Raw genomic sequence first — 72,089 nt, 5'->3', positions numbered from 1 at the left:
CGAGTGGCGGGCGGGTCGTGAATGTGGTGACGGGTGACGGCAGTGTGGCATCCGAGTTGTTGAGGTTGGTTAGGGGTTTGTTTGCCCCTGTGGGGGGCCCTAGCTTGGTGTGGCAGGGAGCGACGGGGCAGGAGGTTGCGACTCCTGCGGTTGGAGGGGTTACTAGTGGCAATGCGGTTGGTGAGCCGGTGGTGGCGGCTCCCGCGGCCCCAGCTGCGGCTCCCGCTGCCGCAGCTGCGGCTGCAGTGGACATTGTTCGATTGGATGACAAGGCGAGAGGGGAAGTGTATGTTTGCTTTGATGGCCCGTTGGGGGCGCATCTGAAGCAGGAGACCAGGGAAAAAATATGGAAGGATGAATATGTCGAAATATTCTCATTGCTTCCGTTGGAAAAGTTTAATCTGGATCGGGTTAAACCGGATGAGAGCAAAAAGGACGAGGAAGAACGGCGGCGTTATCGCCTTATTCCCCGCACTTTTCAGAACTGGTTGCAGGCCTTTGTGATACTGGCCGGTGTGGTGGGGGAAAAGGCTCCGGATAACTGTACAGCGCTTTTCTGTTATCTGGATTCTATCTGTGAGGCGTATAGGACCTATGGGGGGACTGCTTGGCTAAGATATGACGAGCAGTTTCGCCAGAGGAAGGCGGTCAGACCCAGTTTACGGTGGGACCACAAAGAAATTAGTCTATGGATGCGGCTGATGGCTGCGCCGAAGTCGGCATCACAGTCTTTTCCAGGGGGCACCGGCGGGGGATCATTTGGCACCTCGTCGGGGCCCAAAAAGGGCGTTTGCTGGCAGTTTAATGAGAAGGAATGCCGGTTTGGGTCTTCCTGCCGGTTCAAGCACGAGTGTTCGGGCTGTGGTGGCGCCCACAGTCACCTTAAGTGCTTTCGGAAGGGAAAAGGAAAGGCCGCGGAGTCTTCGTCAAAAAGGGAGGACCCCGGTGAGGGTAGATCGGATGGCGCCGTTTCTAAGTAGATACCCGGACCGGGGATCGGCGGAATTGTTGAGTGACGGTTTTAGTTTTGGTTTCAAGATACCGTCAGTGGTTAAGACGGGAGAGCTTCGTTTAAAAAATTTGCAGTCGACGCGCCTACATGGTGAGGTTGTTGCGGATAAGTTACGGAAGGAGGTGGAGCTAGGACGGATGGCGGGGCCTTTTGATGCCCCTCCATTGCCGGACTTGGTTGTGTCCCCGTTGGGGTTGGTCCCAAAAAAGGAACCTAACAAGTTCCGGCTCATCCACCATTTGTCCTATCCTACTGGCCGGTCGGTGAACGATGGTATTGATCCTGAGCTGGTTTCGGTTTCGTATGTCCGTTTTGATAAGGCTGTGGAATGGTTAAGGAAGTTGGGCTGTGGTTCGCTGTTGGCGAAAACAGATATAGAAGCGGCCTTCCGCCTGTTGCCGGTGCACCCGGACAGTTTTCACCTGTTGGGGTGTTGGTGGGAGGACAAGTTTTATGTAGATTGTTGTTTGCCTATGGGCTGTTCAATTTCATGTTCTTATTTTGAGAAGTTTAGTTGTTTCTTGGAATGGGTAATTAAGGAGGAGGCGGGTCTAGATTCAGTGTTGCATTACTTGGACGACTTCTTGTGCATGGGGCCTGCGGGATCCTCGCAGTGTTCCCTTTTGCTTCGGACAGTGGAGCAGGTTGCTCGCCGGTTTGGCGTTCCGTTGGCGCCGGAGAAGACGGAGGGTCCGGTTACGGTTTTGAAATTCCTGGGTATCGAGCTGGATACGGTTGCCATGGAGTGCCGCTTGCCGGAGGACAAGCTGGTGGATTTGAGGCGTTGTGTTCAAGGGGCCATTGAGGCCAAGAAGATTCGTTTACGGGACTTGCAGTCCCTGTTGGGGAAGTTGAATTTTGCGTGTAGAATATTGCCGATGGGGAGAGTTTTTTCCCGTCGCTTGGCTCAAGCCACCACCGGTGTGTTGCACCCTTTGCATTTTGTGCGTTTGAAGGTGGAGCATAAGGCGGACCTGAGAGTGTGGTCCCGTTTTTTGCAGCTGTACAATGGACGGTCATTGTGGCTTCGTGAGGTGGTGTCAAATGAGGAGTTGGTGCTGTATACGGACGCGGCGGGATCCAGTGGATTTGGCGCATATTTTGGGGGGAGATGGTGTGTCGGCAGGTGGCCGGATTCGTGGCGGGTTTGCGGTCTGACTAGGAATTTGGCCCTGTTGGAACTTTTCCCTATTGTCGTGGCCTTAGAGGTTTGGGGACAGGATTTGAAAGACAGGAAGGTGCGTTTCATGTGTGACAACCTGGGGGTGGTTCAGTGTGTTAACAAGTTGACAGCTGATTCCCCCCCGGTGGTGGACCTCTTGCGTCACTTGGTGCTGAAATGTCTGGAGTTGAACTTGTGGGTCTGCGCTGTACATGTGCCGGGGGTGCTGAATTCTGTGGCTGATGCTTTATCTCGCTTCCAGTGGGACCGCTTTCGAATGCTGGCGCCGGACGCGGAGCAGCAGGAGACCGTATGGCCCGTCTGGTTGTGGGACCTGGTTTGCAGCCGGCCTGGGAATTGATCCGACATTCGGTGGCACCCAGTACGTGGCGCAGCTATAATTCAGCGTGGGACCGTTGGCTCGAGTTGGTTGATGAGGTGGGAGGTCATGTATCTGAAGGTGACAGAGTTTATTTAGTTTTGTTTATGTTGGGCAGGGCTAAGGAAGAAGGCCTTTCGTGGTCGGCCGTGGCGGGCAGGTTAGCGGGCATTTCCTTCTTTTTCAAGTTATTGGGCTGGAAGGACGTTACGAAGGAATTCTGGGTGCGCCAGGTGATGAAGGGTTACCGGAGGGCAGGGGCGCGCCGAGACCTTCGGCGCCCGGTATCTTTTGAGCTGCTGGGCAAGCTGTTGTCGGTGTTGCCTCGGGTGTGCTGTTCGGAGTATGAATGCCAGTTGTTCGGGACCGCTTTTGTTTTGGCCTTCTTTGGGGCGTTTAGAATTAGTGAACTGGTGAGCAGAAACACGAGGAGTCACGGAGGTTTGTTGCTGGAGGACGTGGAATGCGGTATGGATGTGGTGCGGTGTTGCTTGAGACGGTCAAAGACGGACCAGCTGGGTAGAGGTCGGATGGTGGAACTATGGGGTGTACCTGGTTTAGCGGAGTGCCCTGTCAGATGGCTGTCGGCGTTTTTAGAGGTGAGGGGAGCTCGCCCGGGGTCCCTTTTGTCCCACCAGGACGAGTCAGCCTTGTCGAGTTACCAATTTGTCTGCATCTTTCGGAGGTGCCTGCAGTGTTGCGGTCTCAACGAGGCTGAGTTCGCGTCGCACTCCTTTCGGATTGGGGCTGCGACTCAGGCGGCTCGTTGGGGTCTGGGCGCGCAGGCTCTCCGTAAGATTGGACGATGGGACTCGGCCAGGTTTCGATCTTACGTCCGGCCGAACTTGTTGTGAGCTATGGGTGGGGAGGGGGGGGGGGGTCGGGGGCTGTATTGGTTTGGTAATCATTACCCATTTTCTTCCTTGTGCCCCCCCCTCCCCCCCTCCCCCTCTCCCCTGTTGTGTTGTCACCTTTTGTTTTGTAGGTTTCCCATTGTTGGTGTGGGTGCTCGGCCACTCATACGTGTATTGGGGGGCGTTCCGTGCGGGAATATGACCGGACGGCCGCCAGTTGGGGGTTCCCAGAGAAAAGGCTACTGTGCGATGGATCGGGGTCAGGGGCATGCTGTGGAGTGAGGTGTTGCCTACCTGGCGCCACCATTCGCAGCTGGACAGAGCACCGGACGTGGTAGTACTACACGCGGGTGGGAATGACCTGGGTCTCCGGGCTTCCAGGGACCTGATACAAGACATAAAATGTGACTGCCTGCGGCTCCTGTCTTCCCACCCGGGTCTAGTAATTGTCTGGTCGGATATGGTTGCGCGGCTGGCATGGCGGCACGCCAGGTCGGTGGAGGCAGTAAACAGGGCGCGAAGTAAAGTGAATCGGGAGATTGGGCGGTTCATTTCCCGGGTTGGGGGTGTCTCGGTTCGGCACCCGGAGCTGGAAGCGGCGTCCGCCGACTTGTTGCGCCGGGACGGGGTCCATTTAAATTCGGTGGGAAATGATATTTGGGCCTTAGGGCTGATGGAGGGGCTTGAGAAGGCTTTGTTGGTGTGGGAGGACTCGCGCGCACAAGGGGTCATGCGAGCTCGCGGTGGCGGAAAGGAGGGGGGTGTCTGAAGGTGGGGGTTTGCACAGAGGAGAGGACGGAACCCAGTGCCGGAGCGGGTTACCTCTAGCGGTGCAATTGTTTGGTAAACGGGTCCTTGCTGGGTTGAGTCTCAGCGGGACGTAGTGGGGGCAACATCTGGCTTGGGCTCTCGAGTCGGTGTGTTGCGGCTGAGGGTCAGGAGACAGGCTGATGTTGCAAAGAACATTTTGGTTAACCTTCAGGTACCCCCCCCTTCCTTTTCGGGTTCTTCAATGAAGAGTTGTATTGTTACATGGCTGATGTTTATGTCATGAATAAATGGGGCTGCTGTGGCCTTTATATTCCAACGTCACACAGTGTTTGTGTTTATTTTAGATAAGAACCCTAGGGGGTAGGGTGTTGTTGGGGAAGGTCACAGGCCTTCAGTCAGACATTCCGGAGTCAAGGAAGAGCCCGGACTGCTGACCCGAAGGGGCTTAAGGGAGGGCTACATGACTAGGAGGGATGCCAGGCCATAGGGTTAATAAGGGGTTAATGGAGAAAGTCAGTTTGGGCGCGAAATTTGGGGGTGGTGCTAAGGGGCAGTTAGGATCAGGGGTCAGTGTGATTGGTCAGGGGGTGGTGGCTATAGGGGGTCGTATATAGGGCAGGTCAGAGGGGGGTGGGCCATTCCTACCTGGACGTGACTGGAATCGTTCCCGCCCGCCCGCCCTAATTGTGGATTCGACATCGATGAAGAAAAGAAGGAAGATCGTATTTGTCGCAGCGGCGGAAAGGAGGGGGGTGTCTGAAGGTGGGGGTTTGCACAGAGGAGAGGACGGAACCCAGTGCCGGAGCGGGTTACCTCTAGCGGTGCAATTGTTTGGTAAACGGGTCCTTGCTGGGTTGAGTCTCAGCGGGACGTAGTGGGGGCAACATCTGGCTTGGGCTCTCGAGTCGGTGTGTTGCGGCTGAGGGTCAGGAGACAGGCTGATGTTGCAAAGAACATTTTGGTTAACCTTCAGGTACCCCCCCCTTCCTTTTCGGGTTCTTCAATGAAGAGTTGTATTGTTACATGGCTGATGTTTATGTCATGAATAAATGGGGCTGCTGTGGCCTTTATATTCCAACGTCACACAGTGTTTGTGTTTATTTTAGATAAGAACCCTAGGGGGTAGGGTGTTGTTGGGGAAGGTCACAGGCCTTCAGTCAGACATTCCGGAGTCAAGCCATATACTGTAGAAAAAGGTATGAAGTAGAAATTTCTTTCACAGGTTTCTGTAGAAAGGACCTTGATGTCTATATAATTAAAAAGGAGAAATAGTATTATAATGGATCCTCATCCATCATTCACATGTCAAGGCAAAACAATTTTATTAATATATAAAATATAAGCTCAATAATTTACAGTTAGGTCCAGAAATATTTGGACAGTGACACAATTTTCGCGAGTTGGGCTCTGCATGCCACCACATTGGATTTGAAATGAAATCTCTACAACAGAATTCAAGTGCAGATTGTAACGTTTAATTTGAAGGTTTGAACAAAAATATCTGATAGAAATTGTAGGAATTGTACACATTTCTTTACAAACACTCCACATTTTAGGAGGTCAAAAGTAATTGGACAAATAAACCAAACCCAAACAAAATATTTTTATTTTCAATATTTTGTTGCGAATCCTTTGGAGGCAATCACTGCCTTAAGTCTGGAACCCATGGACATCACCAAACGCTGGGTTTCCTCCTTCTTAATGCTTTGCCAGGCCTTTACAGCCGCAGCCCTCAGGTCTTGCTTGTTTGTGGGTCTTTCCGTCTTAAGTCTGGATTTGAGCAAGTGAAATGCATGCTCAATTGGGTTAAGATCTGGTGATTGACTTGGCCATTGCAGAATGTTCCACTTTTTAGCACTCATGAACTCCTGGGTAGCTTTGGCTGTATGCTTGGGGTCATTGTCCATCTGTACTATGAAGCGCCGTCCGATCAACTTTGTGGCATTTGGCTGAATCTGGGCTGAAAGTATATCCCGGTACACTTCAGAATTCATCCGGCTACTCTTGTCTGCTGTTATGTCATCAATAAACACAAGTGACCCAGTGCCATTGAAAGCCATGCATGCCCATGCCATCACGTTGCCTCCACCATGTTTTACAGAGGATGTGGTGTGCCTTGGATCATGTGCCGTTCCCTTTCTTCTCCAAACTTTTTTCTTCCCATCATTCTGGTACAGGTTGATCTTTGTCTCATCTGTCCATAGAATACTTTTCCAGAACTGAGCTGGCTTCATGAGGTGTTTTTCAGCAAATTTAACTCTGGCCTGTCTATTTTTGGAATTGATGAATGGTTTGCATCTAGATGTGAACCCTTTGTATTTACTTTCATGGAGTCTTCTCTTTACTGTTGACTTAGAGACAGATACACCTACTTCACTGAGAGTGTTCTGGACTTCAGTTGATGTTGTGAACGGGTTCTTCTTCACCAAAGAAAGTATGCGGCGATCATCCACCACTGTTGTCATCCTTGGACGCCCAGGCCTTTTTGAGTTCCCAAGCTCACCAGTCAATTCCTTTTTTCTCAGAATGTACCCGACTGTTGATTTTGCTACTCCAAGCATGTCTGCTATCTCTCTGATGGATTTTTTCTTTTTTTTCAGCCTCAGGATGTTCTGCTTCACCTCAATTGAGAGTTCCTTAGACCGCATGTTGTCTGGTCACAGCAACAGCTTCCAAATGTAAAACCACACACCTGTAATCAACCCCAGACCTTTTAACTACTTCATTGATTACAGGTTAACGAGGGAGACGCCTTCAGAGTTAATTGCAGCCCTTAGAGTCCCTTGTCCAATTACTTTTGGTCCCTTGAAAAAGAGGAGGCTATGCATTACAGAGCTATGATTCCTAAACCCTTTCTCCGATTTGGATGTGAAAACTCTCATATTGCAGCTGGGAGTGTGCACTTTCAGCACTTTATATATATAATTGTATTTCTGAACATGTTTTTGTAAACAGCTAAAATAACAAAACTTGTGTCACTGTCCAAATATTTCTGGCCCTGACTGTATATCCCCATGATGGTAACAGTTTGTACTCAATATATAAACTCTGTCTTAGTAGGGACAAAACAAAACGGCAGTAATTTAATTGACTAAGTAGGGGTGCACTCAGTCTCAGTCTGGTTATTAGACTCATGGCAGACTCATTAGATAGCTGTCGGCTGATTGATGCTTCCACTGATCGTTTAGTGTAGACTAGTGATGAGAGAGCGTGCTCGGCACTGCTCGATATTCGATCAAGCATCAGAGTATCAAATACTCATGGAGCTTGTCCGAATATCACAGGTGCTCGTATATTTAGTCCATGAACAATGACCCCAACACACAAGCTTGCTTCATTGCATGATGCGTTCAGGCACCCAAGAGAGAGCCATTTGCAGTTTTCAAATGGCTTTTCTGGGGGACAGGACAATGTTCTTAGACATAGTGTGTCCAAAAAAACCCCAAATCCTATGACCCCTCCCGCCAGAAATGCTCTGTTGATGGATGGCTGAATTTGGCCATAGACCCGAGAAAACCATGCATTGACTTTCCATAATACTCGTTACTCACGTTGAACTTATCTGAGCATCTGATCAGCTCAAATAGAGTAATGAGCATTTGAGTATTTTAGTGCTCGCCCATCACTAGCCAAGAGCATTCTCAGCCCACTCTCCCATACACAGAAGCACTCACTGGGTTGAACACTTAAGTGTTTCTATGAGAGAGCCGCCAACTGACATGTTACTGTCACGATTCCATTGTGCAGAACATTCTGTAATTTTCTGCCATGCCCTCCTGCAGAGCCGGTATATGTTGCTTATGGTGCAGAGCGTTTTGCAGGATGAATGCTCTGCTGGTTGCTTCACAGCACTGAGTTTCACGGTGTCCTGGGAGGTGCTCTCGCAGATGCTTCTCGTTCCCGGTGATTGCTCTGCTTCTTTAGGGTGCATGTTAGCTCAGGATGCCAACCAGTCGTACTTCCTATATACAGTTGTGCTGTTGGCTCCCGTGGGGATCAGTGTTCAGATCTTGATCTCTCGACTCCGGACTACTTTTTACCCGTGTCTGCCTGTCCTTCCCTTTTTCTGTTGTGACTTCCCGGCTTCTGACCTCGGACTTCACCCTGACCACGCCCCCGCCTGCTTCCTGCATTTTGTATGTACTGTCCTGGAACCCTGACCTTTGGCTTATATCTCAACCTCGTTTCTGTCTGCCCCCCCGTGTACTGTTGTGTCCTCCAGGTTTATGATCTCAGCCTGTCTGACTACCTCTCCATTTACTGCATACTAGTAGTGTCTAGTGCCCCCTTGTGACAGTCATCACAGTTACCTCTGAGGGAACAATTCAATCCACAGTCTGAAATTGGACTGCGGCCCCATACACAATAAAACATTGGCCGAATCCGTTGATATCGCGGGTTCACCCAACATTGGTTTAATGTGTATGGTTGCCTTAAGAGTTAAGACAACATGAGCTGTGAAAATGGCCCTGAACATAATTAGTCATGATCAAGCCATGTTTTCAGGGTCCTCCACTCATGTTATTGAGTGAATGTGGATATCAAACAAATGGGAAAACGTAAAAAAAAAATGATGTCAACATGCCATCATCTAATAGCAGCATGGGGGAGGTGATGGCTATGGCTTCCCGCAAGCTGTAGAGAGCGTGGGAGTACGACAAAGACAGCATTAAGCCTCATTACATATAATACCAACCTGTAGAAAAGAACTAAAAAAATAAGGAAAAAAACCACAATCAATGTAATTACATTGATATTAATATGGTAATAGAGGTGTAGATCAGTCTACACTGGCCTCATCGCCTGTAGCTACTGAAAACGAATGTAGGGGTCATATATTTCTTTATTCTTCTGATTAGAGATTGTTGCCTAGCTGATGTTGGCTTGTAATATCTCGTGCACGGTTTTCAGGGAGATTACTAGATTCCTTAAAGACATCAGCTCTAACAGCAAGACGAGCGTCTGCAATTAGCAACACATATTAGTATCATACATCCTGAGCGCCCGAGGGAACGAGCTGTCAGTGCAAAACCAGCTGTTTTAATAAAGCCTCAACCTGCTGTCTAAAGGTTACCATTCACATCAATGACATCCAGACACTTCGGGGGGTCGCACCTTGTTGGCTATCTTCATTAGAAGGATTTTTGAATGTCTTGTGAGCAGCTGGGTTCAGAGACGATGCAATATAGTATTAATACAGTCCAGATTAGCCAGGGCTTTCACTTTATTGGAATATATTAATAAACACTGCATCATTTTAATGTTTAAAGGGAGTCAATCACCAGGATTTTCCTATATAACTTAAACCCAGTGCTATACTGGCACTATCATGCTGATTCTGTACATATCTGTAGTGGTCAGCTCAGATCTATAGGTTTTGAAATCCAAGAAAGCAAGGTTTATAAAATCATGAGCGTTTTGAGTGACAGCAGCTGAGGAGCAGATAATATCTGGAGGGTATTCATAGTTATCCCCTTCCCCTTTAGAATTACCATAAGTATTATACAATCGATTTACTTTTCACTAGCAGGACCTGTGCTGAGGTCATACCATTGTGACCAGAAGGGGCGGGGCCTCAGCCAATAGAAAAATGTTGCTTCCTGGTATCAGCTTTGTTGGCTAAGGCCCTGCCCCTTCTGGTCACAAGGGTATGACCTCACACAGGTCCTGCTAGTGAAAAAGTAAATAGATTGTATAATACTTATGCTAATTCTAACAGGGGGAGAGGATAACTCTGAGTACCCCCCAGCTATTATCTGTTCCTCAGCTGCTGTCACTTAAGAAGCTGCCGATTTTATAAACTTTACTTTCTTGGATATCAAAACCTAAACATCTGAGCTGACCACTAAAGGTATGTATAGAATCAGCCTGATAGTGCCAGTATAGCACTGGCTTTAGGTTATATACGAAAATCCTGGTGATTGGTTCCCTTTAAATTTCAATTCTTATGTGTTTGTATTAAAATATCTCCAATGATACAGATATAGAGGGTCTCCCGATGTCTGAAGTAATTTGGGGAAAAAGCTCAAGTAATGGCCAACCATAATTAACCAGTGTATGAGACAAATATGGACTGTTGGTATTAGTGGGACATTTTGCCCTTGGACTTTCCTTCTTGTTGATTCTTGAGCCAACTCCGGTCATGCTTATTACAGCAGATTCCCTTCATCGCTCTTATTACAACAATACATTTATCCCAGTATATGCTGGTGGCAATTACCTATTGATCATGTGAAATAAGGGCTTCATGCATCTGAAATCTGTTCTTTAAAGACAGGCTAATAGTAATACAATCCAAGAAGGCAGAACAACAGCCCGAGGATGTGAAAATGGGGGCCGGTAATACAATAGAACAGACGTTATTGTGCAGAAATGTAATTCTACAGTCTACAGGCTTACATGGAAACTTAGTATTTTCACCCCATTGACTTCAATGTGCAAAAACTTCTGTGACGCCCTGGGCAAGCCAGGGGTCACAGGTCACAACACCACACGCACCCCACATTCCCTGCAGGTACACCGAAGTCAAAACTAAAATCCTTGTTGCCTTCCTCCAGGGGCTGGTGTCCACACCCGGGGGTGGGCCAGGCGGTTGGCTCCGCCCACCGAGGAGTTCACAGCCCTGGAGGCGGGAAAACCAGGCAGATTAGAGTGAGAGCTCCAAGTAGAAGGAGTAAACAGTTTAGCTCAGGGAGAGCTTGAGTAAACAGTGAAGAGTGAAGTCCAGCTAGGGCAGTGAAAGTGAAAGGAAGTGAGAGTGAAGCTGGTGAAGTGGTAAAGGAGGAAAGTGAGAGAAGTGACAAGAGAAAGTGACAGCAAGAAGCCTGAAGTTGGTCCGGGTGTGTGCCCCGGACTGAGACAGCAAGGTTGGCAGACGGCGGTGACCATCTGCAGGAGAGGCTGCTCGAAGGTTGCCGAAAGGACCGTGGACGGGTGGTGACCCGGCGGTACCAGAGCGGTATACAAAGAACAGTCAGCACCAGGGCAGGGGCTTTTCGGATCCCGGCAAGGCTAGGAGTCGCCATAATTTGCCAAATCCGTCAGTGAAGGGGACGACTGTCTCCCAACAACCAAGTCCCGTTTGAAGGCAACAGTCCGACCGTTAAGGGGAGACACCGCCACCGCCAAGGCACCAGTTTCCCAGGGCCAGCGCCTGCGGGCAAGAGAGGGGCTCCTCCGGCTCATATCCAAGCTGGGGAGCGGGTTACCGGTGGGAATCCATCGCTACCAACAGACTACACATAGGTGCAGGGAAGAGACCGTCACCGTCAACTGCAGGGAACATCAGCACCGCAACCGTCCGAGGGACCCGTCCAACCAGCCGTTTGTTTACCGAGAACTGTGTCGTGTTTACTGGCTGAGTGAGTACCTCCGTGCCGTGCGGCACAGCGCTGCCCCTGCGCCCCTGCACTTCCACAGGCCCCATAACCCGCCTGTCCACCATCCCAACCCCATCACTGGGCCCCAGGACCACCAATCCCCTACCCACGGAGGGGCAAATCAACAACTGGCTGCTCCATACCACCACTCCCGGGATCCCCAGCCAGAGCAGCGGTGGTGTCCACATAATCACCACAACCGTGGGTGGCGTCACGAACAATAAACAATCCCCACAACCAAACCCCTTTCACTCACGGGCGAGGAGCGCCGCTAGAGTCCCCGAGATCCGGCCCATCGCTCGAGCCACCGAGCAGCAGCAGGCCGCAGCAGCCGCGGCAGCCGGACCCGAGCAGTGGGAGAGCGCGGCGTCCCCTCTTCCGCCCACGACAACTTGGCGTCACGAACAGGATCTTACCGCTCTGCCGTCTGGTAGAGGTGCGCCTTGTTACCGCCGGAGGTGTCCGGCCAGAAAATTTCAGAAGCCGCCATCTTTGGCGCGAAGAGTTCCCGCTCGGGCGTCTTCTCGAGTAGCAGAGGCGCGAAGGCCAAAACCCCGCCCCGACAGAGGAGGGGCCGGAAAGAAGCTAAGGGGGACACGATGGCGGCTGGCTGCATGTGAACGCAGCTATAAAAGCAGGGACACCAGGACTCTGCAGTCACCCTGTTCCTGGAAGAAGTCGCCAGCAGCATGTGGATGCCGTCCCGAAGCACCGTAGCCCCCGCGCCGGGAACCGCGGCGTGGGTGGAAATCCGGACCGCGCAGCTCTATCAAAGGCTGCAGGTCAAAATGCAGCTCCTCATGGAGGAGTGGGAAGCCAACATGGCGGACGTGATAGCAACCGTGCGGAGACGCGAGGACTAAGCTGAGGAAGGGAGGGTGAGTGACCCACGCCCCGATGCCCTTGAAGGGCCGGTCATCGCGGCTGCGGGACACGGTCCAAGCCCTCTCGCCCTGTTACCCCCCTCGCCACCCGTCTCGGAAGCTGTGACCCCGCCACTAGGCCCGCTGCCACCACAACCGGTAGCGATACCCAGCATGCCCGCCCCGGCGGGCCGACCTGTAGCCGGAGCCCGTAGCAAATCGGAGGTGCTGCCATGGAAGGCCCCGAAGTCTGCACCGGAGGCATCCCCTGAGAAGTCCCCCGAGCCGGAGCTGATAACCCGTTCCGAGCCGAAGGCACAACCGCGGAAAGCCCCTGTGCCCACCCCCCACACCTCGGCTGAGGTTGCGCCGGGTTGCCGCTGCAAGGTGGCGTCCAAGGCCAAGACACCGCGGGACCTGCCGCCCAGATCCCTGACAGTGGGCAGCATCCAGAATGTCCCGCGGGGCCCGACCCGTGCACCGGAGCTCGTAGCAGTGCCGTATTGGGACAGGGAGCCAGTACCGCTGGGCCCGGAGATCGGTGAGAGGGAAAGGAAGAAAGCGGAGCTGGTGGCCCGTGCAATCAGAGAGAAAGAGAGTCTGAGACAAGCGACTTTCCGTGTCCGGGGCCCGCTGTATGAAGGGCATGTGAGGCGGTTTGATGTCCGCCGCGGCTATGGGTTTATATATGAACCGGGCCTGGAGGTCGAAGTGTTTATAGCCCGGAGGGATGTGAACGCTCATCTGCCAGAGGAGCACCCCGGTCGTAACCTGATGCCGGGCGACATAGTGCAGTACACCCGGCACTGTGGAGAGAGGGGGTGGTTCGCCCTGGATGCGAAGTTGAGGGGCAGCCAGGAGGGCCGTGTGAGTTCTGCACCCCCTCCCTCAGATGGAGCCGCCCTAGCTGAAGACTCTGATTAGGGCAGCGGAACCCCGTTGTCCAGTCCCCGTTGGGACCACCACTGTGTGTGTTTGAAAAAGTTTGAAAGTTTTGAAAATGATGACAAATCATTACCGTGAAAGTCACCTGATCTGAAGCTGTGATTTGGAAAACCAGCCGTTGCCGGCACCGTTGTCCCCGTGGGGACCGTTTAAAAAGTTGCATGAGGAACTGCTCATGGACAAGCCCGTGAACTTGCAGGGCAACCACAAACATTAGTGGCATGTAAATAAGTTGAGTTACCGGTACCGTTTCCGCAATTGCCGCCTCCGGAGAGGCAGGTTGGAGGTAGGGCCCGCAGTAGAGCCGGCTGGGGCCCAGCCACCACAGGAACCGGTGGCTACCCTCTGGAGGGGAAGGACAGATCCCGCTCGGGTGACTTGGTGCAGGACTGGGGTTAAGGGGTGCTGCCTGTTTTCTTAGGGGCAGCAACAGGGCCAGGTTGCTTGTGTGGGAGAGAGCGGAAACCGTTAACCGTTAACACCGTAACGTTTAAGAAAGAGTACCTCCCGATGTGGGAAGATGTTATTTTAATTGTAAACATGTTACCGTTTTCTACTTATTTTTCAGAAAAACAAAAAGGAAAATAAAACCGGTGTTGGACAGGCAGCCCGAGGACGGTCTGCGTTTTGCTAAGGGGGAATGTGACGCCCTGGGCAAGCCAGGGGTCACAGGTCACAACACCACACGCACCCCACATTCCCTGCAGGTACACCGAGGTCAAAACTAAAATCCTTGTTGCCTTCCTCCAGGGGCTGGTGTCCACACCAGGGGGTGGGCCAGGCGGTTGGCTCCACCCACCGAGGAGTTCACAGCCCTGGAGGCGGGAAAACCAGGCAGATTAGAGTGAGAGCTCCAAGTAGAAGGAGTAAACAGTTTAGCTCAGGGAGAGCTTGAGTAAACAGTGAAGAGTGAAGTCCAGCTAGGGCAGTGAAAGTGAAAGGAAGTGAGAGTGAAGCTGGTGAAGTGGTAAAGGAGGAAAGTGAGAGAAGTGACAAGAGAAAGTGACAGCAAGAAGCCTGAAGTTGGTCCGGGTGTGTACCCCGGACTGAGACAGCAAGGTTGGCAGACGGCGGTGACCGTCTGCAGGAGAGGCTGCTCGGAAGTTGCCGAAAGGACCGTGGACGGGTGGTGACCCGGCGGTACCGGAGTGGTATACAAAGAACAGTCAGCACCAGGGCAGGGGCTTTTCGGATCCCGGCAAGGCTAGGAGTCGCCATAATTTGCCAAATCCGTCTCCCAACAACCAAGTCCCGTTTGAAGGCAACAGTCCGACCGTTAAGGGGAGACACCGCCACCGCCAAGGCACCAGTTTCCCAGGGCCAGCGCCTGCGGGCAAGAGAGGGGCTCCTCCAGCTCATATCCAAGCTGGGGAGCGGGTTACCGGTGGGAATTCATCGCTACCAACAGACTACACATAGGTGCAGGGAAGAGACCGTCACCGGCAACTGCAGGGAACATCAGCACCGCAACCGTCCGAGGGACCCGTCCAACCAGCCGTTTGTTTACCGAGAACTGTGTCGTGTTTACTAGCTGAGTGAGTACCTCCGTGCCGTGCGGCACAGCGCTGCCCCTGCGCCCCTGCACCTCCACAGGCCCCATAATCCGCCTGTCCACCATCCCAACCCCATCACTGGGCCCCGGGACCACTAATCCCCTACCCACGGAGGGGCAAATCAACAACTGGCTGCTCCATACCACCACTCCCGGGATCCCCAGCCAGAGCAGCGGTGGTGTCCACATAATCACCACAACCGTGGGTGGCGTCACGGACAATAAACAATCCCCACAACCAAACCCCTTTCACTCACGGGTGAGGAGCGCCGCTAGAGTCCCCGGGATCCGGCCCATCGCTCGAGCCACCGAGCAGCAGCAGGCCGCGGCAGCAGCGGCAGCCGGACCCGAGCAGTGGGAGAGCGCGGCGTCCCCTCCTCTGCCCGCGACACTTCCATTTGCATTGAATTCAGCGCTATTAGTTGGAGGCTGTGATGTTGCAGTCACTGCTTCATAAGGCAATGTAATCAGAAAAACAGGTAGGGACTTTTTTCGTCTTGTAGTGCTCGAATGCCAGGATGGACTCCAGAGTTTATCAGTAAATAAAGATCGACACTCCGCTAGATCTTGCTTCCTTTTTCCTTATTTATTTCATTTTCCAAATTTTACAGTGATAACAGTGATGCGTTTCGGTCAAATATCTCAGACAACCATGTGACACATGGTTTGAGAAAGGTCTGAGATATTTGACTGAAACACGTCACTGTTATCACTGTAAAATTTGGAAAATGAAATAAATGAGGAAAAAGGAAGCAAGATTTAAGTGAGTGCCGATCTTTATTTACTGCTTGATAAGGCAGGGATGTAGCTAGGATTTTTATTACGGGCACTGACATAGCAATGTTAAATAGGGCACTGATGTGATTGGTGCTTCTATAAGCCAATGCAGATTTCATGAGTAAGTCTATGATATGGCTGAAATATATATATACATATTATATATATATATATATATATATATATATATATATAGACAAGTAAAAGGGTAACAATGTTTTGTACTTTTGACTTTCAAGCTTCATATCTCACTATCGCCTACAGCTTTCAGAGTGAGACGACCTTCTAGACAATCGTCTTGGCTGTCTCATACATAAATTTGCAAATCAAAAACGTCCGTGGAGCCTCTGTTAGGAGTCTCAACACAGAAACTAGCCAGATATCCCTCAGGGAAGGACCTAGCAAAGGAGTGGCTCTTTTTAGGAGACCACCATAACCACCATATTAAGTGGCCCTTTTAGTCAATATCCAATTATTTGACGAGTCCAAAGATAGATATGACAAGGGAAATACCAAGGCCAGGTATCCATCCACAGACAGCTGTTTTAGGGTATTTCCCCTCATAAGTGGGAAGTAGGATTCTGGCCAGGTGGGAGCAATGCCTAGTAGACCAACAAGACAAAACAATCACTGATCTCGGAGAGACCAGCCAGAGAAAACACTGCCGGCAGCCAACAAGGGCGCTCAATACAGTGAAATCCTAGGTGCATTGCCCCCTGGGAAATATGCAAATCAAAAAAGTCCATGGAGCCTCTGTTAGGAGTCTCAACACAAAAACTAGCCAGATATCCCTCCGGGAAGGACCTAGCCAAGGAGTGGCTCTTTTTAGGAGACCACCATAACCACCATATTAATTGGCCCTTTTAGACAATATCCAACTCTTTGACAAGTTTAAAGATATGACTAGGATTTCACTGTATTGAGCGCCCTCGTTGACTGCCGGCAGTGTTTTTTGTGGCTGGTCTCCCCGAGATCAGTGATTGTTTTGTCTCATACATAAATTTGACTTGCAACTATTTGGCATATGATTAGTTATGCAGATTATTGTGATGTCACTGCATTTGTTACTTTTTTGCTCCTGGTGTTTGAAAAATCTTACTCTTGCTATATACTACAAATTACAATCTGTTCTCACATTCCCTAATAGCTGAGTGCATTACTAAGTTGGTTCTCAAGTGAAAGGTCACTGGTTCAAATCAAGGAGCAGCAATGAAGACGATTTCCCAAGAAAAGAGACATAGCATCATCCAGCTCATCGATAGCGGTCTCTTGGCCAAGAAAATTGCCATACAGCATCATAGGCGTACCATGACAGTTGGAAGAATACGAAATTAAATACATCCATCCATGCAGAAGCCAAGAGGTGGACATCCAAACAAAATATCGGAGTCAACAAGTTGGTTCATCACTAGGTCTATCAGTTTTGGTGCGACAAATACGGCAGTGGAAACGGCTCGTATGCTTCGTAATAGTGAGATGAAAGAACTCCATGCAAGCTCCAAGCGACGCACATTACACAAGTATGGAATGGTGGCCCAAAAAAAGGTGAAGAAGCCTCGACTTCAAAATTGTCATAAGAAGTGTTGGCTTCAGTTTGCAAAGAGGTATGAAAAGTGGATTGTAGAAGACTGGAAACAAGTGATTTGGAGAGATGAGATGAAAGTCAATATACTAAGCTCTGATGGGTGCAAATGGGTCTGGAAGAAACAAGGGGAAAAGGGGCTAATGGATTGAGAAATTGAAAGAACTGTCAAGTTCATTGAATGAAGCCTGATGACATGGGGATGTTTTACAGCCAATGGTGTTAGATACTTGACCAGGATTGATGGTGGTCTCAATGCTGAGCTGTATTTGAGTATCCTACAAGATGAGTTACTTTGTATACTTGATCACTGTGGGTATGAAAAGGATGACATAGTGTTAAAGCAGGACAATGACCCAAAGCATACATTGAGAATAGAGAAGAAATAGTTCAATGACAATGAAGTAGAGTTGATGGATTGGCCCTCACAGTCCCTAGACTTCAACACATGCATGTGCTTTCAAGGTCATGGCCCACTTTGGAATTTCATGATGTTGTAACCTTTCACTTGTGGATTTCAGTAGTGGGGATCAGAACATACAATAAGGACCAGACACATGACTGTGAAAAGCGGAGGGACCGGAGAGATGACCAGTAAGGTGAGTATAAGGATTTTTACATATTAAAATATGACACCCCAGAGCAGTATAAGGGACATTCAATTGGTGTAGAATAATTTTTACTCAAAAAGAATTTTGTGTGAAAAACGCACTAAAAGGCAAATGCGAATTTTGCCTGGTCCGCTTAACTCTTGCACATAGGGAAGTTGTAGAACAGCTACAGACAGTGGTAGTCGTGTATACAAGGGTTGCCAGGCCACAGCACAGCCACTCAGTAACCCTTGCCTCTCAGTCACCGCTCCACTAAAAAGATGACTTCGCCACAATCAATACTTCCATCCATTCTCTCTCTGAGAAAATAAAGTGTACACTGGAGTATTCTCTTTAAACAACGGAATGTTACTATTTTTTGTTACAGATTCTGTCTTCACTTGCAGTACACGGGCACCGCTTCTGATCCCAATGGGGTTCCCTCCAAACTCCACTTCAGCATTGGATTTATCGGCCGACTGCTTTGCTGGCACCTGGGCTCCATTAGATAGCGCTAGGCCCCTCATTCTCCGGTCTGACGTCATGCTGCACGAACCGATTCAAATAGTCCTTAAATCTATCCGTCCCACCCACAGGGATTAGATTGCACTTTGGAAAGGCTACGTACGACAGCACTGCTCCGTTTGTGCTTTTGGCCAGGACCTACCCTTCTCAGTTAAGTGCCCACTTACCATCAGTCTTGCAGGGGATTTCTTTGGCTTTCCAATCCAGGAAAGAACAGACGCTACCCCGACTGACTAGACTAAACCCCGCTTCTGGGGAGGCAGTTCTGACAGTCCTCTTAAGAGCAGGACCCCGCATATCCGGGATCAAAGGGCTGACCCTTAGGATCTTGAATTTATAAACGGTTATGGCCTCTTGTCCCTATCTCCTCTTGGGGGCGCTCCTGCCCTTTTTCTGCATCCTGTCCTATTTATACACTATTCTATCCTCCTACTTCTTCTTAACCTGTTACCTACCTACCCAGGTGCCAGGACAGCCACCACCATCACACTGCCACCTGGTGGCCTTACAGAGTACACAATACATTTTATTATATTAGACAAAAACCTTTTTGTGTGTCAGCTACTTTGGGGGGTGAGGGTGGCGTAGCCTTGATACCCCTACAAACTGATGAAGACTGCACTTTTATAAGGGGCGATAAGGTGACTGGTGATGGTCAAAATGTCATCCCTTTTTTTTTCATATCTTTGTAATCTCCTTAAGCACTTATCCAGTAAGTAGGAATTTGCAGGTAAATATGTTACTATTTGTTACTCCTCTTTCTTTTTCTGCCGTCAAGAAGGATAGATTGATTTACTTGTTACTTATGACATAGTTTAAGGCCATCAATTAGCATGCCTTTAAAATGAATGCTAAACCAAATCCACTTCTTTTAATTTAAACCTTCCATCATTGGAAATTTGTACCTGTCCACTATAATAAGACTTCAGTACCTGTATTGTGGATAACACCATCGCTCTGCACAACCGTGGATATGTTCTTGCTTGGTAAGCCAACTATGTGAGTGATTACTGGATATACTCATTTGGAAAAGCTAATACTTTCTTTGCCTTTACATTACAAGTGGGTCAGCTAGAATCACCGGAGCATCAGTGTAAGATACTGCTGAAAAGATTAAAGGGAAAATTCAGTGAAAATGTCCTTCAGAGAGGTCATCACTACAGTAATGAAAAAATAAGTACATCCACTTTGAATTCTATGATTTTAAGTATCAAATCTGAAGAAAATTAACTCGTGCCCTGAGAAAGTCTTAATATTACATAAATTTATATTTTGTTGAGCAATTGCAAATTACACCATATAATTTATTTATTTAAATCTAGACCAAAGTGCAAATGCAGTGAAAAATTAAGTACACCCTATGACTCAATAGATCGTAGCAGCAATTTGAAACCATCATTTTCTGTATGACTTTGAAAGTTTCTCATATCGTTCTGGACAAATTTTGGCCCATTCTTCTTTAGAACGCTGCTTACGCTTATTGCATTTGTTTTGTTAAGGTACACAGCATTTCAAGTGTTGTTGAGGTCTGGGCTGTGACTAGGCCATTGAACACCTTTCTATTTTTCTTTTAAGTCATTTTGATACAGATTTGCTGGTGTGTTTGAGATCATTTTTCTGTTGCACAACCCAGTTTCCAGCCAAGCTACCAATTTTGATTAGCTGGCCTCATTTAAAGGGAACCTGTCACCAGATTTTGGCCTTTTAAACTAAAACTAGCACCTTAAGCAGCGCCTGTGGTGAATTCTATAAATGATAAAGGTGCATGTTACCCCCTGACCCCCCCTGTAGATCCCAAAAATACCTTTATAAAATATCCTGTATGTACAGTGCCTTGTGAAAGTATTCGGCCCCTTTGAAATTTTTCAACCTTTTCCCACATTTCAGGCTTCAAACATAAAATTAAAAAATTTTAATGTTATGGTGAAGAATCAACAAGTGGGACACAATTTTGAAGTTGAACGAAATTTATTGCTTATTTTAAACTTTCATCAAAAATAATAAACTGAAAATTGCCGAGTGCAATATTATTCGTCCCCTTTAAGTTAATACTTTGTAGTGTCACCTTTTACTGCGATTACAGCTGCAAATCGCTTGGGGTATGTCTCTATCAGTTTTGCACATCCAGAGACTGAAATTCTTGCCCATTCTTCCTTTGCAAACAGCTGGAGCTGAGTGAGGCTGGATGGAGAGCGTTTGTGAACAGCAGTTTTCAGCTCTTTCCACAGATTCTCGATTGGATTCAGGTCTGGACTTTGACTTGGCCATTCTAACACCTGGATACGTTTATTTGTGAACCATTCCATTGTAGATTTTGCTATATGTTTGGGATCATTGTCTTGTTGAAAGACAAATCTCTATCCCAGTCTCAGGTCTTTTGCAGACTCCAACAGGTTTTCTTCAAGAATGGTCCTGTATTTGGCTTCATCCATCTTCCCATCAATTTTAACCATCTTCCCTGTCCCTGCTGAAGAAAAGCAGGCCCAAACCATGATGCTGCCACCACCATGTTTGACAGTGGGGATGGTGTGTTTAGGGTGATAAGCTGTGTTGCTTTTACGCCAAACATATCGTTTGGCATTGTGCCCAAAAAGTTCGATTTTGGTTTCATCTGACCAGAGCACCTTCTTCCACATGTTTGGTGTGTCTCCCAGGTGGCTTGTGGAAAATAAATGATACTTTTTATAGATATCTTTGAGAAATGACTTTCTCCTTGCCACTCTTCCATAAAGGCCAGATTTGTGAAGTGTACGACTGATTGTTGTCCTATGGACAGACTCTCCCACATCACCTGTAGATCTCGGCAGTTCATCCAGAGTGATCATGGGCCTCTTGGCTGTATCTCTGATCAGTCTTCTCCTTGTTTGACAAGAAATTTTTGAAGGACGGCCGGGTCTTGGTAGATTTGCAGTGGTATGATACTCATTCCATTTGAATATGATCGCTTGCACAGTGCTTTTTGGGATGTTTAAAGTTGTGGAAATCTTTTTGTAATCAAATCCAGCTTTAAACTTCTCCACAACAGTATCACGGACCTGCCTGTTGTGTTCCTTGGTCTTCATGATGCTATCTATGCTTTAAACAGAACACTGAGACTATCACAGAGCAGGTGCATTTATACAGACTTGATTACCCACAGGTGGCTTATATTTATCATCATCAGTCATTTAGGGCAACATTGGATCATTCAGAAATCCTCAATGAACTTCTGGAGTGAGTTTGCTGCACAAAAAGTAAAGGGGCCAAATAATATTGCACGCCCTAATTTTCAGTTTATTCTTTTTTACAGAAGTATAAAATAAGCAATACATTTCGATCAACTTCACAATTGTGTCCCACTTGTTGTTGATTCTTCACCATAACATTAAAATTTTTATCTTTATGTTTGAAGCCTGAAATGTGGGAAAAGGTTAAAAAAATTCAAGGGGGCCGAATACTTTCACAAAGCACTGTAAATTGTCTGGTCGGGTCCAATGGGCATCCTAATCTACGCCTCCTGTCCCTCCTTTTACCCTCCTCTTGTGCTAATTGACATGGCTGATGCCTTGGACGATATCAACATAGGCGGGCAAAATCTCCATATTCACGGCTTGCGCAGGCGCACTTCACTCTGCCCTGTTGCGGGCAGAGTCGAAAACATAGCTGCCCCTGCACGAACCGGCAAGTTCTCTGCCCAGGTGCGAGATTTTGCCCGGTGATGTGGATGAAGCAGGTGACTTCATCCACATCGCCGGGCAAAATCTCGTGCCTGCATAGAGAACTTGCCAGTTATTTGTTCTTTGAAAAAGCCGGCCCTTAAAGACGTGAGACAATGCTGGAATGGCCATGAAATTGTTTGTTGAGGTGTGGCTTAGAACAAGGGGAAAACTGTCATGGCTGTGCCCTGTTCTGGGGGGACATCTGGCAAGTCTGGGATCAGAAGATCACAGCTCCTTATTGTGCGCAGATATGCAGCTTATGTGTAAATGTATTTGCTTTCTTTTGGTGCTTGGGGGTTAAGGACTTTTTCCTCTCTGTCTATCCTTTGGAGCCTTAATCCTATGTTCAACTCTTTGTGACCACTTCCTTTCACTATAAATAGTCACATGTCTTAACATCTGATGTCAGCTATGGATTCTCATATCTAAGCTGTCCACTTTGGAAGGCGCCAGTCTCTGGAAGAAGCTGAAGTTTTGTGACAATTGCAGCTGTGGTGTTAGCTGCATTAGAGTTGCTTGGAATGTTTTCATTTTTGTGTCTATTTTACCCTGTCTGTCTTTTTACCCTTGTGTTGTATTATTGCAGTGGTGAGACTAGTACTCTTACCAATCTTCTCACTAGGCAGGGTGAGTTCAGGGCAAGTGAGGGCCTAGGCATGTGATCGGCGATGAGGGGAAGGACTCATATTCAGTCGTTAGGGAGTTCAGGGAGCAGCCTCAGGTGAGTGTAGGAGGTGACTCTGCTCCCCTCTCCCTAGCACCAGGGCCCACTGTTGTGGGTATTCCCAGTTTACCGTTTGTTGCGGCACTCACTGGGGGCTCCTTTATTCCTGGCGTAACCCCGGAAGCCACTGTGTGACAGAAACAAGCCCGTGCATTAACCTACCGCTCATGTCTACGGGTAATTTGAGAGATATGTCCGACAGCTATTGTATCTGAAGTGTAGGGTCACCTAAACAACTATAGAACAATGAGATCCACCAACACATCTTTAACATGTGGAATTTGCTTTTAATAGAGCACAAGTGCCTGAGATATGGCAGTTTCCAGGGCCGTATTTACCATTAGGCACCCGTGGTCCCGTGCCTGGGGCGTCAGGATGCGGGGGGCGGCACCTTCTAGCAGTAAAAAAAAATAATTTTTTTTTACATATTCATTAAATCCGCTGTATTTTCGGAGGGGGGAGGGGGGAGAGACGCACTTCCATTTATTTGTATCCGCATAAATTAAGACGCAAATGCAGACAAACTGCGGCGGCCGGGCACAGAGAGCTGATTGACCCCGGAACTGCCGGCGCCTGCACTTCCGGGGTCACAGGCGCGCCAATCAGCTCCTTCCTCTGTGCTGCGTCCAATGCTGTGTGGATTTCACATGCAGAGCTCACAGCAGGATGCCGCAGAGGATGCCGTGATGGAAGCCGGTGTCAGAAGAGGATACTCACGTGAGCCAGGAAGATGACAGCGGGCCCTGGAGCAGGTAAGTGCTCGCAGAGCTGAAGATTCATAAGGAGCGTGGGGGTGTCTCTAATGCAGACTGGAGATCTGCGTATGTGGTGGGGGGAGAGAGGCTGATATTGGGGGAGACTTGGGGGAAGAGAAGCTGATACTAGGGGAGGCTGGGAGGAGAGAGTCTGATGCTGGGCGAGGCTGATGCTGGGGGAGGCTAGGAGGGGGGAGGCTGATGCTGGGGGAGGTTAGGAGGGGGGAGGCTGATGCTGGGGGAGGCTGATGCTGGGGGAGGCTGGGAGGAGGGAGGCTGAGGCTGATGCTGGGGGACGCTGGGAGGAGAGAGGCTGATGCTGGGGGAGGCTGATGCTGGGGGAGGCTGGGAGGAGGGAGGCTAATGCTGGGGGAGGCTGATGCTGGGGGAGGCTGGGGGGGGGGAGGCTGATGCTGGGGGAGGCTTGGAGGAGGGAGGCTGATACTGAGGGAGGCTGATGCTGGGGGAGGCTGGGAGGAAAGAGGCTGATGCTCGGGGAGGCTGATGCTGGGGGAGGCTGGGATGAGGGAGGCTGATGCTGGGGGAGGCTGGGAGGAGGGAGGCTGATGCTGGGGGAGGCTGGGAGGAGGGAGGCTGATGCTGGGGGAGGCTGGGAGGAGGGAGGCTGATGCTGAGGGAAGCTGATGCTGGGGGAGTCTGGGAGGAGAGAGGCTGATGCTGGGGGAGGCTGGGAAGAGAGAGGCTGGGAGGAGAGAGGCTGATGCTGGGGGAGGCTGGGAGGAGAGAGGCTGATGCTGGGGGAAGCTGACGCTGGGAGAAGCTGGGAGGAGAGAGTCTGATACTGGGGGAGGCTGGGAGGAGAGAGGCTGATGCTGGGGGAGGCTGGGAGGAAAGAGGCTGATGCTGAGAGAGGCTGATGCTGGGGAAGGCTAGGAGGGGGAGACTGATGCTGGGGGAGGCTGGGAGGAGGGAGGCTGATGCTGGGGGAGGCTGGGAGGAGAGAGGCTGATGCTGGGGGAGGCTGATGCTGGGGGAGGCTGGGAGGGGGAAGCTGATGCTGAGGGAGGCTGGGAGGAGAGAGGCTGATGCTGGGGGAGGCTGGGAGAAGAGAGGCTGATGTTGGGGGAGGCTGATGCTGGGGGAGGCTGGGAGGACAGAGGCTGATGCTGGGAGAGGCTGGGAGGGGGGAGGCTGATGCTGGGGGAGGCTGGGAGGGGGGAGGCTGGGAGGAGAGAGGATGATGCTGGGGGGAGGCTGGGAGGGGGGAGGCTGGGAGGAGAGAGGCTGATGCAGGGGGCAGAGAGGCTGATGCTGGGGGCAGAGAGGCTGATGCTGGGGGAAGCTGGGGGAGAGAGGCTGATGCTTGGGGAAGCTGGGGGAGACAGGCTGATGCTGGGGAAAGCTGGGGGGAGAGAGGCTGATGCTGGGGGAAGCTGGGGGAGAGAGGCTAAAACTGGGGGAGGCTTGGGGGAGAGAGGCTGATGCTGGGGGACGCGTGGGGGGAGAGAGGTTGATGCTGGGGGGGCTGGGGAAGAGAGGCTGATGCTGGGGGAGAGGCTGCTGCTGAAGGCGGAGGAGAGAGGCTGCTGCTGGAGGAATGGGAGAGAGGGGCCAATGCTAGAGACAGAGGAAAAGGGTTGAGGGATAGTGCAATGACAAAATCGATGGGGGGAGTGTAAGGACTCAGAATGAGAAGGGGGCAGCATTGGGAGCTCATTATGGAGAAGGGGCAGCATGTGTGGGCTCAGTATGGAGTGGAGCAATGTAGGGGAGTCAATATCAAGAGTGGGGTAGTGTGTGTGTGGGGGGGTGTCTCAGCATAAGCGTTAGTGTGGTGGTCTTAGTATGATGAATGGGGCAGCATGGAGGTGTCATTATGGAAAAGAGGAAGGCAGCATTAGGAGCTCATGGAGAGGGGCAGCATGCATGGCACATTGTGAGGAGGGGGCAGCATGCATGGGACATTGTGAGGAGGGGGAAACATGCATGGGACATTGTGAGGAGGGGGCAGCATGCATGGGACACTGTGAGGAGGGGGCAGAATGCATGGGACACTGTGAGGAGGGGGCAGCATGCATGGGACATTGTGAGGAGGGGGCAGCATGCATGGGACACTGTGAGGAGGGGGCAGCATGCATGGGACATTGTGAGGAGGGGGCAGCATGCATGGGACACTGTGAGGAGGGAGCAGCATGCATGGGACATTGTGAGAAGGGGGCAGCATGCATGGGACATTGTGAGGAGGGGGCAGCATGCATGGGACATTGTGAGGAGGGAGCAGCATGCATGGGACATTGTGAGGAGGGGGCAGCATGCATGGGACATTGTGAGGAGGGGGCAGCATGCATGGGACATTGTGAGGAGGGGGCAGCATGCATGGGACATTGTGAGGAGGGGGCAGCATTCATGGGACACTGTGAGGAGGGAGCAGCATGCATGGGACATTGTGAGGAGGGGGCAGCATGCATGGGACATTGTGAGGAGGGGGCAGCATTCATGGGACACTGTGAGGAGGGGGCAGCATGATGTGAGGTCAATGTGCAGATCATATTTCATAATTGAGGAAGGTGTGGTGGGTATAATTTATAAGGGAGGGCAGTGTGTAGTTTATTAGGGGCAGTGTGACAGTCACAGTATATAAGTGGGGACGGTGTGGTGGGAATATTTTATACTCATGCTATGTTTTGATGTGCCTGTGGTGATCCCCATTTGGGGGGGGTTAGTGCCCTTCGTTTCTCATTGATACTTTTTCAAGTGTTTTACAGAGTAGATCTGCCTTAAACAGATGTCGTGTACGAAAACTCATAGTGTTACGTTGTCACTAAGGGGCGCGACCACTTAAAGTGCCTAGGGCAGCACGAGGGCAAAATACAGCCCTGGCAGTTTCTAATGACTTTTTTAGGAACTACATCACCCAAGCAATATTTGGGACATATGATTTTTGGATGTCATTTTCCAGACAAACGAAGTGCTAAGTTTTCACATTTGAATATCAAAAGAATACATCAATATGAAATCCGATCAGCATCTAAGGTAATTATTCATTTTCTTGGCATAAGGTTAAGTCGTGCACTAATAATTAAGTCTAGCAAAGGGAACAAGAAAGGGTGCATTAAAAATTAGTAGCAGCAAGAGAAGAACTTGGAAAATAATTTGAGAAATCACTTGTCATCAATGCCCTTGTGATTGAAGGTCATAGAGGAGGCACCCGACCTTCTTTCAACAGCTGCCACAGTATGAGCGGCTGGATGTCTGGTTTAGTCTATTTTGTATGGTGGAGGTGTGTCTGTTCATTAAGAAACACTCAGTGTAATGACTATCTCAGGACCAACCTTTAAACTCAATCCACTAGATGGATACATACTAATACCGAGATGCTCTGAATAATCGCAAGAACACAAAGTCTTCCCGAATGGAAGAATAATTATTACTTTTATTGCAGAACAGCAAAGTAATGAATCATAGGTGACATTTTTACATCATAAATATATGTATTTTTTTACATATGGAAATCGAGTAAGTAAACCAACAAAGTACAGAAATGTAGATGTGGAACAGCTAACTGTACATTGCTATGCATACAACATAAAGAACAGCCAAGTTCATCTCGATTTATGAGTGCCAATGATGTAAATGTAATTTGAAGGGAACAAAATGCATCCGGAAAACCAATTATGGCAACAAATATATGAACATGTTATTTAGGATTTATAACTCTATAACTTTCCGCTGCTCAGTATGCTAAGCTATATATGTGACTTTTGCAAAAATGATATATGACGATGTATATCACATTCAAATATGTCCTTTTAGGGCAAATGGGTGTCATGGAAAGACTTTCTCTCTACTAGCAGAAGGTATGGGTCAATGCAAAAAGTATTTTCCAACCTAGGGGACTTTGCATTACCCTATAGCAGGGGTGGGGACCTCCGGCCCGCGATGACCTTTCCTGTGGCCCCTGGGCAGTTTCCCAGGGACTGCAGTACTGGAGTAGCAGCCGCATCTTACTGACTGCTGGTCCTTTAAACCCTGTACACAATGCATGCCCACCAACCTGGAAGGAGCCCATTCATTCAAGGCTCAACCAGGCATACACTGGAGAATTATGTCCTCATGCTGTCAAATGCCAGCATGAGGACTTAGTTTGTGGGTGGGGTAAGCCTGCAATGCACTCTTGTCCCACAGAAGAAGAGTGGCTGCCCCAGCGTCCCCCAGATTTGTTTGTGCCCCCAGACCTGTCTGAGCCCCTCCAGCTTCCCAAGCATGTGTGAGCCCCTCCAGCATCTCCAGGCCTGTGTGTGCCCCTCCAGCCTCCCCAGGTCTGTATGTGCCTCTCCAGCCTTCACAGGTCTGTTTGTGTTTCCCTCCAGCATCCCCAGGCCTGTGTGTGCCCCTCCAGCCTCCCCAGGTCTGTATGTGCCTCTCCAGCCTTCACAGGTCTGTTTGTGTTTCTCTCCAGCACCCCCAGGGCTGTGTGTGCCCCTCCAGCCTCCCCAGGTCTGTATGTGCCTCTCCAGCCTTCACAGGTCTGTTTGTGTTTCTCTCCAGCACCCCCAGGGCTGTGTGTGCCTCTGCAGCCTCCCAAGGCTGTTTGTGCTCCTGCAGCCTCCCTAGCCTTGTGTGAGCCCCTCCAGCGTCCCCAGGCCTGTATGTGCCCCTTCAGCCTCCCCAGGTCTGTGTGTGCCCCTTCAGCCTCCCCAGATCTGTGTGTGCCTCTCCAGCACCCCCAGGGCTGTGTGTGACTCTGCAGCCTCCCCAGGCCTGTGTGTGCCCCTTCAGCCTCCCCAGGTCTGTGTGTGCCCCTTCAGCCCTCCCAGGGCTGTGTGTGCCTCTCCAGCCTTCTCAGGGCTGTGTGTACTACTACAGCCTACTCAGGGCTGTGTGTGCCCCTCCAGCCTCCCCAGGGCTGTGTGTGCCCCTCCAGCCTCCCCAGGGCTGTGTGTGCCCCTTCAGCCTCCCCAGGGCTGTGTGTGCACCTCCAGCCTCCCCAGGCCTGTGTGTGCCCCCCAGGGCTTTATATACCACCAGAGATTTTTGTGACCCCCAACTATGTCTGTGCCCTCCCGTGATGTATGTAGCCCCAGTGATGTCTGTACCCTCAGTGATGTTTATGCGCGCCAGCTTCCCTAGTGATGTATATTTCTCCCAGCCCTCCCCAGTGATGTATATGTCCTCAAAGTCTACTGTGAGTTCTATAAACCCCAGCCTCTGTATTCATGTCTATGCTCCTAGGATAGGTCCTGCAAAGTTAGAGATGATCTGTGTAAACGCTGTTCACCCTGGCCTACAAATGAGAATTGTGAGAGAAAGCTAAGTTGTCAGCAGGTTTTTGCTATTTAATCTGAGAACAGTATGATGTAGGGATTAAAACACTAAACTCAGCGATGTGTCATTTACTTGGTTGCTGTTGTTTTCACACAATCAAAGTTTTATCACAAGGAGATTATCACTTTGCTTTCTACAGGGACATGAACAGTCATTCGAACTCACTCCTTCTTCTGATAAGCAACTCACTGCTAATAGACAATATACCCAGAAAGTTGTGGTGTGGATGGGGTTAGCTATCTGAGCTATGCTACATGCTACATCCAAGAACTCTGAATGTGTCAGACTCACAACTGCTGCACCCAGTAAACTAAGTAAAAATTTGTTGGATTCAGGATTCCTTTTCCTATATTAGTAAAAATACAAAGAAATAAATTCTTAGATGTAAAAAAATCTGTGCTAAACTAAGGTATATCTGTATTTTTATTTTTACTCAAGGAATGGGAATATTTTTCAATTAAACGGTTACAAGAAATAATACATAAATCACATAAATTTGCACAAAAGTGAGATAGACACTCAAAAAACCTCGGAAAAAACTCTGTAAAACTCTGTAAAAATGTGGAGCCCCGGCCGGCAGCTACCACCTGTTGTTTGAAAAAAGATAAAAAAGTTTTGTTGAAGAAGGGGTTGAATATTTTCTACAAATAGATAAATAAATCAATCCGGAGACGTCCAGAAGTTCCACAAAGATATGATGCAATTTCAGCAGGGTTACGCCAGGTCTCCTCTGCATAAACTCCTGATGCCTGGAGACAAGGATACCATCAAGGTTGTGTCAGATCACAGCTCTGCTCTGGGAAGGCAGAAAGGTAGTTAGGTTCCGGGGTTAGAGATCCTCCCGGGGCACGGATGCAGGAGATATCTTGGGCATCCACCTGTTAGACAAGTTCCGGGTAAAACCAGGACTGTAAGTAAAGAAAACCTTGAACCCGCAGAGACTGTGTCCATATGTCCTTGCCAGCGCTTCGGCGACCGCCATTATTACTCCCCTCATCATCCTCCCTGGGGCCCGCTCCACCTGTGGGGAGCAGAAACACCTCAGCTGCTACTACCATCCGCCTCGGAGGACAGCGACAGCAGTGGCGGCTAATTCACTGGCCGCATACCGCAGGTGGCGTCACAAAATCAAACCACCATTATCACCACCTCCTCCTTTATTGTACACCTTGGGGCCATGAAACCGGGCGAAAGGGCCACCCCGTGACATCCCCAAACCTGACATCACCAGGCCCGGCGACAAGTAATTTAACCCTTGCCCCGTGGGTGCTACATATTAACCGCCTAGATTTATTCATGGAAGGTCTATATTCATGAAGGGTATAAAGTACAGGGACACTCCGATAAGGTTGGGAGATTAGTAGAATAAGGTTTATGGCACACTTGGAATTTTGGGTGCTCAAGAAGGGTTGAAAACAGTCATTAGATACAGAAAAACTCAGCACACCAAAATGAATATAAGGACTTTATTATACAGACAATAAAAAAAATACAAAAAATGTAACGTTTCCACTCCTATATTTGGGTCTTCATCAGACACAGATTGCGGTTCTGTATAGATATAATGACACAGTGTACCAGAGTGTCTAACACGCAGGGAGGGAGCAAGACGCTCTACCACACTGCGGCACTATATCTACAGTTAGGTCCAGAAATATTTGGACAGTGACACAATTTTCGCGAGTTGGGCTCTGCATGCCACCACATTGGATTTGAAATGAAACCTCTACAACAGAATTCAAGTGCAGATTGTAACGTTTAATTTGAAGGTTTGAACAAAAATATCTGATAGAAATTGTAGGAATTGTACACATTTCTTTACAAACACTCCACATTTTAGGAGGTCAAAAGTAATTGGACAAATAAACCAAACCCAAACAAAATATTTTTATTTTCAATATTTTGTTGCGAATCCTTTGGAGGTAATCACTGCCTTAAGTCTGGAACCCATGGACATCACCAAACGCTGGGTTTCCTCCTTCTTAATGCTTTGCCAGGCCTTTACAGCCGCAGCCTTCAGGTCTTGCTTGTTTGTGGGTCTTTCCGTCTTAAGTCTGGATTTGAGCAAGTGAAATGCATGCTCAATTGGGTTAAGATCTGGTGATTGACTTGGCCATTGCAGAATGTTCCACTTTTTAGCACTCATGAACTCCTGGGTAGCTTTGGCTGTATGCTTGGGGTCATTGTCCATCTGTACTATGAAGCACCGTCCGATCAGCTTTGCGGCATTTGGCTGAATCTGGGCTGAAAGTATATCCCGGTACACTTCAGAATTCATCCGGCTAATCTTGTCTGCTGTTATGTCATCAATAAACACAAGTGACCCAGTGCCATTGAAAGCCATGCATGCCCATGCCATCACGTTGCCTCCACCATGTTTTACAGAGGATGTGGTGTGCCTTGGATCATGTGCCGTTCCCTTTCTTCTCCAAACTTTTTTCTTCCCATCATTCTGGTACAGGTTGATCTTTGTCTCATCTGTCCATAGAATACTTTTCCAGAACTGAGCTGGCTTCATGAGGTGTTTTTCAGCAAATTTAACTCTGGCCTGTCTATTTTTGGAATTGATGAATGGTTTGCATCTAGATGTGAACCCTTTGTATTTACTTTCATGGAGTCTTCTCTTTACTGTTGACTTAGAGACATATATACCTACTTCACTGAGAGTGTTCTGGACTTCAGTTGATGTTGTGAACGGGTTCTTCTTCACCAAAGAAAGTATGCGGCGATCATCCACCACTGTTGTCATCCGTGGACGCCCAGGCCTTTTTGAGTTCCCAAGCTCACCAGTCAATTCCTTTTTTCTCAGAATGTACCCGACTGTTGATTTTGCTACTCCGAGCATGTCTGCTATCTCTCTGATGGATTTTTTCTTTTTTTTCAGCCTCAGGATGTTCTGCTTCACCTCAATTGAGAGTTCCTTAGACCGCATGTTGTCTGGTCACAGCAACAGCTTCCAAATGCAAAACCACACACCTGTAATCAACCCCAGACCTTTTAACTACTTCATTGATTACAGGTTAACGAGGGAGACGCCTTCAGAGTTAATTGCAGCCCTTAGAGTCCCTTGTCCAATTACTTTTGGTCCCTTGAAAAAGAGGAGGCTATGCATTACAGAGCTATGATTCCTAAACCCTTTCTCCGATTTGGATGTGAAAACTCTCAGATTGCAGCTGGGAGTGTGCACTTTCAGCCCATATTATATATATAATTGTATTTCTGAACATGTTTTTGTAAACAGCTAAAATAACAAAACTTGTGTCACTGTTCAAATATTTCTGGCCCTGACTGTATACAGAACAGCATTCTGTGTCTGACGAAGACCCAAATATAGGGGTCGAAACGTTACTTTTTTTGGATTTTTTGGATTGCCTGTATAATAAAGTCCTTATATTCATTTTGGTGTGCCACGTTTTTCTGTATCTAAGGTTGGTAGATTGTTGGAAATCATAAACTGTGCATTTTAAGTTTGAGTTTAGCTGGGTTTACACACTGCAACATCGCAAAGGACATCGCTGTAACGTCACCGGTTTTGTGACGTAACAGCAACCTCCCTAAGTCTCTGCTAAGTCGCTGGTGAGCTGTCAAACAGGCAAACCTGGCCAACAACTCAACAGCGACCCGGACCTGCAGAGCGACCTAGCTGGTTGTTGGGGACGTTGATAAGCAGCCTTTTGAAAGGGAAGTTGCTAACAAAGTCTCTGCAAAGTCTTTCACACACTGAAACTTCATGCTGCACAGCGGGAAACAAAGGACCTAGGAATGGTCCTCTGAACGATTTGTAACAATTACAACTTCACAGCAGGGGCCGGGTCGCTGATACGTTTCACACACTGCAACATCGCAAACAACATCGCTATTGCGTCACAAAACCGGTGACGTTACAGCGATGTCGTTTGAGATGTTGCAGTGTGTAAACCCAGCTTTAGACAGGCTCAAACAAGAATCTTAAACAGTTAAGCTCCTTTCTATTTGAAATGTGACAATTAGCAAATATAGTAAAGCAATGATTTCAGATCAGATAATATATTCAGATGAAATTGAATTCCGCTTAAACCTTACTGAAATCCACATTTTCCAAAAATAGTTGTCACTAGGTGCCATTTTTCTGAGCTGGGAAGAGCCATCAAAAATGTTAAAAATGTAAAAAAAATCCTTTTACTTACATCACCACTCACCTTTCCGGTCCTTTGCTTTACACCATCATTTGTACAGTCCTTGTTACATATTCTGGCCGCTCTGAATCCCCAGGACTCACCACGCAAGGCTAGGACTTCCAGCTCTGATGAGGCCCGGGATGGTTCTCTGCTTGCGTGTGCAAGATCACGACACACGCCATGAAGTTGTGATCTCGTCACCAGAACACCATCCTCGTGTGAGGAGGAGTTGGATGCAGCAAAAAGAAGATGCGATGAGAACTTGACAGGTGACGCTTAGTAGTTGATGGGTCAGAGAGGTGAGCGAATGTGAGTTTAAGGATTTTTTTATTTTCTACATAGTACTACATAGTACTGCTTATAACCAGGGCATAACAAGGGACATTAAATTCGTGTACAATAACCTCTACGAATGGAATTTATTGGGAATTCAAATTTTGCCTGATTACTTCATCTCTGGCAATGATCTAACCAAAGTCAAACACTTCTTAGGCCTACAAGATTGTTATACACGCGAGTGTTTTAATGCAGGAAGGGTGGAGTTGCCAAGAAGGTCACGGTCCTCATTATATTTCCATTTTGTTTATTTATGGGTTTTCCACTCTTTTTTTAGATGATTAAAAACAGTTTTGGACAGATGGATTGATAGGGTACATGCTAACCACCCTATCTGCCCATCTGTCCAAGGCTGGTTTTAATTAGAGGAAAGTATAGCTGGATCCTACACTTCACCAGTTCTTTTAAGTCTGATGCACAAAGAATGGTCTGTTTAGTATAGGGTCCAATCTAAAAGAGGTCACCTTGAAGCTGGCAGATGGGCTCAAAATGTGCACTAAGAACCTCATGTTCATATTTAAATACAGTGTAATTAATGTCTTCCATATTTCCAGAATGTCATTCCATCGTGTTTGTAGTGACTCATCTTACATAGTTATTAGATTTTTCTTACTTACGTACTTGGGGAAAAAGGGGTGGCATGTTGCAACTCCTCACAAAAGTGAGGTCTGGAGCTGGTTTTTTTTACATTCCTTGGTAATTTCAGGGTTGGTTTTTAATGTTTTGGGTTTAAATTTTAAAACATTGGAATATACCGTATTTTCCAGATTATAAAACACACTTTTCCCCCCGAAATTGGGGGAAAAATGAGGATGGGTCTTATCTGCTCTATCCTTCAAGCCACACATCCAAGCCCTCTTCACCTCATGCCGATTACAACTCAAAAACATCTCCCGGATCCGTGCTTTCCTTAACCAAGAATCAGCAAAAACATTAGTGCATGCCCTCATCATCTCCCGCCTCGACTACTGCAACCTCCTGCTCTCTGGCCTCCCTTCCAACACTCTTGCACCCCTCCAATCTATCCTAAACTCTGCGGCCCGCTTAATCCACCTCTCCCCTCGCTACTCCCCAGCCTCGCCACTCTGCCAATCCCTTCACTGGCTTCCCATCACCCAACGACTCCAGTTCAAAACACTAACCATGACATACAAAGCCATGCACAACCTGTCTCCTCCCTACATCTGTGACCTAGTCTCCCGGTACCTACCTGCACGCAACCTCAGATCCTCACAAGATCTCCTTCTCTGCTCCTCCCTTATCTCCTCTTCCCACAATCGCGTACAAGATTTCTCCCGTGCATCCCCCATACTCTGGAACGCTCTACCTCAGCACATCAGACTCTCCCCTACCGTGGAAAGCTTCAAGAGGAACCTCAAGACCCACCTCTTCCAACAAGCCTACAACCTACAACAGCCCTCAGTCCAGTAGACCACTGCGCAACCAGCTCTGTCCTCACCTATTGTACCATCACCCATTCCCTGTAGACTGTAAGCCCTCGCGGGCAGGGTCCTCTCTCCTCCTGTACCAGTCTGTTATGTACTGTTAATGATTGTTGTACGTATACCCTTTCACTTGTAAAGCGCCATGGAATAAATGGCGCTATAATAATAAATAATAATAATAATAATAATCCGGATATGGCTTACCGGGTCGGCAGTGGTGGCGCAGGGTCAGCGATACTGAGGGCTCGGAGGAGGGGGTGTCATTGCATTGGAGCAGCTCAGGAGGGTCTGCTCATGGGTTGTCGCGCTGGCAGGCACTATTGATCTGCCAGCGGCCTGGTTTGCGTCGCCGGCGGTTGACGGGATGGGCTTCAATAAAATAGCCACAGAGGCCAATTTGCACACTCGCCGCCTCTGCAGCCATTTTCTTGAAGTCCATTGCATCAACCACTGGCAATTCAATGGAGCCTGCAGCCCGCTGGCAGATCAATGGCGCCCGCCACCGTGAAACTTTAGGAGATCGCAGAATCGCTGATCCTGCCTGATGTGACTTTCTTGAACTGCTCCACCACCGCCGCTCCCCCCTGGTGACCTAATATAAGACACACTAGGATTATAAAATGGACCCTAATTTTAACATTTTTTATTTAAAAATATTTTTTCCCTATTTTCCTCTTCAAATTTGGGGTGCGTCTTATAATCCAGTGCGTCTTATAAAGCGAAAAATACGGTATGTACTTAAAAATTTAGCAATATAAAAAAAATATGAGGATATTGCTAGATTTGCAAATTAATCAAAATACAAGATTGGGTTTACCAAAGGTGCATCCATGTTTCAATCACCTCTTGTCCTTCAATAGCCTCATGTCCTTTGCTCAGCTACTCATGATACCGTATCTTTTCGTCACAGATTGTTTCTGTCTTTCTTTAAAGCCACCATGACTTTCTCCACATGTGGTCACAGTTCTAAATATATATACACGGGGCCATGTTCAAATGTAATAGGTGTTAGGACTTATATTAGAAAATGTATCAGAAAATATTTATCGGATTTTTTTTTACTGGTCAAATGAGCAAATCTATGACAGTGACTAGATGCCCTTCTTCCATGTGAGAATTGATATGAAATGGCTAAGATGTGGGTATAATGAAGCTCCGGGCGTCAAGCAGTTAATTTCTCGGTGAGGTAAGGTTGTATTTGGAAAAGATGGAGCTTTGATAAAGCCGAGTCTTTCTCTGTACAGCAGGTTGCCTAATCTGAAAACAGTATGGAAAATAATAGTAATAATAATAATAATAATAGTAAGGATAATACAACTACTTCTAATAATACTAATAACAACACTACATGTTATAAATGTGTCAGCCTAAAATTACAGCAAATTAGACATCATCAAGAATCCAGAAGTCCAGACACAGATTCATCCTAATGACTAGTAGATTGGCTCATTTGGACTGCACCATGTCGCGCCATACTGTTTAGATTGCTGTCAACCAAGTACGCCGTTGACCATCATATATTCAAATGGTTATTATGTCGCGGGCAGGGAGGGGACGCTGCGCTCACCACGCTCGGGTCCGTCGCTGCTGCTGCTGCTCGGTGGCTCGAGCGGTGGGCCGGATCCAGGGACTCGACCGGCGCTCCTCGCCCGTGAGTGAAAAGGGGAATGGTGTTGGGGATTTATTGTCCATGACGCCACCCACGGTTGTGGTGATGTTGTGACACCACCGCTGCTCTGGACGGGGATCCCGGGAGCGATGACAGGGAGAAGCTTGGATGTTGTTCTTCCCCTCCGTGGGTAGGGGGGTTGGTTGTCCCGGGGCCCGGTGAGGGAGGGAAGGCAGGCGGGCTACGGGGCCTGGTGAGGTGCAGGGTCGCTGGGGCAGCGCGGTGCCGCACGGCACGGTGGTACTCACTCAGCCAATGGCGAATGCAAAGTCTCTGGTAAAACAAACGGCTGGATAGACGGGTCCCACAGACGGCTGCGGTGGTTCTTCTCCCGGTAGGTTGGTGGTGACTGCCTTTCCCTGCACCTGTGTTATGTTCTCGGTTCTGGTGGCTTCCTACCGGTAACCCGCTCCCCAGCTTGGATGGAGGCTGAGGGAGCCCCTTTTGCCCGCAGGCTCTGGCCCTGGGAACTGTAGCCTTGGCGGTGACTGTATTTCCCTTCACGGTCTGAGCTGTTGCCTTCAATCGGGTCTTGACTGCTGGGAAACCCCGGAGGTTCCCTTCGCTAACGGATTTGATTGGTTTTATGGCGACTCCTAGCCTGGTCGGGGTCCGTAAGCCCTGCCGAATGGTGCTGGCTTCTCTTCGCTCCCCGATCCGGTACCGGCGGGCCACCGCCCGTCCCCGGTCCTTACGGTTCACGTCAATCAGCCTCTCCTGCAGACGGTCACCACCGTCTACCAACCTTGCTGTATGTGCCCGGGCCACGCACCCGGACACGGTTAATCTCCTCTACTACCACTTCACTTCCCTACTTCAAACTACTCGTCACTCTCTCTCCACTCAACTCCACTACTCTGACTTCCTTTTCCCGCCTCCAAGACTGTGAACTCCTCGGTGGGTGGGGCCAACCACCTGGCTCCACCCCCTGGTGTGGACATCAGCCCCTGGAGGGAGGCAACAAGGATTTTTGTTTGACCTAGATGTGCCTAGCCGGGGTGTGGGGTGTGTTGTTGTAGCACCTGTGACATCCTGGCTTGTCCAGGGTGCCACATTCCCCCTTAGTAAAATGCAGACCATCCGCGGGCTGCCCGTCCATCACCGGTTTTATTTTTGTTAACTGCAAAGATGGAAAACGGTAAAACATGTAAAAACATCACAAACATTTTACAATGGTACGGCTTCCGCTCTTCTCCCACCCAAACAACCTGGCCCTGATGCTGCCCCTAAGAAGTGGGCAGCACCCCTTGACCCCAGTCCAGAACCAAGTTGCCCGAGCGGGTACGGTCTTTTTCAGGGGACCAGCGTCCATGGGGACCCCTGAACCCCCGGAGGATCGCCACCGGTTACGGTAGTGGCGGGCCTGGGCCATCCCTTTCCTCCAGGCCCATCCTCCCAAATCAGCCTCTCCGGAGGCGGTACGGATTAAGCCAACATTTATTTACATTCCACTAAGTTTGTGGTTAGTTCTCGGGCTTGTCCATAAGAAGTTCCTTACGTAACGGTTGCAGAAAGTCCCTACGGGGACTAGTTGCCGGCAACGGCCGGTTTAATCAAAGTTCCAATCAGGTGACATCTTCTGTTAATTCACTTATCATTCAACTTTTAATACGGTACTGATGGTCCCAACGGGGACAACTGCCGGAAACGGTGGACCGCTGACTCATTTCTAATCCACGGTGTCGGCCGGAGGAGGGGGTTGGGCTGGTACTCGGGCCTCCTGACTGCCCCTCAGCTTAGCGTCCAGGGCAAACCAACCCCTTTCCCCGCAATGCCTAGTGTATTGGACCAAATGCCCCGGCATCAGGTTGCGGCCCGGGTGGTCCTCCGGCAGGTGGGCGTTGACGTCCCGTCGGGCTATAAAGACTTCGGCCTGCAGGCCCGGTTCATATATAAATCCGTACCCCCGACGGATGTCAAACCTCCTCACCTGCTCCTCATAGATTGGGCCCCGTACGCGGAAGGTAGCCTGGCGGAGGCTCTCTTTCTCCCGAATCGTGCTGGCGACCAGCTCCGCCTTCCTCTTCTCCCTTTCTGCAATTTCCTGGCCCAGCGGGGTTTGTTCCCTGTCCCAGTAAGGGGCTACGGTGGGCCCCTGCGCACGGGTCGTGCCCCGCGAAACCTCCTTCACGCTGGCCACTGCCAGTGTTCTGGGCGGCAGGTCCCACGGTGTCATGGCCTGGGGTGCTGCCTTACAGCGGCGACCCGGCGCGGCCTCAGCCGAGGCATGGGGAACGGGTACAGGGGTCCTCTCCCGCTGAGCCTCCGCCTCCTCCTGCACGAGACGGGCTGCCGGGGGTGGTACGGGGCCAGGTACGGTCACAGGTGCCTCCGGTGAACCTTCGCTAATGGGTTTAGCCTTTGGCTTCTTCCAAGGAAGCGGTTCCGGGCGGTCACGGACTTCTGCTGCAGACCGGTCCGCCGGGGCGGATTGGCAGGGTACCGCTACCGATTGTGGTGGTAGCGGGCCTAGTGACGGGGCAGCAGCAGCGAATACGGGTGGCGGAGGAGGTAGCAGGGTGAGCGGGTGTAGACCGGGCCCCTCGGCCGCGATGACCGACCCGCTAGGGGTACAGGGGCGTGGGTCACCTACCCGCTCTTCCAGAACTCTCTCCACCTCGTGTCTCCGTATGGCCGCCACCACCTCCGCCATGTCGGCCTCCCACTCATCCAAGAGGAGCTGCACCCGGATCAGCAGCCGTTGTTGTAGCTGGGCGGTCCGAACCTCCACCCACGCCGCGGTCCCGGGCGCGGGGGCTACGGTGCTGCAGGACGGTTGGTACATCGCTGCGGCGGCCTCTTCCAGGAACCAAAAGATGGCCGCAGGGTCCTGGCGTCCCTGCTTTTATAGCCGCCGGCTACATGCGGCCAGACGCCATCCGTCCCCCTTAGTCTTTTTTCCGGCTCCTCCTCTACAGGGGCGGGGTTTCGGCTTCCGCGCCTCCACTGCTCGGGAAGACGCTCGAGCGGGGATTTTTCGCGCCCAAAATGGCGGCTTCTCGAAATTTTCGGCCGGACACATCCGGCGGTCACAAGGCGCACCTCTACCAGACGGCAGAGCGGTAAGATCCTGTTCATGATGCCAAGTTGTCGTGGGCGGGGAGGGGACGCTGCGCTCACCACGCTCGGGTCCGGCGCTGCTGCTGCTCGGTGGCTCGAGCGGTGGGCCGGATCCGGGGACTCGAGCGGCGCTCCTCGCCCGTGAGTGAAAAGGGGAATGGTGTTGGGGATTTATTGTCCGTGACGCCACCCACGGTTGTGGTGACACCACCGCTGCTCTGGACGGGGATTCCGGGAGCGATGACAGGGAGCAGCTTGGATGTTGTTCTTCCCCTCTGTGGGTAGGGGGGTTGGTTGTCCCGGGGCCCGGTGAGGGAGGGAAGGCAGGCTACGGGGCCTGGTGAGGTGCAGGGTCGCGGGGGCAGCGCGGTGCCGCACGGCACGGTGGTACTCACTCAGCCAATGACGAATGCAAAGTCTCCGGTAAAACAAACGGCTGGATGGACGGGTCCCACAGACGGCTGCGGTGGTTCTTCTCCTGGTAGGTTGGTGGTGACTGCTTTTCCCTGCACCTGTGTTATGTTCTCGGTTCTGGTAGCTTCCCACCGGTAACCCGTTCCGCAGCTTGGATGGAGGCTGAGGGAGCCCCTTTTGCCCGCAGGCTCTGGCCCTGGGAACTGTAGCCTTGGCGGTGACTGTATTTCCCTTCACGGTTTGAGCTGTTGTCTTCAATCGGGTCTTGACTGCTGGGAAACCCCGGAGGTTCCCTTTGCTAACGGATTTGACCGGTTTTACGGCGACTCCTAGCCTGGTCGGGGTCCGTAAGCCCTGCTGAATGGTGCTGGCTTCTCTTCGCTCCCCGATCCGGTACCGGCGGGCCACCGCCCGTCCCCGGTCCTTACGGTTCACGTCAATCAGCCTCTCCTGCAGACGGTCACCACCATCTGCCAACCTTGCTGTATGTGCCCGGGCCACGCACCCGGACACGGTCAATCTCCTCTACTACCACTTCACTTCCCTACTTCAAACTACTTGTCACTCTCTCTCCAATCAACTCCACTACTCTGACTTCCTTTTCCCGCCTCCAAGACTGTGAACTCCTCGGTGGGTGGGCCAACCGCCTGGCTCCACCCCCTGGTGTGGACATCAGCCCCTGGAGGGATGCAACAAGGATTTTTGTTTGACCTAGATGTGCCTAGCCGGGGTGTGGGGTGTTGTTGTAGTACCTGTGACGTCCTGGCTTGTCCAGGGCACCACAATTACACACTCCAGTTAAGCCTAGCCTCTCAAGAGCTTCAATCCTTCTACCATGTTTCCCCAAAAATAAGACACTGTCTTATATTATTTTTTGCCTATTTTCTCGGTAGGGCTTATTCGTGGGGAAACATGGATGGGTGTAAGTTTACCTCCCAAAAAAGCAGACCCTCCTTCCCAGGAGAATCATACTTGCCAGACCCCGGATGTCAGCGTCGCTTCCAGGTCCTCCTGTGATGTTCGGCAGGCACTGCTAACAGGTATGTTGCACGCGGTCCTCCCATGCTTCTGGCCGACACTCACACACATCAGATTGCTCGCACACACATGTAGCACCCACGGGGCAAGGGGTTAAATTACTCGTCGCCGGGCCTGGTGATGTCCAGTCTGGGGATGTCATGGGGTGGCCCTTTCGTCTGGTTTTGTGGCCCCGAGGTGTACAATAAAGGAGAGGGTGGTAATGAAAGGATGATGGTGGTTGTTTTCGTGATGTCACCTGTGGTATGCGGCCAGGGAATTAGCCGCCGCTGATGTCGCTGTCCTCTGGGGCAGATGGTAGTAGCAGCTACGATATTTCTGCTCCCCACAGGTGGAGGGGACCCCGGGGAGGATGATGAGGGGAATAGTAATGGCGGACGCCGAAGCGCGGGGCGGCAGCACCAGCAAGGACTGGTGGACACAGTCTCTGCGGGTTCAAGGCTTTCTTTACTTACAGTCCTGGTTTTACCCGGAAGATGCCGGTCACCGCCGTGATGGACACCAGACGATCCCGAGCAATTCGAGATCTCCGCCGGTGTTCCCACTGTGAGTCCTTTCAGGTTGGGGTCCCTCCAATCCCGATGTATGTGGAATATGGAACGGGTCGCGGGTGTTTCCTGCACTCACCGCAGACCCTGGAATCTCATGTAGCTGTAGAGAACTCGGACTGAGCTGGATGTTCCAAGCCACGGGTTCAATGGCGCTCCCAGATTATGTGGTAAAAGAAGATTGGACCGAGGTCCCAGGTGTGTGTCTCACCCCAAGCTGTGCCTGGGGTTAACTGGCTATGTGTGAAAATGCTTCTTTTCTTTTCCCCAAGTTGTGCCCGCCCCCCAGGTGGCTGTCCTAGTGACCGAAAAAGTCCCATGCTTCGTGATGGCTACCCCCTATCTACCCCAAGCCATCCCCCTGGTGGGAAAGCACCTGTTTGTAGTGTGTGAATGTGAGAAACACCAGCGATTAACCTTTCCTTACCTGGGATGAGTACTACATATTAAAGGAGATGCAGTACCCTGTGGTGACTGAAGCCTCAGGAACGCCACACACACACACACACACACACACACACACACACACACACATACACCAAATCACAGACACAATCACGCATCAGATCACACACACACAGACACAACATCTGGTGATACCTATTGCTTCTAGCCTGCAGAGGAACCTGGGATGCAGTGCAGTGGAGCGTGAGGACCTGAGGTGGAATGCATAGATACTTCCATCGCATGTCCTCCATGCCTTCCACCGCAGGTCCTTGTGCTCCATTGCACTGTGTCCCAAGTTCCCCTGCCAGCTAGAAGCAATCAGTATCACCAGATGTGGGGAGTGTGTGTGCGATCTGATGTGACTGTGTATGTTATCTGATGTGTGTGTACGTGTGGGGGTGTTTGTGATCTGATGTGTGTGGGTGTGCAATCTGATGTGTGTGGGTGTGCAATCTCGTGTGTGTGTGGGTGTGCGATCTGATGTGTGTGGGTGTGTGATCTAATGTGTGTGGGTGTGCGATCTGATGTGTGTGGGTGTGCGATTTGGTGTGTGTGTGCGATCTGATGTGTGTAGGTGTGCGATCTGATGTGTGTGTGTGATTAGATGTGTGTGATCTCATGTGTGTGTGTGGGTTCCATCAAAGATCATTGATGTGTTTGGTGATACCTATTGCTTCTGGCTGACAGAGGACTGTGTGTGATCTGATGTGTGTGAGTGTGCGATCTGATGTGTGTTGGTGTACGATCTGATATGTGTGGGTATGTGATCTGATGTGTGTGTGCGATCTGATGTGTGTGGGTGTGCGATCTGATGTGTGTGGGTGTGCGATCTGATGTGTGTGGGTATGCGATCTGATGTGTGTGGGTGTGATCTGATGTGTACGATCTGATGTGTGTGTGCGATCTGATGTGTGTGGGTGTGTGATCTGATCTGTGTGGGTGTGAGCTCTCATGTGTGTGATCTGATGTGTGTGGGTTTGTGATCTGATGTATGTGGGTGTATGATCTGATGTGTGTGTGTGTGTGTGTGTGTGTGTGTGTGTGTGTGCGTGCGTTCCACCGCAGGTCCTTGATGCATTCCACTTCAGGTTCTCCCTTTCAGTGTCTGATGAGTATGATTGCGGGATTTTCTTTTTTCCCCCTTTTGGGGTTGTCCACTGTCTAAAATCGAGTGTCCTACAGTATTTTTTTTAACTTTGTTAGCTGTATGGATACTTCATTATTGAACTGCGGCTAGGGCTTATTTTTAATCTTTACGGTGAAAAGGCTGAAAAGTCCTGCTAGTGCTAATTTTTGGGAAACATGGTAGTCTCCCCAAATCATACATTTTCTAGCTGTAATTCCACTAAATATGGGTATTACATTAAAGGGTTTGTCTTGGGCATTTGCATTGAGGACCTATCATTAGGATAGGTCATCAATATCTGATAGCTGGAGGTACGACACAAAGCCCCCCTATCAATCAGAGGTTCCTGGTGCTAGTGTGACGCCCTGGCCTATCAGGGCGTCACAGGGTATTGTGAAATCTGCCCTTCTGCATGATATCCACCTCCTTCTTGGTTACGGGTCCCTGACCTTTGGTGTTGCTAAGAACAAGCTAATCAAAATCCTAGGAACACTCTGCACCACACCCACCAGACACACCAGTAGACAGCCTGAAGGGAATAGGGCTGGCTATTTTGGGGGGTTGGTTAAGGGGAGGTCAGGAGTGTTAGGAGACAGTAGTTGAGTGGTGACTCTCAAGTGGAGAGGTCAGGAGCTGGGCTCCTTGGTGTACTAGGTAGCAGACGTTGGTCTGGGCCTAGTAGGAGCTGGACCCTGGTCGCAGGGGATCGTGACAAGGGGCATGGACTGTCGAGCAGGACAGCCAGCGGCCTTGTGCCATCATAGGGCAGGGGCCAGGGCACGACGGGGTACGTGGACCCTAGGCCAGGAAGTAGCTTCAGGCTTCCTGGTAATTTACCGACGAGGACGAAGCCTTCAAGATCCGGTCTCCACCCGCTCCAAAATCTGGGTACTAGCCCAACGAGGGGGATAGGACTTTCCCACTGCATAGTCCAGAAAATCCCAAGCGTGAACCCTGAGAGCAAGCTCACTCCGTTAGCCACAACCGTTTAGTTTCAAGCTGAAAGGGACCAACTACAGAAAGAGGTGCCAAGGTCAAGGTCACAGGCTAACATGCAACACCATCAGGCACGGGATCCAGGCGTGCTCCCTCCATGCTGCAGTGGCATCAAGAACTTTGGTTTTCCACGGTTGTCAGTGTCAGCGTTATTGGACTGAGTGAGTATGCAATTAACCCTTACCGGCCGACGCAATCACCGAGTCCCGGGGCATCCCCCCTACCATGGAGGGGTTAAACACCTGGCTGCACACACCATCGCCACCGGGTACTCCTAGCTGCAGCGATGGTACTTTACCCTTACCAACACCACGGGTGACGTCACGAACTTTCCGCACCGTCCCCTGTACATAGCCCCTCTTTATTTGAGTGGCCGCACGACCCCCGAGTTCGGACGTCCCTCGAGCCAACGCGGATCCGGATCCGAGTGGGGGAGGCACACTAGCAGCAGGCAAAAGTCAACTGCATAGTGGCCTGGAACTGTAGAACTGAACCCTATTGCTTAGAATTTGTAACCACCATACAGTTGGCAAAGCACTTAGTATACTGGATGCTGCCATTAAGGAAGAATAACAGGTTTTTCTGCTGCAGATCTAGCAGAGCTCATTTGTTGAGCTGTGTATAATCTTGTCCACACCACAGCTTTCTGTGTACAATGTATAGGGACAGAGAGCTGCTCGTCAGTGGTAGGATGTGGTGGGACTACCCTGCACACGACATCTTGTCCTGTAATAATAATTTACTGATGATAAAACATTGATTTTATTGAAAGAGCAAAACACAGCCCAATAAGTGACACATCGCTGTAATCAGGGTATCTGCCCCTACATTATGGTGATTTCAGATTACATAACAAAAACCTGATCACAGATTCCCTTTAATTTTCAGTGACTATATTATACTGGAAACTGAAAGAAAATATCAAATATTATTATGTATGTTGTAAAAGCAATTTTGTTCCAAGTTTCATTAGAACGTGGAGACGGCTTGTGTTCTGCACTGATTGGAGGAAAAAAATCCGTGCTCCTTAATAGTTTTTTTCCTTTTCAGTTCCTCCTCATCAGTATTCTTTCATTTTCCATCAGATAAGCATTCAGTATAACAAGTGTAATTAACTTGCATGCAGATTTAGTTACCTTTTGTGTCTTTCTCATAACTGTAACTGCTGGAGGAGGCTGAGCATTGATCGGGATTCAGTACAAAACAGTGGATAGAATCTGACAGAGAATAACAATAGATAATTAAATGGAAAAAACTAAGTGGGGTGCACCCCAATTTTGCTGTCCAACAAAGGTAAAGCAGACAGCTGTGGGCTGATATTATCAGGCTGGGAAGGCCCATGGTTAATGGGCTCTTCACAGTTTAAAAATACCAACCTCAGTTGCCCCAGAAGGGGCGCATCACAAGATGCTTCAATTCTGGCTCTTCACCTCAGCTCTTCCCGATTGCCATGATGCTTTTGCAATTGAGGTACAGTGGTACCTCGCTTAACGAGTAACCCTCTTAACGAGAATTTCGCTTAACAAGCAAAGCTTTCTGTAAATTTGTAACCTGCTTTACAAGAAAGCTTTGCTGTACGAGCGAAATTCTCACCGCACACACTTCCGGTTTCGTCCATCCACCACACTCTGACCCGCTCTTGCAGTCCACACAAACACACACATGTATGCACAAACACACACGCACACACACACATACAGTATTATGCTCACCTTACCTTCCGTTCCACCGCCGGCCTCATGGTTCTTGTAGTTCCCGGGTACATCGCGACGTCTTCGTGGCGAACTACAAGACCCAGGAGGCCGGCGGTGGAACGGAAGGTAAGGTGAGCATATAATATAACATAATATGTTTACCTTTCGTTTCATCGCCGGCCTCCTGGGTACTGTAGTGCGCCGCTGCGCTCCAGTCCACGCTGTGTATCTGCATCCATAGCGACGAGGGAGGAACTTCCTGTCACCGCTAATGAAAGGCAGAGCGCTGGCCAATCAGAGGCAAGCGGCTCTGCCTTTGACGTCAGCGCTCTGGCCGGGAAGTTCCTGCCTCGTCGTTATGGTAACGCGTTACACAGCCCGGCCCCGTACTAGAGAACAGCAAGTCCCAGCAGACCGGCGATGGAGTGGAAGGTAAGGTGAGCATATAATATGTGTATGTGCATGCGTGCATGTGTGTTTGTGTGAGTTTGTGTGTGTTTGTGCATGTGTGGAATGATAGAATAGGGCACCAGGATGGGACATTTTAGAAGCTGTGGAACGGATCGTCAGCATTGCAATGATTTCCTATGGGAAATCTTGCTCTGCTGAACGAGTACCTTGATTAACAAGCACAGTCCCAGAACGGATTGTTCTCGTTAAGCAAGGTACCACTGTAATAGTTTATTTGACTGATGCCAGCTGTGTAGTGTCCAAAAACACAGCTGGTGTCAAGCCAAGGGGTTAATAATGGACAGGTGTCTATCATACACCCCCCATTAGTAACTCGGTCATAAAAAAACTCACACACATACAAAAATACTTTATTGAAGTATTTCTTGATGCACCATTTTTGGGGCACCTGTGGGCTGGTATTTTTAGTTTGGGAAGGGCCCTATAATCATAGACTTTCCCAGCCTGATAATATCAACCTGCAGCTGTCTGCATGATATTTGCTGATTATCAAAAATAGGAGAAACCCAACATTGTTTTTTAATTTTAAGTATCTATCTATCTATCTATCTATCTATCCATCTATCTATCTATTGTGGCGCCCCTGAGGCTTCCGTCGCCACAGGTCATTGCACCCCATCCAGCGGTGTGATGCCCCATTCTGGGAGAGGAAGAGAGTGAACTCCGGTCCCCTGGTAAATCCACACTACACCCATTGCTAGGAACACACTGGGACCAGGGAAAGTGGCAGTTACCCCCCCATGCTGCATGCTGGGAGGGGTCGTAAAACCCATCCCTGCTCCTATAGGGTAGAACAGGGCAACTGGGGAGGTGGGAGGAGCCATCAGAGAGCAGACACAGAGAGGAAGGTCAAGTTAGTGGCAGTTTACTTCAGAGAGTGAGAGAGTGAGGAGCCAGCATGTAGTTGAAGAAGGAGAACGAGAGAGAGTGGGGAAGGAGTAGGAGGCCTGCTGGAGGCAGGCAAGGAGGAGAAGAGAAAGGAAAGAAAGCTCCAAGACAGTCAGGAGCTGAAAGGAAAGAAAGAGACGCTTCCTGGTGAAGATCCTGGGACTCAGAGGGTCCAGGTGACACCAAGCAGAGAACAGAAGGGGTCCCAGGGCCACGGGTAGCTGTAGAGCTGCGGTGGCCTGTTCCACAAGAACATCGGTGGAGGGATCAAGCTGCAACAGGGGACGGTCCCTAGAAACCGGAGGAGTGCAAAATCATCTCCAGACAGTAAAAACCGAGGCCCAGGGAATGTTGTAAACTCCCCGGGCCACAGCCCACAGCAGTACCTCTAGAAAAGGGATAATCAGCCGACAGGTGACTCCCCAGCCTGAGGCTGTTGTGGAGGCCAAGCCAGGTTCAACCTACCAAGGCAAGGCTAAGGAAGACAGCTGAAGGCAGAGACACTTAAGAGAAGGGCACCGGCTTTTACTCTGAGAATCACCCAGAAACGGCAGAGGTCCCTGACAGTGGTCCCAGCAGTCCAAGGGTCCCTGCAGGACTGTGACAAGAATTGTGAGTAAAGAACTTGAAACTGTACCCTTGAAGTTGCCTCTGTTATTTCATCTGCATAGACACTCACAAGCACCAACTGTGCCCCGGGGCATTGCTCCACCTGTGGGGAGTAGTACCATCACTGCTGCCATATCATCCCCCGGAGGCCTCATACAGCAGCGGCGGCTTATTAGCCGCATACCACAGGTGGCGTCATGAACACAAACTTTATTCACCAAGCCACAGATTTTACTGACACACACCAGGGCCACGGAGCCGGGCCCAGCCACCACTGACTACCACCGGACTAGTCCGGCCCGGCACCGGGTGTCCCACAGCCCTGGGGTGGGCGAGTCAATTTTGGCGTCACGAACAGGATTTCGTGCCCGGTCACACCGGGTACTGTGCGCCTGAAGAATCGTGAAATAGCCTGTGTTTTACTGTGAGAAACTGCCGCCATTGAAGCCACTGAGCGCGGGAAGAAGGGGGACATGCCAGAAGAAAGGGCGCGAAGAGAAGCCCCGCCCCCTTGTCCAAGAAAAGAGCGTGAAGCGGTGCCCACCATGAAAGGCGGAGAAAGAAGAAATGGCGACTAGAAAAGCTGGCCGGCTGGCAGAACAAGCCTAGATGCCAGACCAGACAAGAACCAAAATGTACCTCATCGCAAGCGGAGCGGTGCCGGCCGTGATGGGCTGGGCGCCAGTGTGGCGCCAGATACTAGTGCAGCCTCCGGCCCCGCCTCCGAGAAGGGAAAGGGAGCAGCCGAGTGGCGTGGTCGAGCACCCGAGCAGTGATCCAGCAAGCGTTCCCCAGGTCGGCAGCATGGCAGAGAGGCTGCAGAAGTGTACACCAGGGACCGGGAAGATGGATCCCGAGCTGGACCTGCTCCGGGAGGAAATGCAAATCCTGGCTCGGAGGCTGAATAACATGCAAGCAGAGGTGAACCGGCGGAGTGAAACATCGATGGTGCCGGAGAGCGTGGGCCACTGGATGGAGGCCGCGGAGCAGCGACCGGGTGAGCTACATGAAACCCCGATCCGTCCGGACCCAAGGCCCTACCAAGCGCCACCGCCCAGTCCCTCCACCGTCCCGCTAACTTTCCCCGCCAGCCCCGCTGACGCCCTGTGGGGCACCGGAGCTTTCCCAGCCAGCCTCGCTGACGCCCGGTGGGGCACCGGAGGCCTGCCGGCAACCCCGGAAGACGGCGCCTGGGGAGGGGTGGACCACGAGCAGCTAGTGGGCCCCCTACCGACTCCCCCTGTGAGTCTCCTGGGAACAACATCCCCGAGAGTGAACTGGGACGCGGCGCCCATTGAGAGTGGGAGACTGCAACAGCCCCTGCGGCCCAAGGAGACCCCCTTGGCAAATGAACTGACCTGCCAGAGATTAGTGGAGGAGTATCAGCGGGACCGGGAGGCCCGGGAGAAGAAGCGGAGGGCCGCGGAGGCGTCCAACCTGGCCTCCAAGGATGAAATCCGTAAGGCCCTTAAGGGGTCACAGGGCCCAGTGAGAAGGGGCCTAGTGGTCGATTTTCGGCAGAAGGGAGGCTGGGGCTTCATCAGAGAGCCCGGACTGGGTAAAGATGTCTTTGTGGGCCGAAAGGGGTATTGAAGAACACCTGCCCAAAGGCCACCCAGGGCGAGATGCCAAGCCGGGTGATGCTGTGGAATACACACGGCTGATGGGAAGCCGGGGCTGGTATGCCCTGCACGTCCACATCCTGCGAGAGGAGATGGCCTCTGAAGAACCGGAGTGGCGCCGCACTATGTCAGCGTGCAGCGTCTCCCCTGTCAGCAGCCGCAGCACTACCGCGAAGCAGGCCCAAGCCGCAGAACTGAGCAGCGGGCCTGCAACAGCCACGCAGGAGACACAGACCCGGATCTCCATGGCCTACCTGCTACCCAGGGCCCTGCCGAAGCAGGATCCGACCCATTGAAGCGAAGAAAAGAAGAAGCCGAACTGTAAATAGCCCCTGTCTGCCCCTCATGCTTTGTGAAGATGTCCCTTTTGTGCTGCCCTAAAGTTCTTTTTGAAGATGACACCCTTTCCTGCCTTACGGCCCCTTGTACTTTTTGAAGAAGTCACCCCCCCCTGTATATGTGTTACCGGACCACTAGACTGGAATGTGGTCCCTGGTAAATGTGATGTGTGAAGTGTCCTGTGTAACCAGGCCACTGGACTTAGTGGCTGGTTTTATTTGCCCTTTGATGTTTGAAAAGAAACGAACTGCCAGGCTACTGGACTTGTAGTAGCCAAAAATGTAATTAGTTGCACCCGTTGTGCCCCCTACCAGAATTATGGGGGATGTGCCCGAACCGTGCAATGGACTGAAAGTGCACACTTAGAGTTTTCTTTATAAGAAGTTTGCAACGTTTACTTATATGTGCCTCCCATAAAGGGAAGAAATGTTTTATTGTTTTATGTTATGCATAACAAAAATGTTTTTGCAGTTTCTCCACATTTTCTGTTGTTTTCAGCCCGAGGACGTGCTGGGATTTGCTGTGGGGGAGTGTGGCGCCCCTGAGGCTTCCGTCGCCACAGGTCATTGCACCCCATCCAGCGGTGTGATGCCCCATTCTGGGAGAGGAAGAGAGTGAACTCCGGTCCCCTGGTAAATCCACACTACACCCATTGCTAGGAACACACTGGGACCAGGGAAAGTGGCAGACAACCCTCCCATGCTGCATGCTGGGAGGGGTCGTAAGACCCATCCCTGCTCCTATAGGGTAGAACAGGGCAACTGGGGAGGTAGGAGGAGCCATCAGAGAGCGGATAGAGAGAGGAAGGTCAAGTTAGTGGCAGTTTACTTCAGAGAGTGAGAGAGTGAGGAGCCAGCATGTAGTTGAAGAAGGAGAACGAGAGAGAATTGGGAAGGAGTAGGAGGCCTGCTGGAGGCAGGCAAGGAGGAGAAGAGAAAGGAAAGAAAGCTCCAAGACAGTCAGGAGCTGAAAGGAAAGAAAGAGACGCTTCCTGGTGAAGATCCTGGGACTCAGAGGATCCAGGTGACACCAAGCAGAGAACAGAAGGGGTCCCAGGGCCACGGGTAGCTGTAGAGCTGCGGTGGCCTGTTCCACAAGAACATCGGTGGAGGGATCAAGCTGCAACAGGGGACGGTCCCTAGAAACCGGAGGAGTGCAAAATCATCTCCAGACAGTAAAAACCGAGGCCCAGGGAATGTTGTAAACTCCCCGGGCCACAGCCCACAGCAGTACCTCTAGAAAAGGGATAATCAGCCGACAGGTGACTCCCCAGCCTGGAGGCTGTTGTGGAGGCCAAGCCAGGTTCAACCTACCAAGGCAAGGCTAAGGAAGACAGCTGAAGGCAGAGACACTTAAGAGAAGGGTACCGGCTTTTACTCTGAGAATCACCCAGAAACGGCAGAGGTCCCTGACAGTGGTCCCAGCAGTCCAAGGGTCCCTGCAGGACTGTGACAAGAATTGTGAGTAAAGAACTTGAAACTGTACCCTTGAAGTTGCCTCTGTTATTTCATCTGCATAGACACTCACAAGCACCAACTGTGCCCCGGGGCATTGCTCCACCTGTGGGGAGTAGTACCATCACTGCTGCCATATCATCCCCCGGAGGCCTCATACAGCAGCGGCGGCTTATTAGCCGCATACCACAGGTGGCGTCACGAACACAAACTTTATTCACCAAGCCACAGATTTTACTGACACCCACCAGGGCCATGGAGCCGGGCCCAGCCACCACTGACTACCACCGGACTAGTCCGGCCCGGCACCGGGTGTCCCACAGCCCTGGGGTGGGCGAGACACTATCATCTAACTATCTATCTATCTATCTATCTATCTATCTATCCATCTATATATCATGTAGCTATCTATCCCTTTATCTATCTATATATCATGTATCTATCTATCCATCTATCTATCTATTTATATATCATGTATCCATCAATCTATCCATTTATCTATCTATCTATCTATCTATCTATCCTTCTATCTATCTTTCTATCTATCTATCTTCTATCTATCTATCTATCTATCTATCTATCTATCTATCTATCTATCCCTCTATCTATCCCTCTATCTATCTATCCATCTATCTATCCCTCTATCTATCCCTCTATCTATCTATCCCTCTATCTATCTATCTATCTATCTATCTATCTATCCCTCTATCTATCCCTCTATCTATCTATCCATCTATCTATCTATCTATCTATCTATCTATCTATCTATCTATCTATCTATCTATCTATCTATCTATCTATCTATCTATCTATCCTTCTATCCATCTATCCATCTATCTATCTATCTATCTATCTATCTATCTATCCCTCTATCTATCCCTCTGTCTATTTTTATTCTTTGAATATCTTTCATCTTTGAACATCTTGAAGACATAAAAAAATTAATTTCTTGAATGCGTTTCTTTCTGCTACGTGTCACACAGAAGGTACACGGATGTCACCAGGATTTTCATCCGTGTGCTGTTCATGTTTTTCATTGCCCCTAGACTTCTATTGGCCCTTTTCATCTGTGCTGTTGGTAAAAAACGGACATGGCACTGTGTGGTCCTGATGAGCACACGTGTGGGTCACAAGGACACAAGGTCCATGTGAAAACTAGGACATGTAAAGATAACCATTGGCTCTAATAGGTACGTGTGGTATCCTTGAAAAAAACTCATGCCACATGTACCAAAAACACTGATATGTGAGCGGGGCATTAGGCTCCTGGGATGAATGCTCAGTCAGAAATGGAGAAAACCTCCAATAGTATACTACAAAAGAAAACAAAAAAAACCCCAAAACACTGACCAGCTCCTTCGAACAATATAAAGCAAGTGTAAACAGTTACAAGCTGCCTTGACTGCACTATAAAAAAACTAAAGAATTTAGCAGCACACTGTAAGCACTAAGGTATATGTGTGGCGCCCTGGCCTAGCCAGGTCGTCACAGATAACACACAAACACCCCCACACCCCACTAGACAGGGACACCAGCCAAACAAAAATCCTTGTTGCCTCCCTCCAGTGTCTGATGTCCACACCAGGTGGGGTGGAACCAAGCGGTTGGCCCCACCCACCGAGGAGTTCACAGGCCTGGACGCGGGAAAAGTGACAGTTTAGTTGGAGAGTTCGAAGTGAGAGGAGCAACCACTTGGGTGTCTGGGTTTGTGGCCCAGGCACTGACAGCAAGGTTGGCAGACGGTGGTGGCCGTCTGCAGGAGTGGTGGAGCAACGCGTAACCGTAGGACCGGGGACGGACGACGGCCCGCCGGTACCGACCGGGGAGCGAAGTGAAACCAGCACACACAGGCAGGGCCATTGGACCCCGACCAGGCTTGGAGCCACCGACAATAGTCAGATCCGAATGTGACTGGAACCCCAGGGGTTTCATAACAGCAAAATTCCCGATTGAAGGCAACAGCCCACACCATGAGGGTATACAGCTACCGCCTAAGGCTAGAGACCCAAGGGCCAGCATCTGCGGGCAAACGGGCTCCTCCAGTACCCATACACCGGGGAGCGGACTACCGTTGGGAATCCATAGTAGTCAGAAAGAGAACATTAAGGTGCAGGGAAAGACAGCCGCCATCACCTGTCCGGGGAGAAGCACTGCAGCTGCGGGACCCGTCCATCCAGCCGTTTGGTTTACCGAGGACTCTGTACCTTTCTTGCTGAGTGAGTACACCTGGGCCATCCAGCACCGCGCCGCGCTGTCCCTGCAACCCTGCACCTCACTGACCCTGCCTCCCTGTCACAACATCACCGGGCCCCGGGACCACCGACCCCTACCCACGGAGGGGGAAAACAACATCCCAGCTGCTCCCTACCATCGCTCCCGGGATCCCCGTCACCAGCAGCGGTGGTGCCCATCTTCACCACGACCCGTGGGTGACGTCACGGACTAAATCCCCCAAACCAACCACCCCTTTCACTCATGGGCGAGGAGCGCCGCTCGGGTCCCCGGATCCGGCCCACCGCTCGAGCCACCGAGCAGCAGCAGCAGCCGCAGCAGCGCCGGACCCGAGCGTTAGCGAGAGCGCAGCAGCGACGGCATCCTCCCCGCCCGCGACATATACAAATATTGAATATTTCAAACTTAAACTGCATTACGGGTAAATAGAATATATTTATAAAACTGAAGGTACTTAGCGCATAAGTCGGGCTATTCCCCATGCATATGCTCACGTATGCCAGTGTCACACGGTACGATCTATCGTGCGATCGTACCCGCCCCGTCGTTTGTGCGTCACGGGCAATTAGTTGCCCGTGGGGCATAAAGTCGGTAACCCCCACCACATGTACTTACCTCCCAAACGACCTCGCTGTGGGCGGCGAACATCCTCTTCCTGAAGGGGGAGGGACGTTTGGCGTCACAGCGACGTCACACAGCGGCCGCCCAATAGAAGCGGAGGGGCGGAGATGAGAGGGACGTAACATCCCACCCACCTTCTTCCTTCCGCATTGCCGGCAGGATGCAGGTAAGCTGTGTTCGTCGTTCCCGGGGTGTCACACAGAGCGATGTGTGCTGCTCGGGAACGATGAACAACCGGAGCACAGAAGGAGGACCGACATTTTGAAAATGAGCGACATGTCAACGAGCAACGATAAGGTGAGTATTTTTGCTCATTCACAGTCGTTTGGAGGTGTCACACGCTACGATATGTCTTACTATGCTGGATGTGCGTCACTAATGACATGACCCCGACGACATATCGCCCGATATATCGTACCGTGTGACGCCGGAATGACAGTTTGTGCAGTTATGGCAGCTTACAACTTTTTACACTCACCTTATTGTGTTTGGATGTGCTAGTCAGCTTTTTGGTTTCTGTATAGGGATAGAAGTGCTCAGAGCACACAGGATACGGATAGATAATGGTCTAATGCGATTTTTGGAGAACTACTTCAGTACTGATATATCTGATTGGAAATGGGAGTGATAGCTTCAGTCTGTGAATAGAACAAGATCACTTGGCAGCGTGAACGCTCCAGTGTATGGGAGAATCGAGCGAGATAGCAGTCAGATGAACTATTGAATGAATCATTGTTTGGCCTAGTCACTGTGCTGAGAAGCACATGTTTAAGGCCCCCTTCACACATCAGTGATTCTGGTACATATATATATGCCGTTTATATACATACCGGAATCACACACATACGCAGACCCATTAAAATCAATGGGTCTGCTCACACATCAGTGTTTCCGTGTGTGTGTCCGTGTGTTCCACACAGAGACAATAATACAGATAATAAGCTGCACACTAACCACTACAAAAATATAAACATAAAAAAATGGCAAAGCATTACTGCTATAGGGATACTATGAACAATGAAAAATACATTTAGCTATCTGGAAAAAAATGAATATATGAAAATGATATTGTAAAACTGATATGAATATTTGAAAGTAGTAGAGATATTTAGCAAATATATTGATCAATGCAAATGAGCTCGAAACCAACGACAAGGTAATCTCTATTTTTTTTGGAACCTAACCTTAGTGCCTCCATGTGCTATTAAAAAAATCTGCAGGTATAGGCAGATAGGCTCCTGGCTATATAGGATCATGAATCGAGTATGGTAATACGGCGGGGTTCTGGGTTCTCAGTCAGAATAAACTGCATTCTACTCAGAAAAAGACTGACTGGAACACCTATGTGTGTGAATTAGGTGCTAGCCTAAAAATACAAGACTATAATACAGATAATAAGCTACACACTAACTACTATAAAATATAAACATGAAAAATGGCTGCAAAGCATTACTGCCATTTTTCATGTTTACATTTTTAGAGTGGTTAGTTTGCAGCTTATTATTTATATTATAGTCATGTATTTTTAGGCTAGCACCTAATTCACACACATAGGTGTTCCAGTCAGTCTTTTTCTGAATAGCATGCAGTTTCTTCTGACTGAGAACCAGGAACCCCGCCCTATTACCAGACATTATTCATGATCATATATAGCCAGGAGCCTATCTGCCCATATCTGCAGATTTATAATAGCACATGGAGGCATTAAGGTTAGGTTCCCGAAAAATGAGAGATTACCTTGTTGTTGGTTTCGAGCTCATTTGCATTGATCAATACTTTTGCTAAATATCTCTACTATTTTCAAATATTCATAGCAGTTTTGCAATACCATTTTCATATATTAATTTTTTCCAGATAGCTAAATGTATTTTTCATTGTTCATAGTATCCCTATAGAAGTAATGCTTTGCCATTTTTCATGTTTATATTTTTATAGTGGTTAGTATTCAGCTTATTATCTGTATTATAGACATGTATTTTTAGGCTAGCACCTAATTCACACACATAAGTGTTCCAGTCAGTCTTTTTTTTCAATACCACACAGAGACAAGTCTGTTTTTCTCCAGCAGCACTGATGTCACACGGACCACACACTGATGTGATCCGTGTGACACGTACCGGAGAAAATACGAGTATTTGAAATATAATGATTTTCTATACTCCTGTGTCTCCAGCGCTGCTGTCTTCGGCACTGCTGTCACTTGCTTCCAGTCCGCTCATTATGCTCATGCATATTCACTGCACTACGGACCCAGAGTCATCAGCACCATGGACAGCAGCACCAGAGACAGGTGAGTAAAAAGTTCCTGATCTCCGTGTGCTATCACGGATAGCACACATATGCCAAAATCACGGCATACGAAGGGCTATATGCATCTTGAGCACGTCCATGCAAAACGTGAGTGTTTTCCACGGACGTGTGAAAGAGGCCTATGGGATAGGAATGAGGCTTGTGAGGCATGACCCGTAAAGAGGTATGGTTATGCAAAAACTTATATCTTTTGTAAACTTCTTAAGAATCCAAATTTACTGGCACTGACTGGAGACCAGTTATATATTATCATTGATCCTGTTAAGCTCGTGGCATTTTTATGGATTTGTGTAGTGCAGATTTATAATACACTACCCATAGGTTGGAATTTGCTATTGTCCCATACACTACCTATGTAAGTCTGTGATTTTATATCTGGTTTGCTTTAATGCATATTCTGTTAGAGAAATGTTCAGATTTGAATACCATTCACACAGAGGCACAAATGGCAGCACACAGAGTGCTTACCAGTCCATAATGGGAACCCATTGGCTGCTTTTAAGCTTTTACAGTCACTCTTTGGACTAATACTGTGATAATCTATTGAAATTTGTTCTTTTTATCAACTAAACTGAATTCTATATTTCATGGTAGTTTTAATCTCAGAGAGTAATTTAGTGTGTAAATCCTGCAGTGGAAGAATGTCTTTCTGCTTAGTGGCCACATTGTGTAGCTATTTAATAATCCCAGTGTTCTTCTACCATTTGCCCATTACTAACCTATTGATACTCAATGACTTTCACATTGATCAATATCGAAATAATTCTTGTTAGGTACAAACCAGACGTAATGAATCTGTAATTACTGCTAAGGGAACCCAAACAAGTCAATAATTGTCTAATTTCAGGCAAGGGATAATTTACAGATCGCGCTCCTCCATGCTCACATTTCTTGTTAACTAGATGTCTTGCATTTTTGTGTTCCTAAAGGACATTCATCTTCGAAATGAAAAAAAGAAAATCATGATCTCTAAGTGTATGGCAGCCTGCGGACACCATACAAATGTAGAAGTTCAAACAACTCACCAGACTCTCAAATATGGGTGCGGTGCCCGGAATCATGGATCGGTAGCCAGGTGGAAACAAGATTCCACCATACAAATGTCTATTAGAAATGGTGCCTAAATTGGAGGCCCATGGAGTATAAGTATGGGCACATAGGAGGGATATGTGTGCTCTATTACATATGGATGATAACGCAACTCTGTGTTTGAGGTGTCACGGGAACGATCTATGGCGAACAATGCCGTTCTGGGATCCACCTCATGTCCCAGATGAATGCCGTCAATGGAAGGAATAAAGTCATACACACCAGCAGAGTGCTGAGTATGACAAGATTCCCCATTTTGCAGGAAGTTACTGCATTTTATATAGGAGATCAGATACAAAATGTAAGCATCTAATTCCTCTGTGCAGAGCATCTTGTCTTTGGAGATGCTCTGCTGCGCTTTCCTGAGTTACTGAGCTAGCAGCTTGAGTGACAGCACAGAATTACATGTTGGTGCTGACTACTCAGGTGTTCCACCTTCCTGGTAATTGCTCAGGCTTCTTTACTGAGCATGCTCACCCAGAACCTTGCAAGTTGTATTCTCTGGTTCTGCAGTTGTGCTTTTTGCTTGTGTCTCTGCTAGTGATCTGATCTTTGTTTTCTGATCCCGGACTGTTATTTGACTCCTCTCTGCCCACTTCCTATTCCTATTGTAACCTCCTGCCTTTTGACCTTGGACCGTTACCTGACCACGTCTCTGTTTTCTCCCTGAACGCATTACGCACTCTCCTGGATTTCTCACCCTTGGATTGTGACCTGACTACACCTCTGCTTACTCATTGTGATCATACGTGTTACCTTGTTACCAGACCCGGCTTTCCTGAATACTCTTCTGAACGTACTATTCGTAAGTAGTGACTAGCATCACAGTAAGCATCTTATTAGTCGCTTTAGCATTTTGCAACTGATTGGTTGTATTTAAATCTACATGATTGGGTATAATTTCAACTAATGTTTTTATAGGTCACATTTCATACCTTTTATTAACATAGTGTGGGCATACTGCCACAGGAGGGGGATGTATGTGTGTGGATTTATAAGGAATAAGCATTGCATTCCTTCTCAAGTGAAACTTGTGTTAGCTTAAAGAACAGTGTCTGTAGAAAATGTATTTTCTTAAAAATGTGGACATAAACCCATTGTGCTCAAATTCCCAACAGAAACCCAATGTATTTGAAAACACCATGCAGACGGCAAAATAGATGCCCGTGTTATTCCAAAATAGATACCACCGACACAGAAGCCTGCTCATAGGTGAAAGTCACAACTAAATTAAAACGTGAGGTATTCTTATCATGTACATATGTGGCATATCGTCATGTCCATTGGTCTGCAATATTAGCAACTCACATACAAATTAATGTAGAAAGTTGTGTATAAGCCTTTACAGCTCTTTATGGACTTATTGTTACCCCAACCTTGTCCTTATAATCATCCTCCAGAGGACAGCTTTGAAAGCCAATCGTAATGAAGTGGACTTATAACCCCATCGCCCGAGAAGCTTCTGGATCCTAGAGAAGATCTAAGCTGAGAGAAAGATCCGTGACCTAAGTTGAGAGGAAGATTGGTGACCTGAGCAGGGTAGAAGAGTCTTTATCAAAGCCAGTAGAAGCCCATGACCTGCACCAGTAAAACTACTTGAGGAAGACCAGAATATGTCGGTCAAGATTCAGAGCCCCAACTTTGAGGTCAAGTCACAGACTACGCCGGTCAAGATCCAGAGCCGAGCCGTTGCTTCCTGCACAGAGATGCGGTATTGACTGGGGAGTTAGGCCAGGCTTCAGAGAGCGGATGGTGCCAACCTGTATAGTGTGTGAGGAAACTCCCAATTTGGACTTGTGGCCTAGCGAGTAACATCTCCGATCCTGATAGGGCCTCCTGTAAAATGTATAATATTGATGTTAAGTACACTAGAGTAACGAATAGAATGGCACTGACATTTCCCTCTCAGAGGGATCTAGAGTGCGATAATACCAACACTGACCATTAGTTAGTGATAGGAGTAATACCGTGTAAATAATACTGTGTTTGTATTCCGGATATCTGTGTTGCTGATTTATCCTATGTGAAGTATCTTGATTTACCTCTGTTACTTGTGTCATATCATTATTAGGGATGATCGAATATCACAAATATTCGGCAATATTTGGCTTCGCGAATATTCGACGAATAGGTCCCCGCTATGTGAATATTCGATGTGCAATGTAAGTCTATGGGAAGCCCGAATAGTTGCTATTCGGCAACTATTCGGGTTTCCCATAGACTTACATTTCGCATCGAATATTCACAAATAGTTGAATAGTGGCGACCTATTTGTCGAATATGGGCGTAGCCGAATATTTGAGGTATTCGATCATCCCTAATCATTATCTCTCATAATCTGAACTTGAGTCAGAATAAAAAAGCTACAACAACATCTATAAAAATACTCCGATACACCTTATAAATGCTGACTTCTTTATTTACTTCATTCAATTTGTGTTATATAGAAGTTCCCATTAGAAGTCAGGACAATCTTTTCTGTGGCCCTGATGATGATGATGATGACAGGGGGCCTTGACTCACGAAGAGTCGTCCTTCAGCGCTCAGGAAAGGAAAAACCCCCAGTGGAGGAAACCTTTAGGGAACCATGGCTAAAGGAGCGCCCTTCCCTTGGGCTTTGCATGCAAAATGTTGAGAGCAGAGACCGAGCCCGGTAATCTGCCTGTTTATGCAGCAGGAAAGTCACTTGTATCGTGACTACATCTGACTGCGGAAAGTCCGGTAAATGTCATATCCATTGGTGAGAGCAGAGACTGAGCCCAGAATCTGCCTCTAGATGCAGCAGGAAAATCACTTGTCTGTGACTACATCTGGCTGCGGAAAGTCCAGTAAATGTAATATCCATGGGTGAGAGGAGATACCGAGCCCGGTAATCTGCCTCTTGATGCAGCAGGAAAGTCACTTGCTGTGACTACATCTGACTGCGGAAAGTCCGGTAAATGTCATATTCATGGGTGAGAGGAGAAACCGAGCCCGGTAATCTGCCTCTATGCAGCAGGAAAGTCACTTGTATTGTGACTACATCTGACTGCGGAAAGTCCGGTAAATGTCATGTCCAGTGGTTGGGAGCAGAGACCGAGCCCGGAATCTGCGTCTTGACCTCGCTTTGCCTCACCTGTAATACATGATCATAAAATAAGCAAAATAGTAAGGAATAATATAAATACATGGATATATATATGATAACGGGCAGGACAGCCAAGAAGATTATGTCATCCATTAGATCAGTGCCTCTCAAACGGTAAGGCTTCGCTTAGAGACATAGCTGGGGGGGCAGTTTCCCTAGAAGTGATCGTGTGCTGCACAGTTCATTCTATGACTATATCAATACTGTATTTAATTTAGAAACATTGTTGGTTATTTTGTAGTTATTGTAACATTATATTATTATACTGGTTTATGAGACAAACAGCACTGAGAAATATTTTTGATATTAGTATGGGCTTTAACTCTAGATGGTGAGGCCCAGGCACCACCCATGGTCTGTCTGGTGAGGCCCAGGCACCACCCATGGTCTGTCTGGTGAGGCCCAGGCACCACCCATGGTCTGTCTGGTGAGGCCCAGGCATCACCCATGGTCTGCCCTTGTAGGCATTATTTTGTTCTATCTAATGAGGAAGGAGTAGAAGGAGTGAGCAATTTCAGTTTATGTTAAAACATAAGATATATCATAAAACATATAGGCAAAATGCAAAGTCGTAAGAACTTACATGGGCAGGAGGTCTCCGTCCTTTGTTTTGAAGTAAACAAAAAGTTGTACCCTAAAGGGCATGTTTCCACACTGGCAAGTGTGGATGTTTCTTGGAAGTAGAATATCTTCCGTGTCCTCTTCTCCTTCTGTAAAACACATTGTTTATGAATATTAATGTACATTGATTCTACTTCATTCCCGGTGTGGGGTTGGACACCCAGAAACTATTAGAAATTGCTCAAAGTGAAGATGAAATAAACTTACCGTCAGAGGAGATGACCATGTCCTCATCTGGCATGCCGATTACTACATCAGGGGGGCCAGACACAGGGATCTTGGTCTTCTCAAGGATCTCTCTATTTTTAGTCTTGGGTCCATGAGGAGCATCATCAGCAATAATATGCATTTTGTCCTCAAGTTCTCCTGCAACACAGAATATTGAAATCAGCACTAATAAAATAAAAATCTTCTATGTGTTTCTTGTAGACTATTTCCTTTATGTCTAAGGTTCATTCACTCACGGGATTTGGATTCAGAGACTATTTTTATTTTCGTAAAATGTTGTTTTTCCATTAAATACATTTTGGAATATGGAAAGACACAAACCAGAATGTCCTCAGTGTAAGTAACTGACTTCACGTTGCCAGTCGGGGGTTGGAGACCCAAAAAATATTAGAAATTGCTTAAAATGAAGATAACATTAACTTACTGTCAGCGGAGGTGACCCTATCCCAGCCGTCCATTACAGGTGGCAAAGCCCATTCACCGGCTAGATCGTCCAGGTGAAGCTCGGGCATTTCTTGGGTTTGTCTAAAGAGGAACGAGTAGAAAAGTGAAAGAAGCCCTGCTCTAGATAATAAATACATAATGCTAAAATGTTTAGCTCTAAAGCGCCCAATTTCTAATTATTTAGCAGATTACTTGTTTATGTTAAAACTACATATTATATATATACAAACATTCATACATATAAGTGGTAAGAACTTACTGTGGTTGGAGGTCACAGTCCTTTTTGTCGTCAGACATAGAGCCTTCTGATCTATTCATGTCCGTTCCTTGTCCAAAAAGTGTATGGTAACTTGGAAGCGGAGGAGGAGGAGGTGGAATATTTACCATGTCCTCTTGATGTTCTGTAAAACATATTGTAATCAATACATTATTTGTGTCTGATTTTTTTATTTAGTTTTTATGGTATTTCTCAAAGGTTTTTTTGTGCCATGTTCATGAAAATGGTGCAAGTGGTTCATACATTTTGTGGAAAACAATAAGTCCTTTTTTCGGCCTTTGACTCGATTTGCCACTTTTTGCTTTACAAAATGATGCAAATCTTGCGCCACAATTTCAATTTTAGGCAAATATAAAATGTCTCCGGGGGACTGCAGAACGTAGTAGGTAATTGATGAATCAGCAAAAAATATCTAGAAACCACAAACCCTGCCCCTAAAGATGAACATGAAAACCTGGTAAACACATATAAAGTAGACTTTAAAACTGGCGCAAAACTAAATGAAAATTAGGCAAAAAAGAGGGGAAAAACACTAAGAAACAGACAAGTAATAGGCGCTAATAAGGTCCATTGTTTATAAGATTGGCTGTTAATTTAATGGACATTGATTCTACTTCATTGCCAGCCGAAGGTGGAGACCCAGAAAATAATAAGAAATTGCTTGAAGCACCACTCAAGCATTTTTTTTAATTTCTCTGCTGGAGTGGTGCTTTAAATGTAAGTCCCCGCCCTCTGTCTTATACTAACCTACCACCGTCTTCATCTGTTTCCGGTGGTGCTCCAATCGGTCTCTGGTGATTTGTGACTGGCCAGCAGCTCCAATATTTCATGGAGCGCACTGGTGGTCACAACTCAATTTAAGTCTACGAGAGCCTCGTTCTGGCCTTGTTCTGGCTCTCAGAGTTGCATTGAGCATTAGTGAGGTAAATTCTGACTGGCACCAAAAAGGATGAAGCCGCCGGAGGGTGAGTATAAGAATGGGGGCAGGGACTCACATTTAAAGCGCCACTCCAGTGCTGAAAAAGAAAATACTGAAAGAAATTGCTGAAAGTGAAGATAAAATAAACTTACCGTCAGAGGCGGTGACCACGTCCTCATCTGGCATTCCGAATATTACATCAGAGGGGCCAGAGGCGGTGACCACGTCCTCATCTGGCATGCCGATTATTACATCAGAGGGGCCAGAGGCGGTGACCACGTCCTCATCTGGCATGCCGATTATTACATCAGAGGGGCCAGAGGTGGTGACCATGTCCTCATCTGGCATGCCGATTATTACATCAGAGGGGTCAGAGGCGGTGACCACGTCCTCATCTGGCACGCCGATTATTACATCAGAGGGGCCAGAGGTGGTGACCATGTCCTCATCTGGCATGCCGATTATTACATCAGAGGGGCCAGAGGCGGTGACCACGTCCTCATCTGGCATGCCGATTATTACATCAGAGGGGCCAGAGGCGGGGACCACGTCCTCATCTGGCATGCCGATTATTACATCAGGGGGGCCAGAGGCGGTGACCATGTCCTCATCTGGCATGCCGATTATTACATCAGGGGGGCCAGAAGACATAGGGATCTTGGTCTCTTCAAGGATATCTCCATTTTCAGTCTTGGGTCCATGAGGAGCATCATCAGCAATAAGCTTTATTTTCTCTTCATGTTCTCCTGTAACACAGAATATTGAAATCAGCATTAATAAAATAAAAATCTTCTCTGTGTTTCTTGTAGACAATTTCCTTTATGTCTTGGGTTCATTCACTGACGGGATTTGGAAATCATTTGTTTTCCTAAAATGTTGTTTTTATATTAAATGTCCCCAGTGTCAGTAATGGACGCCCCAGACTGCTTCCATGTAATATAAAAGCCGTCACGTCGTAAGTGACGCACATCCGGCATCGTTAGTGATATCGTAGCGTGTGACAGCTATAAATGAGCAGAAATACTCACCTTCTCGTTCATCGCTGACACATCGCTCATTTTCTAAAAATCAAACGTCCTGTTGTTCAATGTTCCCGAGGCAGTACACATCGCTCCGTGTGACACTCCGGGAACGATGAACACAGCTTACCTGCAGCCGCTGGCAATGTGCAAGGAAGGAGGTGGGCGGGATGTGTACATCCCGCTCATCTCCGCCCCTCCGCTTCGATTGGCCGGCCGCTGTGTGACGTCGCTGTGACGCCGAACGTCCCTCCCCCTTCAGGAAGTGGATGTTTGCCGCCCACAGCGAGGTCGTTTGGAAGGTAAGTGAGTGTCACGGGGGATTACAACATTGTACGCCACGGGCAAGAAATTGCCCGTGCCGCACAAACGATGGGGGCAGGTGCGATCGCAAATGCGATCGCACAATAAATTGTAACGTGTAAAGCAGCCTTAACTCTTTAAGGAGTAGGGAATTTTTAGTTTTTACACTTTTGTTTATATTGGTCTGATTTTATTGATACGAACATGCATTAATTTCTGTCCTATACAAGTGATGAAAAAAATGTAGAATATTGCAAACATTTTTTTTTTATTGCTTTATGTTGCGATTTTTCTAGACCTTTAACATTTCTACTTTTCTGTTGATGGCGCCCAGTGATGACTTGATTTTTGTTTGGGAGCTGATGTTTCTATTGATACCATCTTTTAATAGATTGGACTTTTACGAATGTGGCTCCACCAAATATGTATATAATTATTTTTCCTTTCTGTATTTTTAGCGGAGGAAAAGGGGATGAATCAAACTTTTTGAATTTTTAAAAATATGTATTAAAATCTTTTTTTTCTTTACTTCATACAATATTTCTTTGTCCTCTTAGGAAACTTGAACTTGCAATGGTTTAATTACTATATCCTGCAATACCATGATACTGCAGGATAGAATGATAACCCTGTTTCCTATGGAGCTCAGCGTATGGCTGAGCCTCACAGAAGGATGGAGATGGCAGCGACAGGGGTCTTTAAATGACCCTTGGCTGCCATAGTAAACCATCAGTCACCATTGCAGGGGGTAATGTAAGCCATTTATTTGCGAAACAGCAGCATTTAAATGGTTGATAGCTGTGTTGGGAACTGGACGCTAGCTACGACTGTAAGAGATGTATACGACTGTAAGAGATGAATGCTAGGTATAGAGTTTAGCCGGTACCTGTTACGTGTGGAGGGAGCTCGGCTTCTGAGCCCCCCGAATGCCAGTTGTAAAATATAGCCGGTACCTGCTGCATGTGGAGGGAGCTCGGCTCCTGAACCCCCCCGAATGCCAGCTATAGAGTATAGCCGGTACCTGTCTTGTGTGGAGGGAGCTTGGCTCCTGAAACCCCCAAATGCCAGCTATAGACTATAGCTGGTACCTGCCGCGTGTGGAGGGAGCTCGGCTCCTGAGCCCCCGAATGCCAGCTATAGAGTATAGCCAGTACCTGCCTTGTGTGGAGGGAGCTTGGCTCCTGAACCCCCGAATGCCAGCTATAGAGTATAGCCGGTACCTGCCGCGTGTGGAGGGAGCTCGGCTCCTGAGCCCCCCCAAATGCCATCTATAGAGTATAGCAGGTACCTGCCGTGTGTGGAGGGAGCTCGGCTCTGGAGCCCCCTACACCTGAGAAGCCCTTCCCCGGTCGTGATACAATGTCACATGTGTAAAGATATATTTACCATTTGGTTTGCCGCTGCACAGGCTGTTTAAGTCGTCGTGGCATTCACGATCTTCGTCAGCGTGGCTTAGACCTTCCTCATCTCTTCTGGACTTTTTGTTTTTCCAAAGCCTGTAAAATGGTAAAATTGAAGTCATATTTTAAATTATAATGAAATGTGATTTCTTGACAGGGTAATAACATGTGTTACGTTACATGTCTTATCAGGAGAATTATCACCATTCTGTCATTTCAATAATTATTCTTCATTATCTACATAAAACTCTAATCTGCCCCATCAGTCCCCGGGCTCCAGACTGGAGAGACCCTAGAAGTCTGTACTATAGCGGGGTCTGGTCCAGCCGCCTCTTGTGATTGGGAAGAGCCACAATGTCCTCTGTGGAAGTGCGGACATGGTATTGGGAAAGAAGCACCGGATGCCGACAGGGAGCAGGAAGTCCCCAGTGCTCAGTTCCGGGGGCCACGGGCACTGACATGGCCTCTGGACCAGGGTCCTGCACATGGTTTTCTAGTCTACACTGAAATGTCCCTATTACTGGAGTGACCTGAAGATGAGACATTTCTCCTCCAGACTCCATTGTGGCCCATAAATCATTCCCTACTATACTTACCTATAGATGAGGGTAGAGATGGCAGCAACCGTTATCACAAGGATGAAGGCAAGGCAAGCACCTATAGCAATGTTAACGGTCAGATCCTGAGAATTATTGGGAGGGACGATGTTATCCTCTGAAAGAGAAAAAGAAAGAACAGAAGTGATTAGATAACCCTTCACCAGATAAACTGTGTAATATCTTCACATAGAAATCTGCTTATTTCTTCTCTGATCTTTCATTCTCAAAATGCTCAATTCTGAGGTGAAATCTGTCTTCAGTGACTACAAATCTCCCATTACTGAGATAGGAGATGACAGTTGGTTCTCATAATGTTCTATGGAGATCTGTACCTTACGGTCAGGAGAACTTGCAGCAGAATGTCTGTCGGCCACTCACTCCTCCTCCTCCATAGAATATGAAAAGCAGCAATTGTCATCTCCTGTCTCAGGAATGGGAAATTTGTATTCACTGAAGACAGAATTTACAGGTGAATTAAGAGTGAAAAATCAGAGAGAAGGAGAAAGACGCAGATTATCTCTGATAAGAAATATTACAAAGTCGCTTATTTCCATGTGTATTATTGATTTATGAAATAAAAATTAAAATGGCGGTCCCTCTTTACCCCATAGTCAGTGTATATCTGGTAATGCACTTACCTCCCTGGATCTTGTTCTCCGGTATGGACCGCATGTTGCGGTTTCCGATGGGAGCACCTGTCACAGGCGCTAATAGCAAAATCAGAACTAGCAGTAATCTGAATAGTATTTTAGTATGGAGGAAAATCACTAATTGTGTAGATACCACAATGAGTCTCTCCAGACAAAGCCTCAATCTGTAACATCACTCATTATACACACAAAGATTCCGTGACATCACAAGTGGAATCCAAGTGTGACATCATGAGGGGCGTGGCTACACATGGGTGATGTCACAATTGAGGCTCAACCACTAAACATAGAGCAGATGCTTCCATCTCTGGATGTTTTCCTCAGGTTTCACTTCCACTAGAGTATAAATAATGGCTCTGATATCCCGAAAAGTGGGACGAGTGTCATGTGTATGTTATTCCGTATGTCATAAGAGTTCTATGTGAGTGTAGCCCTTCACCAGATAAACTGTGTAATATCTTCACATAGAAATCTGCTTATTTCTTCTCTGATCTTTCATTCTCAAAATGCTGAATTCTGAGGTGAAATCTGTCTTCAGTGACTACAAATCTCCCATTACTGAGATAGGAGATGACAGTTGCTTCTCATAACGTTCTATGGAGATCTGTATCTTACGGTCAGGAGAACTTGCAGCAGAATGTCTGTTGGCCACTCGCTCCTCCTCCTCCATAGAATATGAAAAGCAGCAACTGTCATCTCCTATCTCAGGAATGGGAAATTTGTATTCACTGAAGACAGAATTTACAGGTGAATTAAGAGTGAAAAATCAGAGAGAAGGAGAAAGAAGCAGATTATCTCTGATAAGAAATATTACAAAGTCGCTTATTTACATGTGTATTATTGCTTTACGAAATAAAAATTAAAATGGCGGTCCCTCTTTACCCCATAGTCAGTGTATATCTGGTAATGCACTTACCTCCCTGGATCTTGTTCTCTGGTATGGACCGCATATTGCGGTTTCCGATGGGAGCACCTGTCACAGGCGCTAATAGCAAAATCAGAACTAGCAGTAATCTGAATAGTATTTTAGTATGGAGGAAAATCACTAATTGTGTAGATACCACAATGAGTCTCTCCAGACAAAGCCTCAATCTGTAACATCACTCATTATAGGCACTAAGATTCCGTGACATCACAATTGGAATCCAACTGTGACATCATGGGGGGCGTGGCTACACATGGGTGATGTCACAATTGGGGCTCAACCACTAAACATGGAACAGCTGCTTCCATCTCTGAATGTTTTCCTTAGGCCTCGCTCCCACTACATTTTTTTATATTTTAACTATGTTTTAATATGTATAAGGTTAATAAAACCATTGATGGTTCAGTTACCACTGACTCCTCATTTTCTGTGCTGTTGCATCCGATCAGATGCTGAACTCTACACTCACACAGCACCTTGGACCAAAAAATAAAAACATTACGGGTCTCGGAAAATTATGACACAAATGAAAAAATTTGTTTTTTGCAAATTTAAGGATTTTTTTTTTACCAGGATACAGCTAAACCCTCACTAAGTAAATGCATCACAGGTGCAGGAGGAGCAAATCACACACACACTTCCATGGAATGGAGGGGGCGACTGCTGTATGATAAAAGTGCACACTGACGGCTTGCATAGAGCGCTGTTCACACAGGCAGATAACAAAGTCACAAACCCGCAGCGTATTAGGTGACGCCCATACTATTAGATCAGGCGGGCTGCCAAGCCGTACCCCACCTGTGTATCATGCAGGGACAGAAACTCTAAAGCATGAGGTTCCTGTGACGAGGGTTGTAGGCTTCTGTATTATGGCCATAAATACCAACTAAAACCTCATATTTTTTGTACAGGATACAGCCAGGCCCCTTTCTGCTGGGCCTGGCATTTTAGAGTTCCTGTCCCTGCATGATACACAGGTGGGGTACGGCTTGGCAGCCCGCCTGATCTAATAGTATGGGCGTCACCTAATAGGCTGCGGGCTTGTGACCGTTATCTGCATGTGTGAACAGCGCTCTATGCAAGCCATCAATGTGCAGTTTTACTATACATCAGTCGCCCCCTCTATTTCATGGAAGTATGTGTGTGTGATTTGCTCCTCCTGCACCTGTGATGCCTCCATTTAGTGGGGGTTTAGCTGTATCCTGGTAGAGTATTCGTTTTTGGCCAGGGCGATGTACACACTGCAGCCCATCTTTGCTGTAAGTAATACTTAATTTTTGGAGGATATCTATTCCTTTTTTTGTTGCTATTTTTAAGTTTTTTTTACCACTAAAATAGTAAAAAAATTGGATAAATTTAATATTGCTGTAATCGTACTGATGAGGGGATTCATACTGCCTGGTTATTACCCCACAATTAAAATGGCGGTCCCTCTTTACCCCATAGTCAGGGTATATCTGGTAATGCACTTACCTCCCTGGATCTTGTTCTCCGGTATGGGACCGCATGTTGCGGTTTCCGATGGGAGCACCTGTCACAGGCGCTAATAGCAAAATCAGAACTAGCAGTAATCTGAATAGTATTTTAGTATGGAGGAAAATCACTAATTGTGTAGTTAGCACAATGAGTCTCTCCAGACAAAGCCTCAATCTGTAACATCACTCATTATACACACAAAGATTCCGTGACATCACAATTGGAATCCAACTGTGACATCACGGCAGGTGGGTCTACAAGAGTGATGTCACAATTGGGGCTCAACCACTAAACATGGAGCAGCTGCTTCCATCTCTGGATGTTTTCCTCAGGCCTCGCTCCCACTACATTTTTTTTATTTTAACTACGTTTTAATATGTATAAGGTTAATAAAAACCATTGTTGGTTCCGTTACCACTGACTCCTCATTTTTCTCTGCTGTTGCATCTGATCAGCTGTTGAACTTTACACTCACACAGCCCCTTGGACCAAAAAATAAAAAACATTACGGGTCTTGGAAAAATATGACACAATCGAAAAAATTTGTTTTTGCAAATTTCAGGGTTTTTTTTTACCATTAAAATAGTAAAAAAAAAATTGATGTTTAATATCGCTGTAATCGTACTGATGAGGGGACTCATACTGCCTGGTTATTACCCCACAATGTATGTTTTAACAATTCCCAATAACCCATGACAAAATTACTTTTCTTTTGCAATTTCGCCACACTTGTAGGGGGTCGCAGACTCCACCACCCCTGTACTAATGTATTGCACTGTTCTTGTGTTTGTGTTAATAAAGTGAAGTATGTATGTAGTTGTTGCCACTAGGCATATCTCCCAACCGTCCCAGATTTTGCAGACTGTCCCTGCGGCTCACAGCTGTTGTCCCGGCTCCTCCCGTCAGTGCAGTGAATAAATTAAATTTAATTCTCATCTGGTCTGGGTTACCAGGATTCAAACTCATTGTCCATAATAGGCAGCAACTCTACCACTGAGCTACCTGTAATGAAGAACAGAAATATTTGGTAATCTTGACTTCTATATTGCAGTAGAGAAACCAGAATCAGATTATTCAGCTACAAAGATGGATGGATGGGTACATACATGGATAGATAGAAGGATAGATAGATACATAGATATATAGATACATGAAAGATATTAGATACATACATGATCTATCATACATGATAGATACATGATAGATGGATAGATACATGATAGATAGATAGATGGATAGATACATGAGAGATGGGTAGATACGTGATAGATAAATATACAATAGACAGAGGAATAGATATATAATAGATACATGATAGATAGATAGATAGATAGATAGATAGATAGATAGATAGATACTGTATCTCTTTGTAGGTGAAGGAAAGAGTCAGATTCATTTGTTCCCATAAAACTGCTATAAAAAAATGAGAAAAAAAAAAAAAATATGTTCATAAAAACTTTTGATTTAATTTCACCACCTTGGATTCAAACCAGCAACTTTCAAACATGTGTCCAGCAGCCCTCCTAGCTGTTCTGGCTGTTGAGCCACTAGGAGTGATGAGGTCTGAGGCAGGATTTTCTATAGATGAACCTGTGGCGCCCCTGAGGCTTCCGTCGCCACAGGAACATTGCACCCCATCCAGCGGTGTGATGTACCATTCTGGGTAAGGAAAGGAGTGAACGCCGGTCCCCAGGCAAATTTACACTACACCCATTGTTAGGTACACACTGGGACCAGGGACAGTGGCAGTAACCCTCCCATGCTGCATGCTGGGAGGGGCCGTAAGACCCATCCCTGCTCCTATAGGGTACAGCTTGGCAACTGGGGAGGTGGGAGGAGCCACCAGAGAGTAGACAGAGAAAGGAAGGTCAAGTGTAGACAGTGAGGAGTTGGAGTTAGAGAGAGAGGGAGAAGGAGGAGGGGGTCTGCGGGAGGCAGACGAGAAGGAGAAGCAGAATGAAAGCTCTAGTCAGACAGGAGCTAAGAGAAGAAAGTGACGCTTCCTGGTGAAGAACCTGGGGACTCAGAGGGTCCAGGTGACACCAAGCAGAGGAAGAGAAGGGATTCTGTGTCGCCCTGGACAAGCCAGGGGCCACAGGTAACAACACCACCACACCCCACACTCCCTGTAGGCACATCAAAGTCAAAACACAAAATCCTTGTTGCCTTCCCCAGGGGCTGTTGTCCACACCAGGGGGTGGAGCCAGGCGGTTGGTCTCCACCCACCAAGGAGTTCACAGTCCTGGAGGAGGGAAAACACAGGCAGTTAGAGTGAAGCTAAGGAAGTGAGAGGAGAGACAGAGTTTGGAGGAGGAAGTGGAAGGAGGAAAGTTGTAGAGAGGAGAAAAGTGACAGCAAAGAGCCTGAAGTTGGTCCGGGTGTGTGGCCCGGACAGGACAGCAAGGTTGGCAGGCGGTGGTGACCGTCTGTAATGGAGGCCGATTGGAGTCTGCCGTAAGGACCGTGGACGGGTGGTGACCCGGCAGTACCGGACCGGTATACAAAGAGCAGACAGCAAAATTGGCAGGGGGCCTTTCGGATCCCGGCAAGGCTTGGAGTTGCCGTGAATTTGCCAAATCCGTTAGTGCAGGGGACCTCCGGGTTCCCAAACAGCCAAGTCCCGATAGAAGGCAACCGTCCAACCGTGAAGGGGAGACACCGCCACCGCCAAGGGACAACCGT

At 48.3% G+C, this 72,089-nt stretch overlaps 1 protein-coding gene across 2 annotated transcripts; it reads right to left on the bottom strand.

Annotated features, from left to right (window-relative positions):
• Positions 1 to 59,909: 59,909 nt before the first annotated feature.
• LOC142246121 (uncharacterized) lies at positions 59,910 to 67,179 on the bottom strand. Of its 2 annotated transcripts, XM_075319135.1 has the most exons (9): positions 66,995 to 67,179; positions 66,354 to 66,471; positions 65,744 to 65,853; positions 63,188 to 63,781; positions 62,099 to 62,240; positions 61,820 to 61,920; positions 61,375 to 61,533; positions 61,130 to 61,256; positions 59,910 to 60,534 (listed from the first exon to the last, which is right to left on the bottom strand). In XM_075319135.1, the coding sequence occupies exons 1-9, from the start codon at positions 67,026 to 67,028 to the stop codon at positions 60,531 to 60,533; spliced, it is 1,389 nt and encodes a 462-aa protein (XP_075175250.1). In that variant the 5' UTR covers positions 67,029 to 67,179; the 3' UTR covers positions 59,910 to 60,530. The 2 variants fall into 2 exon arrangements, with proteins under 2 accessions (XP_075175250.1, XP_075175251.1); XM_075319136.1 differs by lacking the exon at positions 61,375 to 61,533.
• Between the last annotated feature and the right edge of the window lie 4,910 nt (positions 67,180 to 72,089).

This window comes from Anomaloglossus baeobatrachus, chromosome 7 (genome assembly GCF_048569485.1).
Source record: "Anomaloglossus baeobatrachus isolate aAnoBae1 chromosome 7, aAnoBae1.hap1, whole genome shotgun sequence".
Classification (NCBI taxonomy): Eukaryota; Metazoa; Chordata; class Amphibia; order Anura; family Aromobatidae; genus Anomaloglossus; species Anomaloglossus baeobatrachus.
Note: the sequence above shows the minus strand (reverse complement) of the source record. Positions and strands in the feature narration are given on the sequence as shown.

Coding starts and splice junctions, on each gene's coding strand:
- LOC142246121 (XM_075319135.1), bottom strand. CDS start 67,028: ATGCGGTCCATACCGGAGAACAAGATCCAGGGAG. Junction 63,782..65,743: donor GTGCAGCGGCAAACCAAATG/GTAAATATATCT, acceptor TCTGTGTTACAG/GAGAACATGAAGAGAAAATA. Junction 61,257..61,374: donor CATGGTCATCTCCTCTGACG/GTAAGTTTATTT, acceptor TGTGTTTTACAG/AAGGAGAAGAGGACACGGAA.